At 38.1% G+C, this 72,089-nt stretch overlaps 2 protein-coding genes across 2 annotated transcripts; both read right to left on the reverse strand.

Annotated features, from left to right (window-relative positions):
* Positions 1-15,730: 15,730 nt before the first annotated feature.
* Positions 15,731-17,577, reverse strand: LOC131691997 (Krueppel-like factor 11). The gene has a single exon (XM_058978815.1). The coding sequence runs from the start codon at positions 17,412-17,414 to the stop codon at positions 16,245-16,247; it is 1,170 nt and encodes a 389-aa protein (XP_058834798.1). The 5' UTR covers positions 17,415-17,577; the 3' UTR covers positions 15,731-16,244.
* A 16,814-nt stretch (positions 17,578-34,391) lies between these two features.
* On the reverse strand, positions 34,392-36,457 carry LOC131688030 (RNA-binding protein 12B-like). The gene is made up of 4 exons (XM_058972159.1): positions 36,288-36,457; positions 35,892-36,218; positions 34,732-35,108; positions 34,392-34,660 (listed from the first exon to the last, which is right to left on the reverse strand). The coding sequence occupies exons 1-4, from the start codon at positions 36,455-36,457 to the stop codon at positions 34,392-34,394; spliced, it is 1,143 nt and encodes a 380-aa protein (XP_058828142.1).
* Positions 36,458-72,089: the final 35,632 nt, after the last annotated feature.

The raw sequence follows: 72,089 nt of genomic DNA on the forward strand, positions 1-72,089 counted from the left end.
TTAGTCGGTATTAATAGTAGCGTCACCATTCGAGTCCGACACGCCCCCAGTGCACCCCGTGTGGTAGATTGGACCCTACCAATAGCACGTGTACTGGGCTAGGACGTAAAGGTCTTCTCCATTGTAACAAAAAAAGCGATAGGTGCTCTTCGGAAATTGGTTACTCCCAGTGCTCTCGTCCAGGACGGGCCGCCGTACCTAAGAATAGATACGGCAACGCCTGCCAGTAGCCTACGTCTACTGGCGCACACTTTAGAGCTGTTGGACATCATCCTCGATAATGCCGCAACAGCCGTAGAAGCCCTCTTGCACGCATAGTCGACATAGCTGCCGAATGTCAGCTTGTCATCTAACCTCCAAGGGTACATCATCGGCGAAGTCGAAGTTCTTGACCCCAGGAGGGAACTTTAGTCTCAGAACCCCGTCATACATGAGGTTCCATAATACCGGGCCCAGAATCGAGCCGGTAATAGGAACGCTTCTCTGACCGGCATCGGTCTCGTATACTAATACACGGTTCTGGAAGTAGCTTTCCAAGATCCGGTACAGACCCACCGGCAGGCTACGCCGGCGTACCGAGAGCGCGGTGGCATCCCAGCTTGCCCTGTTGAATGCGTTCTTCACATCAAGTGTCACTAACGCACAGTATCGAATACCTCGCCTTTTCCGTTGGAATGCTATCTCGGCGGTCTTTACCACTGAGTTGATAGCGTCCACCGTGGACTTACCCTTTCGAAAACCAAACTGATTGCTTGACAGGCCGTCCGTACTTTCTGAGTACGGGGTTAGCCTGTTGAGGATGATCCTCTCAAGCAGTTTGCCCGTCGTGTCGATCAGGCAAATTGGTCTGTACGCCAATGGGTCGCCCGGCGACTTCCCGGCCTTCGGCAACAACTTCTGGCTTTTCCATCCATCTGCCTTGAGAGCGCTGTTTGGAACTTCATCAGGCCCTGGAGCTTTGTTCGTTGTTAGGGAATTAGCCACTGCGAGTAACTCTTCATTCGTCACCGGAGCCACCATTTCAGCCGCACCCACAATGCCTTGCGGCGAAGGAGGCCAAGGACTTGTGGCTCGAGACGGGAAGAGTACTTCGATAATCCTCGCCAACCGGTCTGGTGACCGTTCGGGAGTGAAGAGCCCCCTTTGGTCTTAGCCATCACGATCCTGTAGGCGTCACCCCACGGATTCGCGTTAGCACCCTCGCACAGGTTGTCGAAACACGCTCTCTCGCTGCTCTTAATGGCCTTATTAAGGGACAATTTTGCAGCTCGAAACATTCCCGACTGTCCGCTCTTACCTCCTCGGTGCGGGCTCGTTGCGTCCTACGTCTAGCTTTGAGGTAGGCTGATCGCAGGGCAGCAATCTCGGCACTCCACCAATACACTGGGCGTCTGCCATTTCTTGACAGGGTTTTCCTCGGCATGGTGGCGTTACTCGCGCATGATAGGACAGATACCAGCGCATCCCCGCTTAGACTATCGGTGTTGGCCTCCAGTTCCAGGGCCGCGAAGAAAACTTCGCTGTCGAAGTGACTGTTGGTATCAAGTGATCTTCCACCCGCGTACCTGGCAGGGATCACCCGCCCTCGGATGCTGCACGCCATAGTTGATCCTAAAGCGTATTGCTAGGTGATCACTATGGGTGCAGCCCTCGTCTACCCTCCAGTCCATGTCTGGAACCAGACCAGGGCTGACAAACGTTACGCCAATCCATGACTCGACCCCATTCCTACGGAATGAGCTAATAGAACCATCATTGATTAGCATTGCGTCGATTTTCGCAAGCGCCTCCAGAAGCGCTTGGCCCCTGCTATTTGTACAGCGGCTGCCCCACTGCGCTGCCCAAGCGTCACAATCTCCCGCTATGACGAACTACCCACTAGGTCGGAGGAGAGCCTGTCGATCATCAGGTTGAACTGTTCTATAGGCGACCTTAGTGGGGCATAGCAGCTACAATAGAACACACCATTGATCTTGGCAATCACGACACCCTCCGCAGAGAAGTGTACTACCTCTTGGCCCGGGAACCGTCCCGTTGTACAAATTTCCGCCATCCTAGACTCGTCCGCCATCCAATTGCCGTTATCGGCAGGGACGTTGTACGGGTCGGATAGGAGGGCGACAGCTGCCCTCGACTCCGAGACCGACTGCCACAGCAGCTGCTGGGCAGATGCACATTGGTTATGATTCACTAACTACTAAATTGATTGATTAGAGTGGGTGCTATGCACATAACACCCCCCCCCCCCTCTCCTCGCTGAAGTAATGCCGCAAGGCAGTTCCGAGGAGGAATCCGGTTCTAGGAAAGTTTTAGCGGGTCGGGTGGCAGCCCAAACCCGCTCCCTGAGATTTTGGGTTTTGTACATTTTTCCTGCTTACTCAGGGCTTTTTTGAAAGTTTTATCCTGTTCTTTAAAAAAATAAACACTCCGAGCTTGTCGAACTAAGCTGAATGGTATATGAGACTCGGTCCTTGCCGCTTCGGCTAAGACAACAATTTTTTACATATTTCCTAACAAAAATTTCCAAAAATATCGATTTGTATGCACGTAAAAACCGTAACTTTGGTACTAGATATTTGGGTGGTTTGCCTGTTGGCGCTAACGGGTGCACCGATACTCCCAACCCTATATTGTATGTTCTGAGAGACTATGGATCGGTCCTATAAATTTATTATGTTACCAAAATAGATACAAACACCCAGAATTATTACCTCAGAGTCCACTTAAATCATAATCAACTAATTAGTTAATTATTTCAGCAAAGCTATCTTGTCTACTCAAGTACCTCATAAAGTACTCGGAAAATCCCGAAAATACCTCCAAACCGACCATAAATCTCATTTCCCACTTGTTCCCCTCTCTAGGCACCCTTCAGCGAGCGCTCAACGTAGCACGGAGGAAAATATGGCTTTCGCAGAATATCCTCCCACCCGGAACCGAACAGAACGGAACCCCAACCAACAAGGCACTCATCATCGTCATCATAATCACCGCACCGTAGCCCCTTCCAGGTTAAATAGACTCAGCCCTTCCGCCGAGGGAGACTCGTACGGAAAGTGAAAACATAAATAGAATTAAAGAGGCGGTGAAATGATACAAGTTGCCACCGAAAACGGTAATCCCTCTTTTTCTCGCACAAACAACTTCGCCAATCTTTATGGCTTTGCTTGCAAGCAAGTAGGTACCCATAGAGAGGCTAAAAGTTTGGCCTCGAAATAAATCTTCCCCATGTCCTCTCGCATGGGAGTCGATACTGGATTCGAAAACGGGGCGATGGGACGTGATGGAACTGAAGCTGAAGAAACAATTGTTGCGCCAACTGACTCGAAGGGGAGGACTTACGGGCGAAATGATTTGAGCTGTGCAAACAAAGGAAACTTTTGTGGCAGACTGACTATAGAACGGGGGTTATTTAAAGGGTGAGTGAAGATATCCGTTTGACGGTGAAAATTTGTGGAAATGATATACTTAATGGCTGTGAGAATGCTGTTGAAGTTTTCAAGCGAGATAGATTTAACTGTATGAGTCACTGAAAATGTATTGATTTGTTGTTTGTATGTATTACAATAGACGCAAAATGCGAACAGGGACGAGGTTATCTAATGGTTTTAACATCTTTATTAAATCACAGAATAAAAATGAACAGAATGAAAAGAATGGATGTTCTTTTTAATTAATCATCATTTTATTCCGCGTAATTCAATTTGCTATATGATGGATTTCTTCTGTTTATTGTGGCGAAAGAGTACACACCAAACCAACTCTACAAAATGCGCAATCACGCGCAAACATGGACGATAAGAAATTATGATTTATGGACCGGATTCGTCGTTCTTTCGTCTATTCAACCTCACTTTATGGTTTATTTCGGATATGGCTGTTAAAATGAAGAACTTGAATAAAACGCGCATTGACATTTTCCACTAATTATACAACATTTATTAAACATTTTATTCATTGCTTGAAATAAGTTTTGTTCGGCATTTTCCTTTACAAAAATTAATACTACAGTACATTTAATATCACAAATGTTTTAAACTAAACTCAAATTCTTCATATACTATTACACTTGTATTTTTTGTGTGTTGATTTCGCTGTAATATTGGAGGCGCAATCAAGTTGCCATTCAAATCCTATATCCTGCACAATTCTTCAAAGGACTATCATAATTACCAACAACCGGCGTGTCCAATTGAAAGCAGAATTCCCTCGTCGCACATTTTGTGGACATATTTTTCTTCTATTCCTTTGTTGACAATGAACCTATTCTATCCTATGTTGGTGCCGCAGCCGGCAAAAAAACCTGTGCCATATTGTCAAAACCCAATTTTCAATCACTTTAGGTATGCGCACCGTAGGGGTCTCATCCCTGTCGCTGTTGGTATCAAGCTATCAAAAGATAGGTTTAAAGAGGGTTGTTACTGCACTGCTGCCTACTACAATTCCTAAGAGAAGCGGCACCATCGGGAAAGGATTCATTCACACTTGTTTTCACTCTCTATAATATATATTGTACAGCTATGTTAGGATGAAGGAAAATACGAACAGATGTTCGCCCTCTCTTTGCCGCATCATCTCTGCTGGCTGAAGGGATATCGACGGGTCAAAACGGGATCACTGCTGGCTGACTGGCAATATGTGCGGATTTTAATCACTTGTCGCGCGGGCGCGATTTCGTGCAACGTAGTTTTCGTAAGTATATGTGTATGTTTGGCTATGCTGCTCAAGTGGAAGGGATTTATCTAACTTGTCTCTTTAATCGGGAGATTGCTTCGGGGATTGTTTTTTTATTATTATTTTCATTCTCTGCGGTAATCTGATGCGGTTGGTTTGCGGATTATTGATGAATCGTGAATTGCTGGGGGTAGTAAGCAATTGGTTTTTGAATTCGATGGAATCATTTGTATATCTACAGAAAAGTAAGTTTTTGATATATTTTAAAACGTGAAGGAAATAGGGATGTTGATAATAGTCCGATAATAAAAATATCGTGATGGTCACATGATCTGAAACGATGTAATTTTAATTCTGGCTTGAATTCAACTGAGTTTTTTCAAATTGTTTGAAAGTTTTCGTTTTACAATATAATTTATATTCATTTTGATATAATTTTAATATAAATTCAAAGTATAAGCAATTTGATAAGAGAACTGACTGGTTTAGAACTTATTTTATTATATAGCTGTTTGACAACATGTTGTCTTTGGCGGTATATGCTTGAAACTGTTAACCAAACGGATTTATTCATGATCCACAGATATCGAATATTTTTATTTGGAATCTACAGAATTTAGTATTACTCTAGTATTGACCGATTTGGCATCGTAAAATTCATGTAAATTGTAGATAGGCATTCTTTGTTACAAAACTTAATATGTCATAATTAGCGCAAACAGTAAATAGCTACGAGTTTCTCAATTGAGTAAAGCCATGTCAAGTGATCCTCGAATTTTTCGCAAAATCACCGATCTTCATGAGGTATATTTTATTGGATAGGGATTATGGTGAATAGCTTTTGGTATAAATATTTCGTTATAACACCTTTTATTTTTTAAGATATTAACCCTTAAACTTTATTGCATGATAAAATTGTAAATTTTATATCTCAAAAACCACTGAAGACAATTCAATGATTTTTTGCACACTTATGGAATAATATTTGCTCTATCTCATAAAAATATTTTTTCTGTATGATTATGTGAATAACGGTACTTTGCATCTATTTAAAAATTTAAATTATATTTTTTCTTGTGTTCTTCACGCTAAAAATTTTCAAAAAGTATGTCAAATTATGCGGCAATCTTTCACCTTCAATAATCTGGGTTGATCATTTTTCATTTTTGCTCCTATCGAGAGTTATGGAGGATTTTGTAACAGTGCGCTCTTTCAACGCACGGCCCACTTTGATGCAGCCCGCGAGAACGTACATATTGCCAACGCCGCACGTCGCAACGTCAGAATGCGCATCGCGTTGGAAGTGCGCATCGCATGACTAAAAGAAACCACATCTCTCGATTAGTGCAAAAGGGTAAACTTTTCTATACGGATTATCGAAGATGACTTTTTTTTAGATATTTTGAGATGCTTTAAAAATTTTTGACCGAAGTAAACAACAAAAATTATAGTTGCTTAATATTTTTTCTATTAATATTATTTAACGTTTCTAACAATTAACATCATCAAAAACACTTCTGTTAGTCAAAGTACTATGTTATATCCAAATTCATTTTTAGTCTACAACATTAATATAGGAAAATCTTATGACAACAGCATTTTATTTCACGTTTTTATTTTCACCGAGTGCTATTACCTTTAAACAACGATGTATCTTTTGAAAAAAGTTTATTTTGAATCTGTTGTTCAATCGCATCGATGTTTTTTTTATCACTATTGCTTCTGTTAATTCTGTAAATTTGTGGTGCTCCAAGTTCTTGTAAGATATTATTTATTTTATCGAATTTCAGTTAATCATCAACGACATTTATTTATAAATCATCGTTACAGTTTTCCGCATGAACTTGTTGAGTCAACGAATATTTCAGATCCATTACCTTGGCAAACACTATAAGAAGAAAAAATTTCTTATATTATAAACGCGTAATTGAGAAACCCATTACTATAAACATGGGATGAAAAATTGAAAATTTAACGAACATTGTGTTTTGTTCATGTCCATATTTATTTTCGTTGTATTTTTTGCACCCATTACGACATATGCCGCACATGGGTTGACCAATATAATTTTTAAATTTATCACTTCACATGGATGCCACAATAACCAGATACGACGAACACATTTATGCATTTTTTTTAACGGAATGAATGATTCGTGTGATCGACCCATATTTATAACATGAAACAATCGAATGTTTTTTTTAGCAAAGTTTGAAATAATTTAGCATTTAAGCATTGTCGAGTTCTTGCTATATGGGAAACACTCGAGTGCGATCGAAACAAAAACAAACGTCAAAACGTTTTTTCACTCGCACTGATGCAAACTAAATGGGTGCGTAATTTAACGTAAGGCCCGATGGCGCATGGCTGAAAAGTTGTAATGTGTATTTAAGAAAAGATTCGCAATAAACCACGCTACCTCTCAGACAAATGAACTGACAATAAAATTTGGTGAAGTATGTCAATTTGCAAAAAAATATGTCAACGCAGTCAAAATGCCCACTGCTCAACTTTGCTCATCGGCTGCCAATATCCGAGCGCGTTTGTCCGAGGTTTGAGTGACAGAAAATTAAATAAGTCCTGAATAAACCATTCACCTTCAATAATCCATAAAGAAAAGCTTGGCTTTTTTCTTTAATCTCATAGATGCCAATTTTGCACATGAGATACGCTCCTTCGAAGCGATGCGCATTAGGACGTTGCGACGTGCGGCGTTGCCAATATGTACGTTTTCGCGGGCTGCATCAAAGTGGGCCGTGCGGTGAAAGAGCGCACTGTTACAAAATCCTTCTTAACTCTCGATAGGAGCAAAAATGAAAAATGATCAACCCAGATTATTGAAGGTGAAAGATTGCCGCATAATTTGACATACGTTTTGAAAATTTTTAGCGTGAAGAACACAAGAAAAAATATAATTTAAATTTTTAAATAGATGCAAAGTACCGTTATTCACATAATCATACAGCAAAAATATTTTTATGAGATAGAGCAAATATCATTCAATAAGTGTGCAAAAAATCATTGAATTGTCTTCAGTGGTTTTTGAGATATAAAACTTACAATTTTATCATGCAATAAAGTTTAAGGGTTAATATCTTGAAAAATAAAAGGTGTTTTAACGAAATATTTATACCAAAAGCTATTCACCATAATCCCTATCCAATAAAATATACCTCATGAAGATCGGTGATTTTGCGAAAAATTCGAGGATCACTTGACATGGCTTTACTCCAATGTGATTATGCTATAGAAATGAGTAAAACTGTAAACCATTTCGCATAATTGCATTTCATTTTACATCATTTAAAAGTTCGTCCCACTACATATTGGTCCAGAATGCAAATTTAGTAGGAATTTAAACTTTTTAGGAAATCTAAACAACTTAGCCTTATTATGTCTTTGGGAAAGTTTTCGTTGCTTATTAGGCCCTTTATTTTGGTTTGACCAACTGAGTGGTTCTGATTTTACCAAGGTAAAAAAATTACTTTTTAATTATAAGTTCACTAAAGGGAAGTTGTAGAACAACTAATTTTAGTGAAGTTTGCTGAAGGCATAAAAACTCCATTCATCATACTTTTCATTTTATAAGACATTTACCCTATGATTTACGGTTTTATTCATAACTTTTGCGGTATTGATTTAAAACTGAAGCAAACTTCAGACAACTTTAAGATTGTTTTAGGGCAGACAATTTGTTTCTTGGTACCGCATTGAACTATTATCATTGAGAAGCTATGAGGACTCTTTCTGCCAAAAATGGAATTCCAATATCACTGATTGTGGCAAACAAAAGATAAATATAATTCTTTATCAATTACATATCGTCGCTGTTGTGGTATCTTATGACAAACGTCATTTTGGGGTAAACTGAGTTAGATCTGTCTGATTTTATGCTCGTGGAGTTTTCGAACGAATGGTGTTGCGTACCATCTATGGTGGCGTGCAGATGGAAGACGGAACGTGGCGCAGGCGAATGAACCATGAGTTGCATCAGCTGCTGGAAGAACCATTTATCGCGCATACCGCAAAAATAGGACGTTTGCGGTGGGTTGGACACGTCGTAAGAATGTCGGACGACGACCCGGTGAAGATGGTTCTTGAGGGCGACCCTACAGGAACAAGAAGACAGGGCGCACAGCGAGCTCGGTGGATCGACCAGATAGAGGACGACCTGTGGACCCTTCGGTGACTACGAGGCTGGCGACAAGCAGCAATGGACCGAGTGGAGTGGAGACGGCTTCTGCATACAGCAAGAGACAACAAGGCTCTAGCCTGAACGGTAAGGTAAGTAAGATTAGATATGCCACATTACTTGTCTGAAAATCTCTACAAAGTGGCATTTTCAGAATTTTGACATTCTTGCTCAGTAACCACTGAGATATAGTGAGAAACGTGCTGAGAAATTATGAGTTTTTTGCCTCAAATGACTGTGTATGGGGATTGGCTCAAGTTATTTTGAGACATTCGATATTTTTCTGTGTAAAACTATCTGAAAAACACAATGGCATAATCGTTTTCAAATTAAAAACACACGAATTGTGAGAAAAATGCAGATTAAGTTTAAGATTGGAAACAGTGTATTTGGCAACACTGCAACTAAAAATTATGTTTAGATTCCCTGACCAATTTCCTTCAAAATGCATCTCACCGATTGTTTATAGACCAAATTAATGGGGGCGTCTAGTGTAAAGGGGAAAAGTAACTTCTTATTTATCTGCTTAATTGTTAGTATTGAACCTCTAGAAAGGTCTCCCGCAATCTCGGTGGCCACACTGAACTTCTTTTGTTTTATACAGCCATGCATTCCACGCACGTATTTGCTATAACACACGCAGATTTCAATCTATCGGCAACAATTTTCGAAAAGCTGACCGCGATGAAAATACAGTGTAAACAATACTCTTTGTGAGCGTTTTTCTCGAAATCGCGTTTTTCAAAATGGTGACCACGATAACTCAAAAACTAATCAACGGATTGATTTGATTTTTTTGTGAGGATGCCTAATATGTGTATCTTGTCGATGAACCACAGAAAACTGAAAAAAAGTTTCTCCTTAATATTTTGAAGAAAAATGAGCGAATTCTGCAGTAAAATATGAGATTTTTCGGTTTTCATGAAGCCATTTTCCGAAATTCGAACTTTTTTCTATTTTTTGGTTTGGTTTGGTTCATCGACTAACTACAAGTCCAAACTTTACAAAACTTATGGAATTTCCCGTAACAGGCAATTTTATCGAGAGTTATCGTGTTCGCCGCGGTGCTCCTCGACTTGGAAATGGTTGGACGTTTACTCTTGGAACGCTGGTATGTGTGGCTCTGTGTGACTGAAAATATTTTTTTTCGTGCACAATGAATGTATAAAGCGATTTTAACATTACACGAAAAATCTATTGTTGCCTTGCTGCTAAAATCGTAAAACAAAATAGCACTTTACACCAGACGCTCCCCTTAAACCAAAGATATGAATAAAAGCTAATAATTGATGCTTTATTTATATGGAAAATTTTCCATGCACGATCTTGTCATACCATACAAATTTTGTCATCAATCAATGAAAATATTGAATTTATCAAACTCGTCTTAATGCACCCAGTTGATCATAGGAAAGGCCGATAATAATAGGTACTGAAAAAGTGATTTGTAAAGCTTTTGTTCGGTTAAAACCTTGAAATCTACCAACAAAATCTAATATCCAGACGAGTATGAACATTGCTGTCGTATGTATTGTTTAGTTTTATGACATTCGGCGTACTAACGTGTCATCATGAAATGAAAAAAAAATGATTTCTAGGGAAAATTGTAGGGAGTCCGTTTAACCTTAATTCCCCTACAGCATTCAGTTTTTCGTCAAATCATAATCTAAGGTACTGGAATCGGCCTGGAGCCAGCATTTTTCCCAGCTCCCGAGTTGGCGCTGATGCATTTTTGAGCAAACTGCTGTAAAATAAATAGACAGTTTACATACATCAAAACACTTTGAAACCCTTTTTGATTCGACCACTGGGAGCGCTGTTATCGCCAAATTCAAGCTTCCTGTTTGTAAAAGATCTAGTTTTTAGAACTAAATATTTGCAGGTCATCTTCGATGGCACCATAGAACAATTTTACAAACATAACCGCATATATCCAACGCACCGAAGATCAATTGTTCTCGGTCACTTTCTTGACTAAAAACTATAGACATTTCATCTAAGATTGAGCCAACCCTATACCGTAAAATATTGGATTTCAATTTGTTTTTTCTGAAAATACCGCCTCCAACATGGAATCTGAGATGGCCTCGAGGGGTGAACTAGAATTTTCATAATCTGTTAATCTGCATTTCATGAGGAATTTGCCTAAATCAGTGAAAGGCAAACGATATCAATTGAAAGGTGGCCTTGTCCTAGTAGACCATCTGAAAATCATAAGGGGTCACACCACTGTAGAACACCATAAAATAGGTATATTTCAGGAATTTTTCTAGACACAAAAAATTGTGTCAATCGCGATCTTGTCAAATGGGATTTATAATACTAGTTGTGAAGTACAAAACATAATATTTTCAAGTGATTCACAAGATGGCGGCTATGCAGGCAACGTAGGGGTTAGGTATTTTTAACAAAGAATATGTATGCAAAGTTTGAAAAGAAACGGTCAGGTAGTTTTTGAATGACAGTTAACACCGCAAATCGTGTTTTCCAGAAACGTTCCACAAAAAGCTTCGTCACCGAGTCACTTCTGGATATTTTTTAATGAAAAAATTACAGGATGTTATTGAAATGATGTAGTTTAATGTACAAAGATTTTGATTAATTCGCTTCACCCAACTTTCTAAAAAAATTGCAAACATACTAATTTTTTTAACGCTGAAACCCTCCCCCCCTTAATTTGATGTTTTACCAAAGAAATTTCAACAATAAAAGCAGAATAAAATTTAAAATTAAGTTATTTGACAATTATAACCTAAAATCAGACTAATGTGATTTTAGGTTATAATTGTCAAACAATTTGAATATTATGCCGTTTTTCTGTAATTCTGATGTGTGATTTTGTAGCACTAACAGACCTGCTATAGCGGAATCCTTCAAGCCACCCATCGCATTCTGATCGGTTTCGTTAGATTGGTTTTGGCTAACTGGAATAACTTTCGAATTAGATTACATTGTTTCAAGATCAAAGGTATAGACCACCGATATAAGACGTTTAGACTTATGGAAGTCGGCTACGCAATGCAGGACTGATATTTCACTGGTTATACCCAACCGAAAGATATGTTTTGCAGAAACTTAAAACACTTGGTTGAAAGTGACAGCATTGCACGCAAGACTCTAGTGTATATGGAAAATGACAATATGGTGGTAAGGCTACATGATCTATCACCACGTACCCCTCGTGAACCAATTGAAAAATATATGCCGTAAGTCTCCTGGTGGGGATGCGGGTCGAAAGACCTATCTCCGCCTAATATACTATTGAACTGAAACCACACGGAACTACTATTAAACATACTACGTTATACACCCATGAAGAGCAGAATCGTAATCGTGAGGCGGTTAAGGGGTACAAAGTTGTGACGAAAACGTGAGCTAAGTTTGTATTTTTTTTTGTTTTATGCAAATTTTATTTGAAAAAGTGAAAGACAGTTCGTTGGTAGTACTATCGAAGATAGAAAAACCAAGTTGAATTAAAAAAAATATTCAAGGTTGTCGGAGTTATGGCCCATTGAAAAATGAATTGTGGTGTACTTGAACGGATCTGTTTCCCAATTTTTGATGAACAGGGAACCGTTCAAGTACACGAGCATGTAAATACAAACAATTCAAAAAAAAATATGAAGATCGGATGAATAATTCACTGCAACGATACTTTTCAAAAAAAAAAATCATTCCGTTTAATGTTTTGTGTTAACTTCATTCGTGGAAGAACCAGCTCGCTGCAAATGGGTGTAATTGGAAATCTAGTGCTCCGATCTGGATGAAATTTTGCACAGATACTTTCAAAAGCATGTACTTTCGGAATATTTTATAAAAAAATTTCCGATTTTTCGAGTTTCAACTTTGTATATAACCCCTTAAACAAACGTGTTCCTATCGCGAAAGAAGCATAATCGAAAGTTGACATCATATTTGTTTTTACTTATGTGTTTTTTCATTCACATTTTGTAAATTTTGTAAATATTTACGGTTCCGTTAAGTCATCGCTATGAGCCATGTTGAAAAATCGAATTATAAAAAGAAGTTGTTTCATTCATGGACTGTTCGATTAGTCTCATTATTCGCCACTCTCTACATATGAACCGTGTTAAGAATTGGGTTTCCAAATTCGACGCTTCTAGATTTACATACATTTTTAAATCGTGTATAAGATATATTTTACCGGAATGGTGTGCTCACTCTTTGTCAGATGGCTGGAGCTGCCTATGCTTGGGGGTTCAGTTAGGATTTATGTGTAAGTTATTGATTTTGGCTACGATAGAATGACTTCATGTCACCCTCTTGAGCTAAACTTATTAAGGGTTGCCACCCCTCCGGGTTTGACCCGGAGACTCCAGTTTTCGGGAACGATCTCCGGGTCTCCGGGTTTTACATCAATTTCTCCGGGTTTGGTGGGAAGAAGCATAGGTTCATTTTTTTTGGAATTAATTGATTCTTTACAAAATATTTACAAAGTCTAAATTAACTATTACTCTGGTTCAGATTTATTTTTCCCGACTAACCCTTCGTTTCAAGGTGGCGAAGAGTTCACCAAATATTGCTAATTTCTTTCACAAAGCAATGAAAATGAAAAACAAATAAAATTTACTACAAATTAGACCTTCCGGAAGTCGCGCTAGTACACTGAGTGTACGCTGCTCCGAAAATCTAGCGAAATCGTCTTAGGGGACCAGCGGCTGCTCGTTCGATAAGCCATATGCGCGACTTCTGGAGGGTTAAGGAAAGTAATATTTCGCTATGTGCTACAATTGAAATTATTTACTACAATTTTACCAAATCATTTCACTCTTAGTGGTGCTTATCACCAGCTGCACTAAGGTCTGGCAGATTTGTTTTAATCCAACTGACTAGGTCAACATCAAACGAGTTCTTGCGGTGTTGTTGCTACTCCAGCAGCGATCCTTAACTGGGCTAGGGAGGTGAGTTTTGCCCCTTTGGTGCGAAATTAAAATTTGTTTGTGACGAATAACCGACACCACATAGTGTGATGTCGCAGCTCCGCCTCCTTTGCTCCCTTTCTCCTATTAATTGTGGAGGAGAGCAATGCTCGTTCGAACTCCACAGTGAGAGTAGCTGGTGCTTTTGTATTCTTGGCACTTAGTCGGGGAAGTGAGATACTACACCACATTAAACCGATAAAACCGTTCTCAAGCGTGAAAAACTTACAGTTTTGCTTTAACGTGGTAATAAAAAGCGATTCAAGTGCTCTAAAATTCCTAGCAATCGCTTTGATTTCAATTTCTGTCTCGTTCCACTCAAAATCCACCACCCCCCAGATCAGTGAAAATCTCCGGGTCAAAGCCTCTCCAGAGGTGGCAACCCTAAACTTATTCCTGAATTACGCTTTGAATATAAAACTGTAACCGCAGCAAAATGTGAAATTTGTTCATTTCCTGCATGAATTCTTGAAGCTTCGTAATGTTTTGCTTCTGTATAAGGTCCACACATGGAGGTACATGCATTGATCTCATGTTTGCCAAAAACGTCAATGTAAAAAACCGAAAATATATTTCGTACCTTTCATATCACAGAGCAACATTCCCATGGTCGGCTGTTTGGAAGTCAAATCGCATTTGTTAAAAGAACATAAGATACTCTCGGTAGCTCAGAAACTAAACAAGATCTTGTCTTTTTTGAGTGATTGTGTACTCGAAGACTAACTGAATAACTACATAAAAACTATGCTTTAAAGGTCGCATCGCTTGCTTGGAGCAAATCTTAGACCTTATACCCTTCCAAACAACCAACTTCATGACACCTATGGAAAAGTCTGATGAATTGAAGTTCTTCAGTTAAGTAGGTGAAGCATCAAAACTTCTCGTCTACCTTATCCTATATTTTTCCCCGTGGGCGATGGAAATGGGGTCGGCCGGCAATAGTGGCTATCATGCTGTTGAGGTTTTAATATGGGCTGGATCGGCATGAATTCTTACTACCTATCATTTCAATAGCAACTCTTATTAGATAATCAGTAGTCAAACATGATGATGTCAGTGTGCAATGCAACACAAAGCAACACTTTGTTTGATTGATCTAGTGGTTTAATTGGTAATCTGAAATGTATTGTATCATGGTAAAATTATAACCGGTTGATGACCTACATCAATCATGCCAGAATTGCATTCATGAACAACAGATGAGCCTGAACGTAAAGGGCAAAAGTCAGCAGCATCCAACGATATTCGAATTCAGCAAATCAAAACCAAAGCCAACATCACGGGTTCTCTCCAGAGCCACCTTAATTATTATAAAGAACAATTTGAAAATTTCCCATACAAACGTGATTCCGTAGAATATCACTAGATTTGAGTTACCAGGCGGAAATGTAGCCACGACACTCCGGTTATGTCGCAAAGATTTACTCTCCCATATTTTTGTTATTCATTATAAATGTTAAAAATATATAAAATATATTTAGCAAAGATCGGAAGTCGAACAATCCGTTATTACGAGGGATTGCCACTATTATTCAAATGCTGTATGTATTGTCCAAAGAGAATAAAAATATAATATATTCTAAATATAAAATAAATATAAAATATAAAATAAATATAAAATATAATATATAAAATATAGATATATAAGAGGTCGAATATTTAGATGAAAGCATATATTAGATTTATTCGACTAATTGAGATTTTAATAATTTTGACAAATATTTATTGATGACAGCTTTAGATTCAAGAAAATAAACAAGGTTAATACAAAAGAAGTTACAAAAAGAATTGTGATCAGATAAATTTTCTAGTTCGAAAAAACTTTCACAATTTATTTTCGTTTACCTGTAACAAAATGTATCAATGAAATGTACGTACGATTTGAAAAAAAACGTATCATATCATCATTTTAAAAATTACCACGTGCAATTTTTAGGTTTGAACAGACAATCAATTGCTCAATGAGTACGCTTTTTTACTAACTGGACATAGTTGATTGATCGCCAAATAGTATACCTACATTTAACCCGAAGCAACTAGCTATGGCATGTTTAAACATGTATAATTGTTGGGTCTAGCAAAAATTGTGATTGTTTGGTTATGAAAGTCAACTGTATTATTTTTATCAATTAATAAATTTTCTGTAAATCCGCGTCATATCTGTACATCAACGAATAAAACCGCAAGCTGGACAACGCTGGTTATAGAGAGTTTTCGCAGCTAATAACAACTGGCATTGAATTCTTAACTACAACGGAAATATGCTATCAATTATTATTTTTTCTCTTTACCATGATTTCCATCAATTCACAAACCGAATTACTCCTCCTTAGTTCCAACCTAACTTACCGAACATACAAACACATCAGACTTCTTCCACCAACCACATCATATCACCGCTAGCGCCTAGCTTACTACCTACCGTCAAACCACCTATTTTACGACCGTCCCGCTTGATGCCCGCGCAAATCCGCCGCTCGTTTCTTCGGATCCAGCAAGTCTCCCGCCTTGTCCTGGTGTGCCGTCATGTGTCTCGTCAGGTGATGTCGCTCGCGGAAACTTTCATTGCACACCGGGCACTTGAGCTTCTCTTCGCGCTTCCGCCGGTGTGGATCCTGCTGGTGCTCGTTCTTGTGGTGGGATCGCATGTGGTACACCAAATCGCTGGTCATCCGGAAGCTGATGTTACACTTGGCACAGGTATTCTGCGCGGAAAGTGAAAAAGCACCCATGGCCGTCGGTAGCAGCGTCGATAGGATGGCTGCCGCAGCCGGATTCCGGATCATGCCGTCCACTTCCGGCAGAAGATTTGGTGGACCACCGGTGGCAGTGAATGGCAAGAACGGGGGTGATGGGAAGTAGCCATGAGGAAGATCAGTTTCCTGCATCGGTGGTCGGTACATCATTGGTTTCAGCTTGGACGGTGGGCTAAGATCGGCTGGATGTTGAGGACTCCCGCTGATGAATGGGTAGTCATAGCGGAAGTTGTTCGGAGCCCCCGGGCTAATGGAGACTGGAGGGCTGGTTGAAGGACAACTTTGTTGATCAGGACTCAGAGGTGGAACCGGAGAGTCAGAAATGGTGATGCTGGTCACCTTCGAGAAAGCACTTCGAGGAAGTTCTGAACTGAGGAAATTTCCAGCTGCCTTTTCTCGGATCGCCATCAAACTGGGATTTTCATAAAATCTTGCATTTGGAAGCATGTACGCTAACCGGTCGTTGCTTAGTTCCTGAATCAATTGTGGACTTCCTTCGTGCGGTCTGGGTCTGCTGAGTAACTCTAAGTTGAAATTTCTTTCCTCAGCTGGTCGGATTGGACTAAAACCATTCTTCACTGAGAGATCTTCTGATCTGGTCGACTGAGTCGAATCACTTTCCACATCAATCGTAGGGGAGGGAACTTTTTTCACCTGTTTCGTTTTCAACTTTTCGTCCGGCATCATTAGGAATGCCACATCGAAGGACCGTTTGGCGGAGTTTTTCCCAGTCCGGAAATTATCCAACTTTGTGTGAGCCATTTCTATGCCACTCACGTTACTGTCACAAGCACTGGCACAATGTCCGTTAATTTTCACATTCAATCGGGACTGACGAATGTCCATCGTCATTGTGCACTTGAGACGAACCGGTCCGATTCGGGAAATCACTTAAGCTAACACTTGTGCCGAAATCGAACCAAATTTATTCCAATCACGATTTTCACAAAGTCCGACAAGTTTACTCTGGTAGAATCCCTAAAACCGAGAGAACACTTTACCAGAAGCCACTTGTTTCCTCGAAATCTGCTGCTAAACTGTTTTTGATTGTCAGCCAACACTCTGTTCTATACTTGCCAGGCAGGCTCAATGCCACCCCATTCGCTTTCGGACACCCAAACGAGGGAGGGAAAAAGCGAGCATAAAAATCACGAACATATCGTTCCTCACAGGCATCGCAGGGACGCACACATACCACTGAGGACGGCTGCACAGAACGGACCGACAATTATAATGTACATAAACATAGGGACCGAAAGCATAAGGGTAGGAAAATATTGTTCCCTCATCAGTAGCAGAAACATTTTGCCGGTGCTAAAGAATGAGAAAGAGAGATGGATAGGACAAAGCAAGAGCGAGAAAGCATCACTGGAAGAGCGAACGCTCGTCATCACACATATGCACGGATACATGAAAAAGCAATAGAAAAGCTTTCAATATGATATATTTTATGCGATATATTTCACTCGGGTTTCGTTGCCGCCCAGCCCACACCACCAAGCAAGGCGACAGGTTGAACTGGCGCAGCCCCAACGATGGTGGAGGCGTACGGTGCCATTAAGTACTTCTGCTCACATCAGCTAGCATATTCTCGTTCGCTTTTTCTCTGTACGCGATTACTCTCCAACTCTCCAGCGAGCGACGACGCTGGAATAAATTGGTATCCTTATGTAAGAACATTTCGGTGCTCTTTGCAGGGGAAGCAGCTCTTGTGATTTTCGCAGATGCTTCGATGGGCCACCTTTTTGTGGAAGTGTTTCCAGAAATTGTTTCTGTTCGTTCATGTCAGTGCAGACAGATCTATTGTTTAATTTGCACAAGGCAGCCCCAAGTTTGCGCCGCTAAAACAACAAAAATGATCCATAAAAAATTGAAAAACGATCCATAAAAAAGTTGTCAATGTTCCATAAAACAAAACTGAAAATCCATAAAAAAGTGTGAATGATCCATAAAAAAGGGTGATTTGATCCATAGATTATGTAAAATTGAACCATAAAATAATCGCAAAAGAGCACTAAAATAGTAATAAAAGAGCAATTAAAATGAACCAATGCCCCATAAAAATATTGGAAATGTTCCATAAAATGATACTTTTTGCGCCATAAATTAACTGACATTGATCCATAGAATATTAACAATGTACATTAAAACACGTCGATATGTTCCATAATATCGACAAAAGTGTTCCACGGTATTACAAAATGGAGCAACAAAATGTCAGAAAAAGTTCCATAAATTTGATGAAAATGTTTGCTAAATAATTTTTCTTGGTCCATAGAAGATGTAAAAATGAACATTAGAAATGATTCATATATCGAACGAAATTATGGTTCATGGATATTTACAAAACGATCCATAAGAAAATAAAATGTTAAACGATCCATTAATATGTGCTTATGCACCAGAAAAATTAAATTTAATGAATTCATGCGAAATTTTTTCTATTCGAACTAATAATAAAGTTTATTACATTTGGTTGTAATGTCAAACTACAACAAACAATGCATACATTATAGTTAAACTTCAGCTTCCGCACCCAACTAGTCAGCTAACTGACCTTAGCTAACCTGAAATCATTATAGCAACTCTTTAAACGTCAGGGTATTTATGATATTAGCGCTGAGTGTTATTAGACCACCTATACAGGCTGGCATGAGTCGCAAATACTATCTGAATAACTATCTGAAGCGAAAACGGACACTTTATACACGAACACTAACTAATGTGGCTACGCCACATCGCTTTCTTGTGCACTGTCCGACTTCGCTGCCGCTCAGTCGGCTTTTAACTAGCTATAGCCCCTATGTTTAAGTAAACCGGGCAAACGAGAGGACCACAGGTTTGCCTGCAATTCCAGCTACGGGTTAATCAACGCCTCGTCCAACGGATCCGGAGCTTCGGATCCTTGGCCTCGGATATGCGGCCAAGCCGCATCACACTAGCTCCCAGTATAAGCTCACTTGTTAAAACACTGTCATTGTTATGAGAATTATTAAGCACAACTTATTTTTTAAGTTTACCATAAAATTTCGCATGAATTCATTAAATTTAATTTTTCTAATGCATAAGCACATATTAATGGATCGTTTTACATTTTATTTTCTTATGGATCGTTTTGTAAATATCCATGAACCATAATTTAACGTTCGATATATGAATCATTTCTAATGTTCATTTTTACATCTTCTATGGACCAAGAAAAATTATTTAGCAAACATTTTCATCAAATTTATGGAACTTTTTCTGACATTTTATTGCTCCATTTTGTAATACCGTGGAACATTTTTGTCGATATTATGGAACATATCGACGTGTTTTAACGTACATTGTTAATATTCTATGGATCAATGTCAGTTAATTTATGGCGCAGAATGTATCATTTTATGGAACATTTCCAATATTTTTATGAGGCATTGGTTCATTTTAATTGCTCTTTTATTACTATTTAAGTGCTCTTTTGAGACCAATTTATGGTTCAATTTTACATAATCTATGGATCAAATCACCCTGTTTTATGGATCATTCACACTTTTTTATGGATTTTCAGTTTTGTTTTATGGAACATGGACAACTTTTTTATGGATCGTTTTTCAATTCTTTATGGATTATTTTAAATATTTTATATGCAAAAGTACATTTTCCCATTTGCACAACCCCAAAAACTTAGCGGATTGAAGAGCCACCTAATCAAAGCATAGTTGCCTGTTATGCAAAGCGAAGCTTTGGTACTACCTCCAAAAGTTTGTTCTGTTTAGAATTTTGACGTGTCTTTTTATCAACTGTAGGTTCGGTAGTTTTCGCAACGAGGCACCAATGCAATGGCAGGGGTTTGCTTCGGAACAACTGTGAGTAGTGAAATTTTCATTGAAGATTAAACACGGCACACATGGTATACATTTGCACACTCACTTTAAAAACCCAAGGTGGACAGGACAAATTATTGCAAATGTCCTCAAATTTTCAATATTCATCCTCAAACGGTTCCTGGAACAATTAACACTGGATAGCGGAAAAGAGTAGGGGAGCCCGGGGCTAGTTGGCGGATGGGGTAAGTTGGCGGAATCCTCTTTTCTCCGTTTCTATTAGACATAAAGCGCTGTCTCTCGTTGTGTACCTCAAGTAATGTGAAACGCATTATCCAATGGGTTTTTGTTGTAAAACATTTTGTTTTGTAGATGCTGTGGGCGATACTGTGTTTTTGAGCATACTTTGTAAATTTTCTTCATTTTAAACATTTTGTGTTATTTAAGATGGTTTTCAATATATTCCCTGAATGATTATATTTTTCGATAGTGCGTGAAAAGAGCTTTCAGTATCCGTATAGATATTACACCTATCCATACACAAAAGTAATTTTTTAAATCCTTTTTTATAAAAAGTGCGGTTAGGGTAAGATGGCGGTGACGCACACGGGGCAAGTTGGCGGTACTATTTATAGTGCAAAAATAGTCATCAAATATTTTCAATTCCAAAGTAAGAGAAACTTTTGCTTGTGTCTCTCGTCAATGCAGGGAACAATTATTTTGGCCAATCGCCTGAAGAATTTCGAAAATTTGCTTTTGAATATGGAGTACGCGTCGAAGTCAAAATGACGGGGTATTGAAACTGAAATATAATGAAAAGTGTCGAATAATATACAGTTTTATTGTAAAGACAATTGGCACATTTCATAAGGACCACTGATGTAATCGAATTTCCATTTGTTTACTTATTTTTTGGCATTCCGCCATCTTACCCCACACATACCGCGAACTTACCACGGGGCTGGGGTAAGTTGGCGGCTTTTCCGCGTCACATATTTTTGTCTCTAGAAATAAAGACAACGTATGAAACATTTTCATAAAATTCAGAGATGTTGCCAAAAGTATGCTCTTTCATGCAAAGTCTTCTATTTTGCAAGATCTACCAAAATCAAAGCGGTAAACAATGAAAACTGAAAACACCACCAACTATCCCCGGTCTCCCCTAATTTTATCAAGATTAATCTAATTATGTGAAAAATCCTGAGAATCAAATCGAACTTTTACGTTTCACCTGTGGGAAAGACTAAGTAATTTCCCCAGTTCCATGCCGTTATTCTTGAAAAAATAAAGGAAAAAACGCTTTTTTCCACCTAACAGTGTGATGATACATTTCTTATAACTCTTATCGCTTTCTTCGGGTATTATATCGATTGAGAACATTTAGAACTTGATACGTCGCGATGTGGCAAGACTCACAGAATCGCTCAAATCAGCATAGGACAACATCAGTGGTAGAAATCTCAATGGCTAAACCAAATCAATGGAAAAGTGGAAAAATGGCCCATAAAATAGACATTCAAACGAATTATTGCTAATGCTCTTTTAATAATATATTTATATTCTTCAATCACATTGAATTTTCCTAAAGGGGTTATATATGTTGCACTGAGCCAAAAAAATTGAAAAAAAAAATTCTTTTAAACCAATTTGAAGTTCATACTCTAAATAGCGCTTACTCAAATTTCCAACGCGACTAAGAACTGGAATTGCAGCTCTTGATATCACGCTACCTCTGAAGTGTATTCGTGCATAGTTCAAACTTTACTTCGATATCGACTTTTTCTAAAAGTGACCTTCTAGTAGTATCTTGATTTGAATTATTATCGCTAATGCCAAAAAAACAAATAAAAAACTCTCGAAACCCGTTAGGGAAAATCAGCATCATTACTGGAATTTTCTTTCAGAGCCATTTGCGCAATTTTTGGCGGGTTAAATCTGTAAAGAATTCTAAAAACTAACTTCTATTCTATAATTTTCAGTTCAGCAATTCAAGAGATCGTGCTCGCCGCAAGCCACAAAAAAAACTACGTTGTGGAGCGACGGACACTACTTTGTTCATTAAAAAATAAAGCTATTAAAAATTCTCAAATACTTTATAATTTTCTCAACCTTATTAGGAAAAGTTGTTTAATAAGCTTTTGTATAATTGTGCAGGAAAAAAATTGCTGTATTTTCTCAATCCGCAACATATAAACTTTTAAGTATACCAATTTTTTAGGATACTCTTTTAACATAAACTATCGCACGAATGGGAGAAAGTTCGCCGAATTTTGGAAGAAGTCTATAAAAAACCTCACAAAAGCTACTAAAAATTTGGTATACTTCGACACAATTGAAAAAAAAATATCCTCAGAAAATCGGATGTACCAATTAATGTGGGACACAGTGAATAAAAAATACAATAAGTACCCGTTTTTATCAGCCTATGGTGTATTTCTGGAGGATGAAATGGGGAGATTGAATAAATCGGAACATATTTCATTATTTCTTTAGAATAAACCGAAGCTATTAAAATATTCTTCTTGGATCCCTGTAGTCTCATAATAATTTCTATTTATTTAATATAAATTTTCCTTAACGGGGTCTTCCAGCGTAAAATTTAAAGTAGATTGATTTTTTTATTTTTGCAGATTTGCGTCTTTAAGATAAGGAAAATATGCTCAAGAAAGGATTTACCCGAATTTTGACTTGTTCGTCTGCTAGAGCCCATAAATATAATATCATATGAGACTGACAAAATCGGAGGCTGATCAATTCGGGTCTTCACTGTATTATAATAAAGAGACTTACTTGGAGTCAGCTACGTAGCCAGAAATTCGGTTTGGTGGGGGGTGTTATGTGCATCCCTAGCTAAGCATCAACCGACCGACCGACCCACCTTAAATATCCAAAATATGCCAAGAAAGCAATTGCAACCATAAGTTGACAATTGCCACACAACACGATTTTACTCTATTCCTATGACCCACTCGCGACGAGTGGTAAAGGTTTCATATTGCACAACCTACAACTTAACTGACCTACTGGCTAGAACATGTGCGCTCCAGCGGTCTCGCTGACCCAAAGCGTAGGGCTAGAATAAGAATGTAAACACAGAATGTAAATAGGAAAACAGTATAAAAACCCTTGCGCTGCGACAAATAAATGATCAGTTGATTAGTTAACTTTAGGCAATCGGAACCTTGAATATTCGGTCCATACTGGTGATTACTTTCGTAACCCACCATAGTATGGATACCGAATTATACCAACGGTATCACAGCCTTCTCCACCCACAAAGCTAACCTGCTACAGGGGTTTGGTGAAAACTTACTGTCCAATAGGCAAAACTCCAAAACCGCCATCTTTGAAGATTTAAAACTGTGGAGAATAAATAAAAAAATAGTACCAGACTTTGTGTTTTTAACGAATTTGTTGAGACTGTCATTTAAAACAACTTTTTTGAAGGCGACGTGTAGGGAGTATATCGAACTATAAAATGATATTTACGAAATGGTATTAAATATATTTTTACATTTCGTACAAAAGAAATGTATAGGATTTACTCAAACTTTTAAAACTTTTTCTGATGCCTGGAGGGCCTAGTCTCATATACCAATCGACTCAGCTCCACAAATTGGGACAATGTCTGTATGTATGCGTGTGTTTGTGGGTATGTATGTATGTGCACTAATGTCATGTGATTATCTCAGCAACCGCTGAACCGATCTTAACGAAATTAGTTTAAAATGAAAGGCCTAACGTTGCCATTTGACACCAGAGATGCCACATTGAAATCTGTGTTTCGGCCAAAAAAATCTTTTTGCCATATGTGATGACTAAAACAGGGAAAGAAATCTGTGAAATTTCCGAAAAATCTGTGAAAAATCACAATATTTCCAAAAATCTGTGAAAATTTGTGAAATTTTTATCAAAATGCCAAAAATCTGTCATCTGTGAAAAAGAACCTGTGATCAAAAATTGTAAAAAATCTGTGACATTACAGAAATATCTGTGAATATGGTAACCCTGTTTGACACTATTATTTTTGTTTTTCGATATGTTGTTTACTTTCTGAGATATGGGTGATTTTGTCAAAACACAAAGGTTTTAAAGCAAAAAATTACTTTCGAACAAAGCAATGCTGCAGTATTATGTGCACATAATTAGAAAGCTTGCAAAAATACCTTTCAAAAAAAAACCGTTCACGAATGGCGGAGTTATTAAACATTTTGTAATTTTATTCCTTGCTTACCAATTTACACTAACCAAAAATGAGATCGTTGCATACAGAGTATTGCTTTACGGGTGTTTTAGGGGCAAAACTAAACCGATTTCGAATATCGGGGTATAAAAACCCACCCGCTGCGCCACACTTGCCTCAGAATGAGCAGACCATTCACCAACCAATCACAAGTTAGCCATGCTTGTTGTCTGCTGCTCGGCGCGCCAGATTCTCTGCAACCTGCAGGCAATCTGAGTGGTTGCAGTCGAAACTGCGTTCCATTTCTCCACCGCTTGACACATCCTCTGGATAAGGGTATCAGGGGTTGTGTCCTGGCCGCAGACGTCTAGCGTTACTCTTCTTTCAGCGTCGAAACGAGGACATACGAACAGTATGTGCTCCGCAGTTTCGTCAACACCTGGGCAGTTGGGGTAGACGGGGTCTCCGCGTGCCCAAACCTGTGGAGGTACTGTCGGAAGCAGCCATGGCCTGACAGAAATTGTGTCAGATGCTTTCCAGTTTCCGAAGGTAACTGGTTACTCCAAGTGATCCCGCCCAGGACGGGCCACCGTACCTAAGGATAGACACGGTAACGCCTGCCAGTAGCCTACGTCTACTGGCGCACACCTTATAGCTGTTGCCAGAGCCTAAAATTCTCATACCTATTCAATGCACGACGAAATTCAGAGAATTCATCTTCGTCCTTTCCCTGCCTCTTTCGTTGCTAACTTCATGAAAAAATAAAACAATAAAGGCGATGTCCTATCCTCTTTCGATTCTACGAAATCGAGTAGCAGCAGCATCGACTTTCGTTTTTCTATGACAATCCGAAGTTACAATTTCGTTTTGATGCATGCTCAGTAATTTGCGATTCTCATTCATTAAATGGAATTAATGCAATGTGCATCTAATAATGCAACTAGAACATAGTTAAAATGAGAAATATGCACACCGATCAGGCTTCCGTCTTACAATACCATCATTAGCTCGAAAATGTACAGAATCGAGCATCGACAAATAAATATCATTGCTAGTGTATTTTCGTTTCCCCAGCACTAAGTTCAATATCGAATGTACCAATATCATTCTGAATCTCAAAGCGAAAACGAGCGTGCGGGGAGAATAATAAAAACGCTCTGCTGCATGCTTGCTTTGTCCTACCCGTTGTCTCATTTTCGATTTCGCAAAGTGCTAGTGGTATGAAAAGAAGCTTCGTTCTTTCGTCAGTTTCGCCTGATTTTGGCAAATGAAAAAAACATTTTCCGACTCTGGCTGTTGCACATCATCCTCGATAATGCCACAACAGCCGTCGAGGTCCTCTTACACGCATAGTCGACATGGCTGCCGAAGGTCAGCTTGTCATCTATGCTTACCCCAAGAATCTTCAGACTCCGCTTTGAAGTGATCACGACCTCTCCCACTTGAATAACTGCATGTTGTACCGACTTGCGGTTGTTGACGATAACCACCTCCGTCTTATGTTGCGCGAGCTCTAGGCCTCTCGCGCTCATCCATTCCGCCACAGTGCTGATAGCATGTGCTGCACCTCGGGGATTGACTCCTCGTAGACCTCCAAGGTTACACCATCCGCGAAGCCGAAAATCTTGGCACCAGGAGAGAACTTTAGTCTCAGAACCCCGCCATACATAAGGTTCCATAATACCGGGCCCAGAATCGAGCCTTACGGGACTCCTGTGGTAATAGGAATGCTTCTCTGACCGGCATCGGTCTCGTATAGTAGTGCACGGTTCTGGAAGTAGCTTTCCAAGATCCAGTACATACCCACCGGCAGTCTAAGCCGGCGTAACGAGTGCGCGGTGGCATCCCAGCTTGCCCTGTTGAATGCGTTCTTCACATCAAGTGTCACTAACGCACAGTATCGAATACCTTGCCTTTTCCGTTGGATCGCTATCTCGGCGGTCTTTACCACTAAGTTGATGGCGTCCACCGTGGACTTACCCTTTTGAAAACCAAACTGATTGCTTGACAGGCCGTCCGTACCTTCTGAGTACGGGGTTAGCCTGTTGAGGATGATCCTCTCAAGCAGTTTGCCCGTCGTGTCGATCAGGCAAATTGGTCTGTACGCCGATGGGTCGCCTGGCGGCTTCCCGGGTTTGGGCAACAACACCAATTTCTACCTTTTCCATCTATCGGGAAAACGACACTCGTCAAGGCATCTCTGTATAGCTGAACATGTTCGGGTTCGTTATGATTGCTGCCTTGAGAGCGCTGTTTGGAACTACACCAGGCCCTGAAGCTTTGTTCGTTGCTAGGGAATTAGCCACTGCGAGTAACTCTTCATTCGTCACCGGAGCCACCATTTCGGCCGCACCTACAATGCCTTGCGGCGCAGGAGGCCAGGGACTTGTGGCTCGAGACGGGAAGAGTACATCGATAATCCTCGCCAACCAGTCCGGTGACCGTTCGGGTAACCCCTTTGGTCTTAGCCATCACGATGCTGTAGGCGTCACCCCAAGGATTCGCGTTGGCACCCTCGGACAAGTTGTGGAAACACGCTCTTAATGGTCTTATTAAGGGCTAATTTCGCAGCTCGAAACACTCCACGGCGCACAGTGGCGGGTCTTCATACAAAAGTCGGAAAAAAACCTCAAATGTAACCTAATGTGGCTTAAAATAACAATATAAGCTAATTTTGAGGTGCTGAGCTCATTTTCGATGTCAAAAGTCGTAAAATATTGAATTCATTTTTCCATACAGTGTCATTGAACCTTTCTTATAACTCTGATCCCGTTTTCATGATAGATTTTCCGTTACTGTTACCGTTCAATGTCAGCAATATCATAAAAAATTAAGATCACTACTTTAAATCCATTGTATAACGTGTTGGTTCACTGTAGATTGTCTAACTATTTTACACAAAAATCCATGCGCCTCCATATCAGCAATAAAGCTTCAAAATCTCCTTAAACCTTTTTGCGCACCTAGTCGCAGAACGAGACCGTGATATTCGAAAAGCAGAGGTTATTTCCGATATAATGTATACTATGTGACCGTTCCGGAATGATTCCGAAATTTGTACAGAATTTATTAGTGAAAAAAGTGTCGGACCAAAATCAAAAGAGCAACATGCATTTGAAGTGAACAGAGCGATGATGGTTTCGGAAATGAAAATCATTAAAAAGTCCGGACTTTGCTATGTTTAAACTCAAGTTAAAAATCGTGTTCTTATCCAATGATCATAAAATTTTGAATATACATCATTCAATACATGAAATATATAAAAATATAAAATATCAATATTTCAAAAATAAATTTTTGAGGTTTTGGCCACCCTCCAGCCACTGTGCGGCGGTCCACACTTACCTCCTTGGTGCGGGCTCGTTGCGTCCTACGTCTAGCTTTGAGGCAGGCTGATCGTAGGGCTGCAATTTCGGCACTCCACCAATATACCGGGCGTTTGCCATTTCTTAGCAGGGTTGTCCTCGACATGGTGGCGTCGCATGCGCGTGATAGGACAGCTTCCAGCGCATTTCCGCTTAGACTGTCGGTGTTGGCCTCCAGTCCCAGGGCCGCGGTGATAACTTCGCTGTCGAAGTGATTGGTCTTTCACCCGCGTATCTGGCAGGGATCACCCGGCCGCTGATGCTGCACACCATAGTTGATCCTAAAGCGTATTGCTAGGTGATCACTATGGGTGTAGCCGTCGTCTACCCTCCAGTTTATGTCTGGAACCAGACCCGGGCCGCTTTAATGTTTGTGTCACATGTCATATGTTCCACAAACATTTATATTGACAAGAAAAATTGCAGGTGAATGTCTGCAATTTTCTAGGATCTCTACATGTATTGGCTGTGTATGTGTAGACTAGACTAGACTAGACTATAAATCAAATTCATTAAATAAAGAAAACAAATTAGTTCAACTCGAATAAAAGAAGACAATATTTTAGAAAGTTATGAAATCAATAGAATAAATTAAATTGTTTCAAACTTACAAATTGGATGAAATGAATAAAAAGAATGATTGAAAAGAAATAATAAAATAATAATATGGAATAAATTATATGAGCTAGAAAAAAATAAGAAAATAATAAAATAAATGAAATGACTAAAATGAATAAATTCAAATAATAAAATTAAAAATGAATATTATAGATGAAATTAACTCTTTCATGCCCAATCTTTTTCTAATGGATAGGGGTTCAATAACGATTTTTCTTGAAAGTGTTGGAGTAAAGAAACACGATAAACCTGTTTTGATCGAGATGGGTGCTTCTTTGGCAGTGCAAGAAGATGTTCAATTTTTACTTCGGATCCTCTGTACATTTCTCTTGCATAGATTCAATAGTTCAGTTGGGCGAAAAAGATAGTCAAACAGTAGACTGTGACTGTGATATGATTTATCAGTTTTTTAAAATATTTTAAGACAACGAAGATATTTTAAAACATTATTTTTCACCGATTCCTGAAAAATTAAAATATTATTTTTCACCGAGGCCAGAAATATCACCATTCAAATACTAAGGATATTTCCTTTAAAAAGAGGTATAAATTATAATTTTCTGTTTGCTACTTCAAAAGTTAAAACATTTAATATATTTTTTCTCCATATTTTCCCATAGTACCAATTTCAAAAATTTCAAGCGAAGTGGGCGGGAGTCTAGAATTGTCCAAATGATGTGAAATTTGGCATCTGATCTTACTTTGACATTTTTCACAATATGAGAGAGGAGGCTTTTGAGAATTCAAAAAAAAAAAAAAAATTGCAGTGCCCTAATTCTAACCATTGGCGTAGCTTGCAAACTTGCGTTCAAACAAAGACTTTTCTGCCGGATGTGAGTTCTGAAAATGTCAAAGAATTTGCTGCATTTTTTCAAGCACAATTGCAGTATTCTAGTCAGGGCACTGACTGTACATTGCAAACTCGATTAAGACATGGCTACTATTCAGCGTGCTGAGTATTATTCGTGTGATCCTTGTGCACCTGATTACGGATAGATATGTAACTACCCTGAAGTAATGCAGTTGTGTATGCGGATTTTTGATTCCCAAGGACATGTAATTGTTTCTTTCCTTGTGTGGTAAAGTGACTTTATCCGCATTGTTCATTTTTCTTTTGTGAGAGAAGAATCCAGGTTGTGTACTGTTTCGTGTTGTGATTGTATTGTGTTGTCATTTTCCATTTCCCTACCTATTCATTTTCACCTCCCTTTCCCTTACTATCAGGAGAGTGATGCCACGACATGGCAAGGCATAAATTTCCGAATAACATGGAGAGCATACCAAACAGGAGCATGATGAAAACCAAAAATCGCGATAATTGGCAGCGAGTCGGTAATGGGTTAACGATCTAAATATCAATGAGCCCTCTTTGGGGCCTATACCTTTTGGCGACAGGTTATTATTTCATCGTTACTGACTGACTATATTTTGTTTGTGGAAAATACGGCAGTCTTCGAGTGCTTTATTTGAAAAATCTCACCAGATCTTGATAAATAATATTAAACTATAATCGTAGTCCTTAACCCATTCCTGCCCATGTTGTTTGTGGACAACAACCTTTTTTTTTATTTTATTTATTTATTTATTTACTGGTCTTCGATTTACTCGTACAGACAGTTCCATAATTAATATTAATTCTATGTTTAAAGGTAGTCTTAGTACTGCTAAAATCATATTTGTCAGCTACATTATTAAAATTACGACAGCATACATTGAACGGATTGTTTTGAGAAAAAAGAGTACGATACATTGGTAACCGAAAGAAATCAGTTCGTCTGGTGGGTCTAGGCTGCTTTTTTTTAAACCCAAAGCAAGTAAGGCTCATTAATGTGATTATTGCCTTTAATTTGATTATTAAGTTACAAGGATCAGCTCTAGAACTGAAGTTATTGCAATTAATCTGATTGGATTCCGAAGGAGCAGTGCTGCCAGGGACAGTTTGCGTTGATGACGGAAAATGATTTCTTCATACATCTTCGTTATGGTGCAATATTATTGAAAACTGATAAAACTTACCAATTTAAACTGTAGTTGGCTACGTTTTGCACGTAATTGGACTATAGTAATTATTCTAGGAGAATTGTATTGAGCATTAGAAGGTAAAAATTGACCAGCTTCTAGCACTGCCATGGAAACACCTATATTTATGAAAATAAGCTTTTCGTGTTTCTTGGCTCCACTGTTTTCAAGGAAAAATAGTTTTGAAACCCTACATGCACTAGAAAAAAGTTGGGCATGAAAGGGTTAAACATGTCTCTAATCGACCCCCAATTTTAAAGCGCCCGATTTCAAAAAATCTTGATAAATTTTAAGTGTAAAACAAAGAAAGTGAACCGTATTAAATTAACAATCTAAATAAAAAATAATAATATTCAAATCGTTTCGAAAGAAGTGAAATGACTAGGTGCACATGAATTGAAGATGATGTTTGATTTTTCTACAAATTTTACTGAAGCATACGCTCGATTGATACAGTGAAGACCCGATGTTATCAGCACCCGATTTTATCAGCTTCATATGAAAATTTTTAGTTGGTAGTTTGATGGGCTCTAGCAGATGAACCAAGTTTAATTCGAGTAAATCCTTTCTTGAGCATATTTTTCTTATTTTAGAGATACGAAATATGCAAAAAAATCCTTTTTTTTAAATTTTGCTCTGTCAGACCCCATAAGGGAAATTTAAGCTAAATAATCTGGAAAGGTTATGAGGCTATATCTAGGGATCAAAGAAATTTTTTTTTAGATCTTCGGTTTCTTTAAAAGAAATAAAAATATATATCCCGATTTTATCAATGTCCCCGTTTTATCAGCCTAAAATTCACCAAGGAGCTGTTAAAAACGGGTCTTCGCAGTAATAGAATAACATACGCTAGAACTCATTCCGAAAAATATACGTTTTTGCCCAAAAATAAATCCCGAAGCTTTCATCCTGGCGACGATCTGAATTCGCCCAACACTCAATCTGCCATCACTGCCCTGCGGACAAAGGCTTGTTGAATCGCAAGCAATCTTCCTACACCCACGCGTTTTTACTTGTCAAAATGAAAAAAAGGAAACAAACAAACAAGCCAGTCGACATTTTCTTTCGAGGGTGGAGTTTTTAGAACCGGTAAAGTACCTTTTCCCGCACCAAAATTTATCAATTTTGGGGCGTGCTTTCGCTCTCGATTCGCCCACGTGCTTCCCTGTATGTACCATGTTTTGGGATACATAGCGGCTCCATCTCCCCGCTTGCAGATGGGTTCACGTACATACCTAAATAAGGGTAAGGTAAACAACTTTTTGACGTGGAACAGCAACAGAGTGTTCTCGGCCTGCTGTGCTGTGCTGGTACCTATGTTGCAACATGAAGAAAAGCGTACGATTTTTATGTTCAACTTCTGTTCCGTTCTGTCGAGCTGATGACGGTGACAGGCGGTGGTGAAAATGTGGAAAAACGGAGAAAAACAGGTTGTTTCTATTCATCACTGCTGCGCGGTGAACGGGTCCGCTTCTCGCCGATGTTGGTGGGGTGTCGTTTGTATGTACATTTCTGAGGTGCTGGAACGGGTTGATTGGAGACAGTTTTGTGGGGTGAAACAGACATGCACAGATTTTTCGTACCATAATGTAATAACAATTAGAGAAGGATTTTTCCGGGCTGCCCGGTTGCTGTGAACCGTAGATGATGGTGGAAGGCGCAAGAACACATTAAGAGCATAAATATACTGGTAATGTAGTTTCGTGAAGGAGCAGAAAATTTTCCAGCATCTTTCGTATGCTTGGGACGGGATTATTGCGGCCGGAAGAAATTCAATTAGCATTAAAGTTTTGCGCAGAGTTGCAGCAAAATCTGCTTTCTTGAATTGTTGAAATGTTAGGTATTTATATATATTTTAGACTGTGGTGAGTGTTGGACAGTTCCGTCATTTTGCATTTGTCTACATGCTATAAATTGCACACAATAAGGAAATATTGGAATGGTTGGAGCCCTTAGATATCATGGTTAGCTAAGAAACCTTTCCCGTAATGCAACGAAGCAAGTTTGAGGATGCTTTCAGCTAGAGTTAAAAAAATATTGCATAAAGCTTTTAATTCAGATGACTTGATATAGACGAATTTCGCACTAAATTATATTCAGAGTTGGCAGCACCTTCTCAGATTGTTATGAAGCTTTCTGTACATGAAGACTTTGTCACAAAAAGCCACTTTGCATACTTTGTTTTTCAAAAATAATCTAGACTTTTTTAAAAAGGTGAAACCTTTTTTACTAATTTTTTTTCAAATGGTTATAGCCTAAAATGACAAATCATACAAACAACTGTTGTAGGAGTGATTTTCACAAAATCAGTCAAATTTTTGAAAAAAAATATTGAAGTTGAAATTTCCATCGACTCTTACACTAAAAAAAATGATTTTAAAAATTTAAAGTCGATTTACAAAAAAACCCATCCAAGATAGGTAATTATGTCCCCTACCTACCGTTAAAAAATCAAGCTGGGCACTTTCAAGAAAAAAAAGTTATTTAAAAAAACTTTTCCTTGTTCAAACTGATTTTTTTCAGTGTGTTTTTATCGAAAACTAAACCAATGAAAATCATAATCATCTAAGAATCCAATAAAACTCAGCTTGTTAGAAGATATTGTCTAATTTAGCAACTAAGTATGTTATTATTAATCAAGATTCCTATTGAAAAAAGTTTGTTACAAAGCAAATATTCCATTATTACTTCTTTATTTTCTTGTTTAATTCTGAGGAAGGATCAGGGAAAGAAATAACCACTACAACATTATGTATTGAATTTTACATAATTATTTAATTATTTAATTATTTTTAAATATTACATTTGTCTTAAAACTACTAAAGTTCTTCTGACATTTTGTTATATTACACAGTGGAAATGTAGCAGAAATTCAATTTTGAAATAGTTTTATCAGTTTGTTCAACAGCCCAGTTATATAACTCTCGGGGAGTTGTTATGGTATTTCCATAGTCGAGTGCAAGACTGGCTCTTCTTGCCATTCGCTTAAGAGTGCCACCAATAGCGTCTCAGGGTCCTTTTCCATGGGATGTTGCAAAAAAGTGCCATTCTGCGCTTAATTCATACTTTGACTGGAATTTTCACAAGTTTGCAAAGTTTTTCTTATTTTTGTATTGTGCTGCTGCTTCAACAGGCATAAAATAATCCAGTTTTCCAGTCTTTCAGTCTTCCAGTCTTCCACGCTTCCAGTCTTCCACGCTTCCAGTCTTCCACGCTTCCAGTCTTCCACGCTTCCAGTCTTCCACGCTTCCAGTCTCCCACGTTTCCAATCTTCCACGCTTCCAGTCTTCCACGCTTCCAGTCGTCCACGCTTCCAGACTTCCACGCTTCCAGTCTTCCACGCTTCCAGTCTTCCACGCTTCCACGCTTCCAGTCTACCACGCTTCCAGTCTTCCACGCTTCCAGTCTTCCACGCTTCCAGTCTTCCACGCTTCCAGTCTTCCACGCTTCCAGTCTCCCACGTTTCCAATCTTCCACGCTTCCAGTCTTCCACGCTTCCAGTCTTCCAGTCCTTCAGTCTTCCAGTATTCCAGTCTTCCAGACTTCCAGTCTTCCAGTCTTCCAGTCTTCCAGTCTTTCAGTCTTCCAGTCTTCCACGCTTCCAGTCTTCCACGCTTCCAGTCTTCCACGCTTCCACGCTTCCAGTCTACCACGCTTCCAGTCTTCCACGCTTCCAGTCTTCCACGCTTCCAGTCTTTCACGCTTCCAGTCTTCCACGCTTCCAGTCTTCCACGCTTCCAGCCTTCCACGCTTCCAGTCTTCCACGCTTCCAGTCTCCCACGTTTCCAATCTTCCACGCTTCCAGTCTTCCAGTATTCCAGTCTTCCAGTCTTCCAGTCTTTCAGTCTTCCAGTCTTCCACGCTTCCAGTCTTCCACGCTTCCAGTCTTCCACGCTTCCAGTCTTCCACGCTTCCACGCTTCCAGTCTTCCACGCTTCCAGTCTTCCACGCTTCCAGTCTTCCACGCTTCCAGTCTTCCACGTTTCCAGTCTTCCACGCTTCCAGCCTTCCACGCTTCCAGTCTTCCACGCTTCCAGTCTCCCACGTTTCCAATCTTCCACGCTTCCAGTCTTCCACGTTTCCAATCTTCCACGCTTCCAGTCTTCCACGCTTCCAGTTTTCCAGTCCTTCAGTCTTCCAGTATTCCAGTCTTCCAGACTTCCAGTCTTCCAGTCTTCCACGCTTCCAGTCTTCCACGCTTCCAGTCTTCCACGCTTCCAGTCTTCCACGCTTCCAGTCTTCCACGCTTCCAGTCTTCCACGCTTCCAGTCTTCCACGCTTCCAGTCTTCCACGCTTCCAGTCTTCCACGCTTCCAGTCTTCCACGCTTCCAGTCTTCCACGCTTCCAGTCTTCCACGCTTCCAGTCTTCCACGCTTCCAGTCTTCCACGCTTCCAGTCTTCCACGCTTCCAGTCTTCCACGCTTCCAGTCTTCCACGCTTCCAGTCTTCCACGCTTTCAGTCTTCCACGCTTCCAGTCTTCCACGCTTCCAGTCTTCCACGCTTCCAGTCTTCCACGCTTCCAGTCTCCCACGTTTCCAATCTTCCAGGCTTCCAGTCTTCCAGTCTTCCAGTCCTTCAGTCTTCCAGTATTCCAGTCTTCCAGACTTCCAGTCTTCCACGCTTCCAGTCTTCCAGTCTTCCACGCTTCCAGTCTTCCACGCTTCCAGTCTTCCACGCTTCCAGTTTTCCAGTCCTTCAGTCTTCCAGACTTCCAGTCTTCCAGTCTTTCAGTCTTCCAGTCTTCCAGTCTTCCAGTCTTCCACGCTTCCAGTCTTCCACGCTTCCAGTCTTCCACGCTTCCAGTCTTCCACGCTTCCAGTCTCCCACGCTTTAGGCACAAATCTCCGATCAACATGGGGAACGTGCCATTTGAGCCAGACGCTACTGATTCCTGATTCCAGTCTCCCACGCTTCCAATCTTCCATGCTTCCAGTCTTCCACGCTTCCAGTCTTCCACGCTTCCAGTCTTCCACGCTTCCAGTCTTCCACGCTTCCAGTCTTCCACGCTTCCAGTCTTCCACGCTTCCAGTCTTCCACGCTTCCAGTCTTCCACGCTTCCAGTCTTCCACGCTTCCAGTCTTCCACGCTTCCAGTCTTCCACGCTTCCAGTCTTCCACGCTTCCAGTTTTCCAGTCCTTCAGTCTTCCAGACTTCCAGTCTTCCAGTCTTCCAGTCTTCCAGTCTTTCAGTCTTCCAGTCTTCCAGTCTTCCAGTCTTCCACGCTTCCAGTCTTCCACGCTTCCAGTCTTCCACGCTTCCAGTCTTCCACGCTTCCAGTCTTCCACGCTTCCAGTCTTCCACGCTTCCAGTCTTCCACGCTTCCAGTCTTCCACGCTTACAGTCTCCCACGCTTCCAATCTTCCATGCTTCCAGTCTTCCACGCTTCCAGTCTTCCACGCTTCCAGTCTTCCATGCTTCCAGTCTTCCATGCTTCCAGTCGTCCACGCTTCCAGTCTTCCACGCTTCCAGTCTCCCACGTTTCCAATCTTCCACGTTTCCAGTCTTCCACGCTTCCAGTCTTCCACGCTTCCAGTCTTCCATGCTTCCAGTCTACCACGCTTCTAGTCTTCCACGCTTCCAGTCTTCCACGCTTCCAGTCTTCCACGCTTCCAGTCTTCCACGCTTCCAGTCTTCCACGCTTCCAGTCTTGGAGAATTCCATATGCGCTAGAAAAAAAGTTGAGTCTGAAAAGGTTCATTTAAATTTGAACACATTATCATAAAATATACACTAACCTATTCGTCGATTGAAGCATCACTTCAGAGAAAAAGCATCCATCATCCTCACCGCCGCACAGCGGCTGACAGAAGACAGTACCCAGTATCGTAACATCTGTTTTTCTACTCACCAGCACCAGCAGCATCCCCGGAAAAACCATATGCTCGTCTCCGCGGAAATGCATCATATTTGATGGTAAACCGCAAGGACTAAAGATAATGTTTGCAATCGTCCTAAACAGAGCGGGACGTGCGAGCGAACGAACGGTGCGGAAGGGTCTTTCACAACCTGTTCCAATGCTGGGACGGCATTGTTTGCCGGTTCAATAGACATTTGAGATGAGATAATAACGGCATGGCGACGCAGCCCTGCACATGTTACGTGGTGTTAACACATATGTAATCTGTAACCATGAATTAGTGCCGAATCAACTAGAAACGCATTAATGCTATTTATTTAGAACCCCTTCCCGGTCCCGTTTAGCCCTAGAGCAAATATCCGTCTGCGATTCGGATCGGATGATTAACCAACCAACCATGCAGGCTGATAGGTGAGGGGTGAGTTTTGACGGGTCCTTTATCGATTACTGCTGCGCTCGGCACCCTCAAATTCTTTTCAAGGCTGCTGCGGTAAATCTTGCCATATGCGCTAGTGGTTCACCTATACATGAAATAGTTGCTCGACACTCGGCAAGCCCTCATCGGGTGAAGTTGGCACTCGGTTACATTTGTTTCTTGTTTGAATGTAAATTATGGTTTCGACATTCACAAGTACCATATGTGGTGGGTTTTTCCTCGTCTGTGGTGCTTCAATGAAGTTCGATTTTGACTGGTTGGATTGATTCCGAAACGACTTTTTTAACTAGGGTAAACGTGCCCTTATTCATCTCATTAGTCAGTATATCACGCTGTTTAGTGGATAACTCGACTTAGAGTGACTGGATTGCGCTTAAATATGTATCATCATCTTTGCTACGTCCCTAAGAAGCAGTACAGTTAAAAATTTTGCCTGGAAAATGTGAAATGCTCCCGTTTCAGCGAAGCGAAAAGTCGAGTACAACGTACCCTTATTCATCCTACCATTTGAGCTAATGCGTTGAATAGAGATAGCAGATACTGCTCTAACTAACGAGTTCAAATGGGTGAGATGAATAGAGGAGCTAAGATGAATTAGGGAACAGTAACCCTATAATTAAATATTCGATTTTTGGTAGACAATTGGTTGTACGTGGACCGTGATATTGACTCAGTATCGAAAATGCTTAAATTTGCCTGGGTATTGCATGAATGTAAATAAACAAGGAAACGTTGAGTGAAAACTTGTTGAAGTGTTTTCGTCAGGATAATTCGTTAAAAAGACGCATTTTTAAAAAAAAAAATTAACGATACATGGAGCGTTGGTACACCCAGAACTCGGCCGTAATGCCTTTACGGTAATAGATAAAATGCTCTAATAGCAAGACGTTTAGGGGAAGATGTGGTAAAACGCACTCCCTAAGGAATTATTATCATATCTCGATTGCAGAACTTTATCCCCTACATTGCAATGAAAGAAATCCTTAATCCAACGTCTCCCCCTATAATAGTAGTCATAATGTTAATATTCCACATATTCAAAATCACATGAAAAAATCAACTTTTCAAAATCACGAAAAATTTTACATTGAAATATTTGCGGGGCAAAACGCACTAGTGCAGTGGTAAAATGTACCACAACAACGGGGCAGAATGCACTACAACAAGGGGGCAAAATGCACCACAATAAAGGGGCAAAATGGCCCGCACACAAAGAGTAAGTAAACTGCATTTAATTTGAACAAAGCATGCAGTTCGGATGTAACATGTTGATTACCGCGGCCATGTATGGATTTCGTATGTATCAACTCTTAAGTTATAGTGAATAAAATATTATTTAGTTATACTTATCATTTTCGGATTCCAGGTTAAAGTTATATTGTGTTCTCAGGAATGATTCCCCGTAAAATGCAATTGGGCGGCTAGAAATATCAGTGCACACAACAAAATTATATTAAACCACATTTGTCCTTTACGACGACTGCCAGGCGGGGGTGACTAAAATTCAGCATGGTTCAATGTATGTAAAAGGCATCATTACACTGTTGGAGGGATTAAGACATGTGTTTGATTTTATTTTCATTATAATCGAGATTAATAGCATATTTTCAGACATTAATTAGCAGTATCCACAAACAATGCTTTTAGAATCAAATTCATGGCATTGGGAACACTTTTGCCAGCCATGTCCCCTGTTAGAATTAGAGAATTGTTCATCGCAGTAAGCACATAAATGGTCGTTAATAACACTAGTTTACAAATTTTGGGGTGATTGCATGAAGCTAAGAAAAAAGAAGTTTTCTTAGTCAATTTTGGGTCGCTGAGCACGAAAATCATATTTATTTTCTTTTTCAAAGAACCGTTTGTGTGATTTTTTGAAAAACGTGTTTTTGAGCACTTTTTGCAGTTATTGGTCAATATCTCAGGAACAAATCTTCCGATTAACACAAACGACCTACCATTTGAAAGGCCTACCATTTGAAAGGTATTTAAAGGGCGAACACGAAATTATTGCGACACCGAAAATTTCATGCCAGTTTTCTTATAATGTTCAAAATCAAACCAAAATTTTAGGGTAGTTTTATATATATATATATATATATATATATATATATATATATATATACATATATATATATATATATATATATATATATATATATATATATATATATATATATATATATATATATATATATATATATATATATATATATATATATATATATATATATATATATATATATATATATATATATATATATATATATATATATATATATATATATATATATATATATATATATATATATATATATATATTTACTTCAAAAATCAAAAGAAAAGTTAATCGACGGAGCCTTGGGTATAAAATTGAACGCATTTTCGCTTGATGCCCTCCATCAAAGTCTTAACAGTGTCATCCGGTACCAGTTTCTCAGTTTTTTTTCCATTTTCTTAACATGTCCTTCTCGTCTTTGACTGTCTTCTTGCTCTTCCGAAGTTCCCGTTTCATCATTGCCCAGTACTGCTCCACCGGGCGCAGCTCCGGACAGTTTGGCGGATTCATGTCCTTTGGAACAAAATGGACAGAATTGGCCTCATACCACTCCAGGACACTTTTAGAATAGTGGCATGATTCCAAATCTGGCCAAAATAGCGGAGCTTCGTCATGCTGGTTGTTTTTGGTTGATTTTTACCCAATAATAAAAAAGTTATACCCTGTTGAATGTGTCGCAATAATTTCGTGTTCGCCCTTTATGTGCCCATTCCAAAAATGCTTGGTAAAATTACTCATTTTTAGTTGATTTTTCGTAAAAGAACAATTCAAAAAAATAAAATCTTTCAAAATTTTAGGTGACAGACAAAATCCGAAAATCCGATAAAAACTGGTGATGTTATTAAGCACCGAGTGAAAATTGCTCTGTTTTTCACATATCTCTTTTGGTCTTAAGGAATTATATACAAAGTTGGCACTCAAAAAATCGAAAGAAAAATTTATTGAATATTCTGAAAGTACATACTTTTGAAAATACACTGCTGGCCAATAAAATAGGTGTGTGATAGATTATTTTGTTTTTCTCTCAATTACGCATACCAAGTTGCAGCAGTCTCAATCACACCTACCGCACACAGAAGCCTTGGGATCTGTCAAGTTACTAGTGGGTTGCTGGCGCAGATTATATTTGCAATCTTTGTCAAGATGCAAAACAAGACTACCGCAGGCTTTTTCGTGTGGTCAATATAATAGGTGTGTGAAATATATTAACGTGTTATTATTTTACATGATTCCATTATACGTTTTATTTGGTGAAGTTTGAATTCTGCGTGTTAATAAATGTATTCAAATGTTGAATAAGTCAAAGATTTGTTATAGAATGGGTCGAGCATCTCACTGTTCTCAAGTGGAACGAAGTACAGTGCTAAGAAATTTTGTTCAAGATGATAAGACATATAAATAAATTGCGAATACACTGCGGCGTTCCGAAAACTTCGTTACAAATGCCTTAAAACCTTTGAAAAAAGGAAACACGGAAATAACCCAAGAAAACATCTACAGCAGCTGACCATCGTATTGCAATTTTAGCGAAATCTGATCCATTCGCGTCATCCAAAACCAATTCAGCACAAATTGGAAAAGTGGCAGGTCCGAGAACAGTTCGCTGTAGGCCGTAAAATTCCAATCTACCAGAAAGAATTGCTAAGAAGGTTCCACTATTTCGAAGCCAAAGCCTTTGAAGAAAAATGCAATTTGCTTTTCAACAGCGTTAATAGGCCTGGTTCAAAAGGAATCAAAAAATGGCGACATATCCTTCGGAGGGACGAATCAAAGGTAAACCTGTTTTCCTCCGAAGCACAACGAAACGTTAAACGTCCAAAGTGCAAACAGTTTGATCTGCGACACACGCAAAATATGGTAAAGCACGGAGGCGAGAACAATGAGGTTTGGAGCTTGCTTCTCGTGGAATTGCGCAGGTCCTATTCTTCGCAACGCCACTATAATGGCAAGATTCGAATGCAAGGCTAAAGGATGGACATCCTAAAGGATGTCATGCGGTCCTATGCCAAAGATAACGTGCCTTTACATGACAGTTTCTGCAAGATATTGAACAAAAATACACATCGAAGTATGTAAAGGAATGATTTCGGGATAATAAAGTGACTATAATTTCGGACCATGCCAATCTCCTGTCATCAATCCCGTAGAAAATTTACGGAATGTACTTAAAAAGAGGTTATTCGATCGAAATTTCACAAATTAGGATCGTTTATGGGAAGCAGCTTAAAAGGAATGCTACCCTATACTAACGGAAATTTATTAGCGTTTGAATGACTCTATGCCAAAACAAATGGATAAAATTTGGTTGAATAAGGGAGCTTACACAGGTTACTAGTTGCTAAAAATGTTGAAGTCTTAAAATCATTGGATTTGAAAAATTTTAATGCAATGGATTACAATACACCTATTTCATTGACCAGGTACTTTTTTGGATTTCATAGAGAAGAAAGAGTTACGATAAAGCATAACATTAAATTTACAAATAAAAGTGTTCTTTTTCATATTTACGACTGTGCCTAACTATAAAATATTTGAATATAGAAATATTTTTAGAGAAAACTCAAAATTTCATGTATTTTTATCTCACACCTATTTTATTGACCAGCAGTGTATCTGTGCGAAATTTCATCCCAATCGGAGCACTTGATTTCGCAGCGCTCTGATTCTTCCGCGTGTGAAGTTAACACAAAACTTTAAACGCAATTATCTCGGAATTAAGTTGTTTGAAAAGTACCGTTGCGGTGAACGTGATATCGCAAAAACTATTCATCCGATTTTCATAATTTTTTTTGAATTGCTTGTATTTACATTCTCGTGTACTTGAATGGTTCATTTTTGGTCCAAAAAATTTTGATTTTTTGCCATGAATATTTGTTTAAAATTTTGAACACAACAAAACTCAATTTTTTGGTTAACATATTTTTTTGCTGAATTTTTTTTTATTGGAGAACTGATCCATTCAAGTACACCACAATACATTTTGCTTCAATAATCTGTTTACTTTTTTGATTTCAGTTGAGCGGTTCGGCTTGGAGAGCGTTCACCGCAAACCTCTGCCAAAAAAGCTCGCTACGGGGGATGGACCATAACTCCGCCAACCTTCAATATTTTTTTTTAATTCAGCTTGTTTTTTCGAACTTCGATAGCACTACCAACGAGATGTCTTTTGTTTTTTCAAAAAAAATTGCATAAATCGCTTTAAAAAAATCAGGAACTTAGCTCACATTTCCGCCTCAACTTTGTATATAACCCCTTAAATAAGATTACACTAGTTTACAAGAAAAATGAAGTTACGAGAAAAAGTGTTTTCTAGATTAATTTTGGGTCGCTGAACACGAAAATAATACTCTATTTCTCTTTCAAAGAAGTTCAAGTTTAAAAAAAACAAAACGTTTTTCTTTTGCTTCCTCTGTTTTATTTTTGTTCTATTTTTTATTACAGAAAAAATAATTTTTCATATTTGCAATGTGAGAGATTTTAACAATTTTGATGTAATCGCGATAAGCTAAGAAGAAAGATGTTTTCTAAGTTAATTTTGGATCGCTGAATACGAAAACCAAGTCCATTTTTTTCATTTTTGGGGCAGCTTTTGCAAGATTTCTTTTAAAATGGTGTTTTTGGGCACTATTTTAGTTATTTGTCAATATCTCGTTCAAATAGGATCCGATCGAAACAGTTCGAAAGGTATTGATGTACCCTTTCAGAAAATGTATAATATGCGTAGATCAAATGTACATTTATTATGATTACAATCGCCCAAATTAAAAAATCTAATGTTCGACTTTTGTTTAAATAAAATGCATATTTCTAGTATTTTTTTATAATAAATCAAGGGCAGAAGAAAATTGGGTACTGTCTTCTCGAGTTTGCATCCATCCGTCCTGCGGCATTGGAATGGTTTTGGATATTTCATTGTATAACGAAGTGCCCTTTTTAAAATGTGGAAGTATTCGTTGGAAAAGTTTTGTTTTGTCTGTGGTGAGTCACAGAAAAAAATATTTTGTAATTTTAAGTTTATTTTCATGCACATATTTGGAGCATGAATATAAATGTAAAATTAAGTTCCACCACAAATACACACGACTTGTCGTGCTTTCTTCAACGAATTTTATTAGAATTTTACACGTGGATTGAAAATTACAGTTTCTTTAAACGGAAATCCAATGCATTTCAATGTATTTTTACTCGAAAACTGCTGTGAAATGAATGACACGTAATATTACACGAATGAAAGTGTAAAATTGTATGCTGTTTGATGCTCCAATTGATTTTAACGCAATTTTCAATCAAATTTTTTTATTCAATCGTTGTATGTTTACATTCGTATTGATTTACATGTCGTTTAAATTTCATTATTTTTGGTGTGTACATATTTAACGAATTAAAGGAATTTTCGCTTTCTGCTTCAACAGGCTTCGCAGCAGATTCTCAGTTGACAGAACATAACGTGGCTAGTACTACGATCCCACTGAGACTCCTTCCCAATAGGGACTCGAATATTTATGCGACCAGTGCTACACCCTCTAAACCGCCGCACCAGGGCAGGGTCTGCTAAAATCATAAAATTTCCATTTCGCTCAATGTGCCATAGCATCAACATTTTTCATCCGATGTTAGTGATATTAGACATAAAACTAACGTAAACATATTATCTGTCATCTTAGATTCTGAAAAAAAATGTTATTCAATAAAAAAACAATTAAAAATGAGTAACTTTAAAAAATGGTCAAAAATGCACTTTTTTAAACTTTGGTCGCTTGCAGCACTAAAAATTTCACATATGATCGACACATATTATATGTTTTTGGAAAGGGCATCTCGGCACCTTTCAACCTGCATATTGACGAAATTAATTGGATGATTTTGACACGAAATATTGACTAAAAACTATAAAAAGTGCTCAAAAACGATTTTTTTGAGAAAATCACAAAATCGCTTCTTTGAACAAAAAAATGAATATTGTTTTCGTGTTCAGCGACCCAAAATTAGTTTAAAAAATACTTTTTCTTGAAGCTTCATTTTTCTTGTAAACTAGTGTAATAGTGTCGATCTTCACTTTCTTTTGTCGACTAGTTCGTTTACTCTGATTTTTCTGAATATTTGTTATGTCCTTCAAGGCGGATGACTCGAAGCTTTCTACAATAAGCTACTGAAGTTAGTTCCGTAGCTACCTCTTTTTTGTTGTAAGTTCCCTTTCGAACCTTCTTCTTCTGGTCTTCTGGAAGTTGTACAGTCACATCGCAAGAAGGGATAATGCATTTTTCAGTAGTCTTTGTGGCTGACTTGTCAATATCCAAATCCCAAGGTACTTTTGTTTTCGTATCGACATCAGTGATTTTATTGGTATTACCACGACGTTTCTTTTCCGTAATCTTTTTCATTTTTCTTGGCTTCAGATTGTTTGTATTACATTCATAGTCGTCGATTCTGGCAAAGACTGCCAGTTTGGGTTGCTGAGTAGCTTAACTATCGTTCTGCTCTATGATCGGTTTAGCATCAACCGAATGCAAAGAAATGATAGCGATATCCCAGGAAGATTTCATCATGCCGTTGAAATGCTCATCTTGGGACAGAGACATCAGCGATATTTTACCGTCGTCTTTAATTACGTAGTATGTATCAACATGTATAACAATCAGGCTTTCATCATTTCGACTAGTCTCGTCACAAAGTTGAGCTCCAAAAACTGGGGTGGATCTGTGGAAACACTGGTGTTTTTATTAGCATTATCGATCACTTGGTTAAAGGTCAACTGAACAACATCAGTGGGCTCTTGTAGAATTGTTTGTATTCACTCGGCTAGTTTCAAAGCACAGTGAGTCCGAGTCTGGGCCTGCTTCAGGTCCGCATCTGGTAAGGGGAAAAGGGGATGGGCTAGATCCAAGAACTGGTTCGGATCCGGGTACTGGTCCAGCTCCTGGAACTGGTCTGGATCTGGGAACTGGTCCGGGTACTGGTCCGAATCCGAGTATTGTGCCGGATCCGGGAACTAGGCCGGATGCGGAAACTAGCCAAAAAATTTTATTTCACTATTCAACCCAATCAGTAAAAATATTTCGTAGTTCCGGCTGCTTTCTGCCAATATTGGGGCAGATTCTAACCTGAATTCGGGCAACAATTGGCTAGAATTCCGGTTGGCTTGACTCGATACTCATATTATCATAAACATTGTCCGAATTATCTTACATACGAACAGAGCCGAAGTTGACACATACTGAAAAAGTGTTTGGTTGTGTGATGCACATACATGAACAGCTACCGAAATTCGTCATTCCACCGTTTACTACCTTTGCGGTGGTAAGAGTTTAACACCGCAATGCGTGATTTCGTGGTCTGTTACCGAAAAGACAATAGAATCGTACCCAAAAGTAGTAGAAACATACCTGTCGGATTTTGAGTGAGTGAGTGTGAGTGAATTTGAAATAAAAATTATTTTTCACGGAAAACTCCGCAATTTTATGAGCAAAATACCCTCTTACATGAACAATTTTCTCGAAAACTCAACTTATGGGTTTGGAATTTTTTACATAGAATGCGTATGCAATGTTTGAAATGAACCGGTTAAATAGTTTTTGAATGGCAATTAACACAGCAAATCGTGTTTTTTTTTCAGAGATATTCTACAAAAAGCTTCGTCACCGAACACCGTTTCGCTTGGGACGGGCTCACCTGGGTTCGATTCAAAACCCCGCACATAGGGTTAGAGATTTTTCCAAAAGAGATTTCTCTAACCCGAAAAGAGGCGAAAACCCCTAGGGTTGAAGCCTCCATAATCAAAATAAAACAAACCGTTTCTCTTGTCAATATTTTTGCATTAATAAATTACAGAATGTTATTGAAATGATACATTATAATGTACAAAAGTTTTGATCAAATCACTTCACCCAAATAGCTAAAAAATATCGCGAAAAAAGTGTTTTTTACGCTGAAACCCATACCCCCCTTAATATCTGTGAAATGCGTTATTGGACGCTTTGTCTCGGAATTGCTTTGTGCTCGTTCTCAAGGCCACTTTAATCAGTCTTTTGTTCGCGTAGTGAAAGTTGAACAATAATTAGGGTGAGCAAGCCCAACCTAGTAAATGGTTTTGACCGTAAAATGCTCATTAGACATCTGATCAAGTCATTATATATACCGTAAACCGGGATGACTTTGATCATCGGGGTGACTTTGATCACTCGGAACTTTTTTCGTAGATCGCTTATTAAACCAGAATAGTCTACCGAAACATTTTAATTTGAAATGACTTTTACTCTAAACTTATAAAATACTGATTTGTTATACTTTTTGAGTATATTGTTCGGTTTTTCGGTACAAAAACTACAAAAAACTGAAATTTGACTTTACCTTATTTTTACGAAGCTTCGTAAAGTGTCTATTTTTTATAAAACAAATCAGATTTGAGCAAGAGTAATAAATTACATAATTTTTATTTTCCTTTAGAGTGGGATGTGCCAAATATATTTTTAAGAGTTTGCTTATTTTAAATACATTTTTTTGTGAAATTAGGTGGCAATTATTTCAAATTATTTCACCCTAATTTTCGCTATATTTTTAATTCTTCAATAGTCCAACGTGTAAAAATGGATGAAACTTTTTGTACATTGATAAAGCACTGAAATAAAGCAATTTAAAGGTTTTCAGAATCTTTTATTCTAGTTGGACACAAATTCTACGAATTTTGGTTTCTCGAATTTTACAGTATATTGAAATACTTTATATAAACATCTATTTAACAATGAGTATCTTTCACGTGACGAATGAAAATTTTTTAAAGTCACGTAAATAAAAAAACGAAACGAAACGAGTATCTTTCCAGAATTAGTTTAAACAAACATTTGAATGAAAAACATTGAAATCAATAACTTAATGTGGCTGAGCATGCAGGTTATCAAAGTCATCCCGGAATATGGATGGAACTTCAATTTGAAATCATTTTTGGAAAAATAGCTGGAAGCGGAGAATTTTAGGTAAAACCATCCAATCTTATTCTCCATACATCAGTACATGGTTTAAAAATATTAAACTTGAAAAAAATGTGTTGCGTCTAAAAATATGTAGGGTAAGGTGGGGCAAATCCGACCTAGTAAATGGTTTTGGCTGTAAAATGCTCATTTTACATTGGATCAAGTCGTTTTATATACCAAATTAAGGGTTAGACTCCTGAGCAACTTTCTGTATTTATTTAGATTTTGGGAATATCTTGAGTTACAAGCGTTTTACAAAAATGTTCATTTTTGCTGTTTTCAAAAATGGTGAGGTAAACCCGACCCCCTATGTTTTTGGTTGATTTAGTGCAGATATTACTCAAATTTTATGGTTGATCAATGATAAATCAATGAATGTTGTGTTATTGAATTGTAACATGAAGAAATGGAGTTCAATGTCAATCTTGGAATGCTAAAATCACGAGCAGTAGCACGTAATGATATTCCCATGTGCATCGCAGCAATTGTTCGACGAATACTATAATCATCACGTTTTTGCCTTTCTCAATAGAAAGGTATTGCAATTGCTCTGAAAACCGACTTTTTAACGGAGGCCCGGAGGGCCGAGTGACTTATACCATTCGATTCAGTTCGTCGAGTTCGGCAAATGTCTGTGTGTGTGTGTATGTATGTGTGTATGTATGTATGTGTGTGTGTATGTGTGTGTGTATGTGACCAAAAATGTCACTCATTTTTCTCAGAGATGGCTGAACCGATTTTGACAAACTTAGTCTCAAATGAAAGGTGCAACGTTCCCATAGGCTGCTATTGAATTTCTAATGGATCCGACTTCCGGTTCCGGAATTACAGGGTGATGAGTACGAACACGCAGAAAATGTCGATTTTAATAAATTCTGCAATGAATGTATAAAGGTGAAAATTTTTCCAAAATATGACCACAACTGCTTCGATTTGTAGTATTAGGTCACTAGCATCCATTCAAAGTCTATTTGGCCACATTGGCCACCATTCTCGGTTCCGGAAGCCCCGGCGGAAGTATCTAAATTCAGAATAACAGTCACATCGGTTTCTCGGAGATGGCTAGACCGATTCGACCAAACTTAGTCTCAAATGAAAGGTATTGCGTCCCCGTAAATGGCTATTTAATTTCATCCCGATCCGACTTCCGGTTCCGGAGTTACAGGTTGTGGCGTGCGATCACATAGCAAATTGTGATTCAAACCGATACTCCGATGAAAGCAAAAAAGGTAAAAATTTCGCTAAAATGTCTCTCAAACAACTTAAATTTGCTATTGCGGCCAACCAAACTTTCGTTGACTACATTGACCACCATAGACGGTTCCGGAAGTGCCCGGGAAAAGCGGCCATCTTTCAAAATTTACGAACTCGCATCAGTTTCCCGGAAATGGTTAGGCCGATTTTCACAAACTTAGTCCCAAATGATAGCTATAATAACCCCACAGATGTCTATAAAATTTCGTACGGATCGCTTATATGGGTCCGGAAATATAGACTAAATCGTCCGGTCACATATGAAATTCCCATATAAGCCGGAACTCAATTTTTTTTTCAAAGGGGGGGACCCCATGAAATTTCAGAAATCGAATTCGTATTTTTGATGCCAAACATCTTTAAAATGCATGAAACGTCGAGATTTTATGTTATCTCGAAAAATTTTTTTTTATAAAAATCGACTTTTTGGTACTTCGCCGATTTTGCACCTTTTTTCAGTTCAATATTACCGTGACTGTTTTTTCTTTTTCAAAATTTTAGAACTCGAATAATGATTTATTTTCCTGTATATAGTTGTCATGTGATGTATAATAATAAAATGTAATATATGCATTTAAAAGCTTTTAATGAATATAAACAACGCACACATTCTCGTGATTCATGATTGAGAAAGGCACAATTGCACCGCTAGGTGGATTAAAATAGGTTTTGTGTCTTTCGTTTGTAATTATGAACCATTTTGCATAAAAGTAGTAATTTGATAAATAAAAATTTTCTTAGCAAAATAGCAGTCGGATTTACCCCAATATTTAGAGGTCGGATTTGCCCCACCGCGTCATTTTTCATTATGATGCAATTAAAAAAAAATATGAAAAAGGTTTAACTAAATTCATCTATGCACTTTGTAGGACTTAAATCAAAGAATTTAAATCCACTTACATTTATTATGCGATCACTTTAACAATCAGAAATATTCTGTAGTCAATGATGCACAAAAGTCAAATCAAAAGTTGTAAAAACACACTTTTAGTCGTATGAGCATCCCAATGTAGACTAATAAAATGCTCTCATACCACCATTATGATTATTTTCGATGCTCTACACGACAACATTGATATTAGTTCGCGTAGTGCTTCTGATTTTCGGTAACAGAGGGGGGTCGGGTTTACCCAACGGTCGGATTTGCCCCACCTTACCTTAATGATTTCTTCGAAAAGTGATCAATGTCACTCCGGTTTAGGGTACCAAATTAATGGTTAGGCTTCTGCGCAACTTTATATTATTTTTTCATGCTTTGGAAAAATTTGAGATACAAGCGTTTCACGAAAAAGTTCATTTTTGCGATTTTCTCAACGACCTCGGCTGGAACTGAATCCAGACCAACTGTAATGAGTGGCGGTCACACTTACCGCTAAACCACCGGCGCCGTCAGTAAATCCGACCGCCGATGCTTTTGGTTGATTTAGTAAAGACTAGCTAATACCCGTCGCGCGTTGCTGCGACTTTTAATGAAATAGGAGTAAAACACAATTTGTTTCGAAACATCATCTGGCGGACAGTTAAGGTTGCACAGAGAATGGGAAAAAATCGAAAACGAAAAAAAGCAGTTTTTCTTCACACTGTGTGTTAGGTCTTCATAAAAATCAATCAGTTTATGTAGAATGTTGTTACAGTACTGCTGATTCATTTTTATGAAGATCTAACACACGGTGTGGAAAAAAAAATGCTTTTTTCGTTTTCGATTTTCGCCTCTTCTCTGTTCAACCTTAATCCCAACCAATAGCTCACAAATATGCTCCATGACACATGTCTACTATGTTCTCGGTTCAGTTAGTTGCACAAACCTTTTTGTAGTAATGACTCTACGAATTAGCTCCCAAAGTTTCCCAAAGACTCCACGCTCGGGGGGATCCAAGTACAATGTTTCTTCTGACTTATCGTTGTCCACTTTTGCTCTATACTGGGTACAGTTATATTGATATTTCGATGGCGGTCAAAATTGGTAGAGAAACGTTGGATGTACTGTGTACGGTAACGTTTGATCTGACTACATTTTTGCCATACACATTGCAGTGTAACAGCAGATGAACCCGAAGGTGCGATTTTCTTGACCAACGTAACTAAAAAACATGTTTATTCGCAGAAAATTAAAACTTGTAATGTCAAGCATGCCTATCCATAGAGAGCAGCATTATGTCAAGTGACACTTTCATTGGCCGCTTGCGTTTCCAATGAATTAAATACTTATCCTGAAAATTAGAACCATTTCTTTTTCGTAGTATTGGTTTGTATTGGTATCATTTATCCATATTTCATGAACGAAAATTCCGAACGAAACAATATACAAGCTATAAGGATCACTGAAAAGAGACATTATAATCAACTGAATTGCTTTTGTGCTATCCGACATAACATAGATTCACACTATTAACGTCAATGCAAATGAAAACTTTGAAATATCTACCTTTCCCATTCACAAATCACATTCTCCGTCTGTCGCTCTCTGTTTAAAGGGCTTGAAAAACCATCTGACCTTTTCTTGCTTTACTATCCAATATTGAATTCCAAAACAAATTGAACGTTCCAGGTTCCTGAAAGCTAATTAAGGTCCACCAATAAAGTCGAAACACCAGATAATCTTAAACGATGGCGCTAAGAAAAGAACAATGAAAATGTAAAGGTGAAAACTAAAAAGAAAGAAAACTTTAGAAAGTTCATTGCATACTAATTAGTCATTTTTCACATGATGGGATTTTTAAAAACAATTCATAATTTTCTGATTTAACAGTTCTCAAATTCGTATAATCCGGTTTATTAATTTACTTTATTCAAAAACGATTTTTAATTTCATTCTAAATAGTTTTTCAGTTTCTTCATTTCATGAATTTTATTCGTCTTGTTTATTTTATTCATTTTGAATATTTTACTAATTTTAGGTATATGATCTTTGCATTTTAATTATTTATATCATTCAGCATTCTTTTTATTCATTTCGTTCATTTGGGTTCATTTTATCTATTTTATTCGTTTCATTCTTTGGATTCACTCTGATGAATTTATTTCTCTCGTACATTTCATTCATATCATGCATTTAATTTATTTTATTCATTGATTTCCTTCTTTGCATTCTATTCGTTTTTCCAGTTTATACATGTTTTCAGTTTCTTCATTTTAATAATTTGACTAATTTTTCAGATTTATTCATTTCATCCAAATTATTTGTTTGACACAATTTATTTTTTTCTATTAATTTATAACTAATTTATAACATCGCTTAATTTTTCATTTTAATCAATTCATTTTCTTCATTCAGTTTATCTTCTGACCTCGCACAAAGCAGAAGCGCTATAGGCACCAGTGAAGCGTATTGTTCTATATCAGTGCATATTCAATTTGTATCGTTGCCCCGGCTGCGGAGTGAAATGAGTTTGCCAAATGAAACAAAAGTGCCCGTGCTACACAATTTCGATGGACTTTAATAAAACTCGTGATAGATCCACAGCTCAAGAAGTGGAACAGTTAGTTAAGGTTAAATGGAGCTTAATCTCGCTGAAGTTACGTACATTCAGCTACACCACGTAAAAAACTGTGTTTCGATCACGTTTAGAAGCTTAGTACAGGCCGAAAACTTCATTACAAAGAACAACATGCAATACGAGGTCGAATTTAATAAGGGACGATCCAAATATGACGTAGCATTTTTGAGTGATTTGTAACACCCCCTTCCCCCATCTTAGCATTTCGTCACAAACCTCTGAATACCCCCTGGTAATTACGTCACACAAAATACAAAACTCCCTCCTCCCCCATATAATGCTACGTCATTTATGGATGATCGCTAACACCAGAATCGAGATCCTTGTGCATATGGAAAACGACATGGTGGACGTGCGTATCCATGATTTGGCCCCGCGCACTAAGAAAGACTACATCAAACAAATCATGTCGCAATATGGAGAAGTAGAATCTATTACGAATGACACATGGAGAATTTTTTTCAACGGCATTCCCAACGGCGTTCGTATTGTGAGAATGCGAGTGACTACACCAATACCTTCTTACATGACTATCGAATGCAAATCACCGAAGGAAGGCGTGACTCATAAGCAAACAACGGTAATCACATATCCCGGGCAGACCCCAACATGCACTACGGAAAAACATGCGCCGAAGCAACTAGTCAAAACTCATCTACTACAGCCAACTCTAACAAGCAGCCAACGACACCTTTAGATAAACCTAAAACAACGATCCAATCAACCAATAATGCAGGTACAACGATCACGACAACCGCTCCCAACCCAACAACCAGCATTGCCAACAAAGAAGCAAATTCCGATGAAGACGGATTTACAACAGCGACCTGTAAGAACAAGAAACAAATAAGAACATCTGATCATGAACAGCAAGAAAGCAGTACCGATGATGACATGGACGGAAACGCGATAACGCGAGAGAAGGCAGACTGAATGACCCCCAAGCGGCTTCACCGCCAAGAAAAGGACCTCAACACGCAGCAGCAAACTGCGTCAACAAGATATGGCAGATAGACATTCTTAATTCTCTTTTAATTTTGCTTATATTCTAAAAACATAAAAGATCCACGGCTCAGTTATGCTAACGCATGGAGCCGTGTCAAATAAAGCCAATTCTTCTTCTTTTTTATTCATTTTCAATTTCTTCTTCTTTTTTATTCATTTTATCAATTATATTCGTTTTGTTTATTTGATTCGTTTGTTCTATTTATTTATTTTATTCAATTAATTTTAAATTAGTTTTATTCTTTTCATTCATTTTATTCATTTTATCCATTTAATTCATTGTATTCACTGGATTTATTAAATTCATTCTACCCAGTTCATTCATTTGATTCATTTGATTTTTTTCAATTGGTTCATTTGAATCATTTGATTCATTTGGCTCATTTTATTCATTTGATTCATTTCTTCAATTTACAATTAGTTTACAAAATAAAAATAAAAATCTGAACTTCAATATTCGATCGATTTCTTATGTAAAATTGCGTGTTGAATCCGAAAATGAGGTCCAAAAAAATTACAGTAGAACAGTTTTCGAGTTACAGTGAAAAAATGAATTTTACCTTTAATATTAAAAGTACGTTCAGTAAAATCCAAATATCTTCGGTTGTAGTGCATCGATATGAAATATTATTATGTTGAATTAAAGGTATTTGAATGCACTTTTGATCGTTGTAACATATTGTTTTAAAGCGACTACTGGTTCTGACGTCATATACGAATCTATTGAACTTTTTCATAATTTTTCGTCATTTTTTGATGAATATTTTCGGCAAGATAAAGCAATCCTAAAAATTATATTTTTATGGGAAATTAAAGCCTATTAGTATGAAAATAATCATTTGTTAGTTTGAATCCGATGAAAATTTCGAAAGTTATTAAATTATTTGTAAAATGGCAATTTTTGTGTTTCTTTGGGTCAACTTATTAAACCGTCTCGATTCCAATTTTTTCTAGGGCTTGTTTCTTAATATATGAGTGACTCTATCTGAATTTTCTTAAACAAGTAAATGGAAGAGTTTGGAAATAATTTAATGTGGGGAAATATTCGAACTGGTTTATCCAAATGATTAAGGACTTCTGATAACAATAATTTCAGGCTCAATGAAATTGTTAGTTATCGACTGATTGATATGCAATACTGCGTGTAATATTTACAAGTGTATTACATAAAATAACACGCTTATGATACAAAATTCGTTGTAAACGAAACCCGCACACGTTTTAAATTTCATATTTTGAAACGCTAGCTGCTCAACTGGGTTTTGTACAATGTTATTACAAACTATTCGAATCCGTCGAAATATGTGATACTACATACGCTAAGTATTATAAAATTAATAATTTGTAAAACTTTCAATTTGTGTTCCTTCCTGGAACATCTAGCAGTTAGTGTTTTGAAATTATGTAGGACGTCGAACAAGACTTATTTTGGGTTTAAAATGTCAAAATCTGAACTTAAGAATGATTTGAAGAACGTAGAATATTTTGTAATTAAGCTTAGATGTTTTACGCGAAAGCAGTATGTTGAAGTTGTGTGTACCAGTACAGTAAAATCGGTACATCGTAGAAGCCAATGTGAATTAGGGTTCGCAGTACCGACCCTTTTTGGCGAGAACCGGTACTACGGTACTGAAGCCCTCAGTTCCGGTAGTACCGGTAAAGTACCGGTATTCGAATATTTTTTTTAAAAAAATTGAAAAAAGCTTCAAAGTGAAATTGATTGCTCAAACTGATGGCCTTATTCTCAGATGATTGATCTGTGCTGATGAAAAAAACATGTTTATTGTTTTTAATTGCTTCGGAATGGCATAACTTATTTCAGCAGAAGATATTTTTCGTATGCGACACCTTCTTTTATTTCGAAATCTGGGACATTTTGAAATTGATTACTGCTAAGCAATGCGACTTTCGTCGACTTCAACAGATGGTAAATGTAAGAAACCCTATTAACAACAGTAAATCAAAGCGAGAATGGCGGTAAATCCAAGCAGGTTGCTCGAATTTCTTCTCTTGCTTTTCTGTAAATTGCCTTCGACGTTAATGTCGTTTGTCTACTATTCTCTACCGCATACCAAGGCTCTTTGCTTTCCTGTAAACGATGGAGTTTTGCTGAATTTTCCGATCACCAATAATTACGAATCGCCCCATTAGAAGCAGTTCACCAAGTCTAAAATTGTTAGCTACTAAATCGCTGTTTGTTTCTTTCATAGATAAAGGTTTAAGAGCAAACCAAATACAGACATGACTTAGACCATAGTCTTATTACGCGTCACCCAGTGAATAATGGAAACCAATCAGAATGTCGCTAATAAAAAAATCATGGCAAATTTTTACGTCTATTACGGTAGATGTGAATATTTTGAAATTTAGTACAAGATCGTTAAAATTTAATTGGGACAAAATAGTGCAAGAATTTAAATATACCGTTCAGTAGAACAGGAGCTAGTAATGTTTAACATCTCGAATTTTCATGATGATGGCCCCACCTCATCCCCCCACAAAAATGTTAGCTCCACGATATATCTAAAAGGTAATTAATATACCGTCAAACGGAGTAACTTGCAACAGCGGGGTAACTTGCAACACTTTAACATGTTTAAAATAACGTAAATTTGGCAACGCTAATAATAATGATGACAATCTGGCAACCTGGCTGTTCAATGTTGGTATATCGTCGCTGTTGTGCTATCTTATGACAAACGCCATTTTGGGGTAAACTGAGTTAAATATGCCATATTGTTGGTCTAAAAAATCTCTACAAAATGGCGTTTTCGGAATTTTTACATACTGCTTGGTTACTGAGATATAGCGAGAAACGTGCTGAGAAATTCTGTGATATTTGCTTAAAATGACTGTGTCTGGGCATTGGCACAAGTTATCTTGAAGTATAAGATGTTTTTATATGTAAAACTATCTAAGAAACACAATGGCATAATCATTTTCAAAACAAAAATGCACGAATTGTTAGAAAAATGCAACTTCAATTTTAAACTGAAAATATAGCATATTTGGCAGCACTGTACCCAAAAATTATTATTTTTTCTAGTTTCCCAGACTCATTTCCTTTAAAATGCATCTCACCGATTGTTTATAGACCAAATAAAGCCAAAGATATAAATAAAAGTTAATAATTGATGATTTGTTTCTATGGAAAATTTTCCATGCACGATTATGACACGCCATACAAATTTTGTCATCAATACACACCTATGACACGTATGAGTGTGACTTTTGTTTACATGTTTAGCAAAAACTCGTAATATAGTCAACCGATCTTCATAATATTTGAGAGATTAATACAAAATAGACAGAAGCATCAATTGTATTCTCTGAATTGTTTCTACTATTTACCAATTGCAAGATATTCAATCTCAAACTTTAAAAATCGTTTTTCTCGAAATGTGCAAAATGGCGCTTGTCATAAGATAGCACAACAGCGACGATATGTCAAAATATAATTATGCACTAGCAGGCATTATTTGTTATATCGTTAGAGCGACAGTGTAATTATTTGAGTTTCGAGTTTTCCCAATAGAAAAGCAGCCTAAACTTCGTGCTTTACTCCACTTCAACAGTAAGAACATTTCACTTGTCTTTCTTTTGTACAGGTTGAGTAAACAATACCAAACTTTATTGCCTGAAAACAATTTGTTTACCATCTTTAATCAGCATGAAATGACGCATTGACGATATTGACTTCCCATGTGGGGTTACTTGCAACACTATTTTGTTTTATTACTATTAATCCTATCGCCAGCTGGCAGAATAAATCATTAAAAATAATAGTCTTGGTAATGTTTTGAATCGCTTTTCATAGGTTTAATTTGCAACTACGGTATAAACATGCCCCGTAAACACAAAAAAATGCCAGGAAGTCGACGCTATGCAAACTTTTCTATTGATACGTTGGAAAAGGCTTTAAATGAAGTTAAAAATAAATCCGTCAGTATTAGAGAAGCAGCAAAAAAGTACAGTTTATGTCCCTCTACAATAAGCCGGCACTTAAAAAGTGAAAAAGCATGTACGGAACGATCGTACGGGAGGCCCACTGTACTAACGACGCAAGAAGAGAAGAAGCTCGTACAAGGTCTCCTAATAGCTGCTGAATGGGGGATGCCTTTCGATCAAACGGACTTGCGATCTGTTGTCAAGCTCTTTCTTGATCAGACGGGCAGAAGAGAAAACCGTTTCAAGAACAACTTCCCTGGAGTCGACTGGTGTAACTCGTTTTTGAATCGAAACAAAGAGCTGAAGATCCGCTGTTGTGAAAACATTAAGCGATCAAGAGCTGCTGTGTCCAAAGAACTTATTGAGAAGTATTTTGATAACTTGGACGTTTCTATGAAAGGTATTTCTCCAAGTCACATCATTAATTATGACGAAACCAATTTAACGGATGATCCCGGTCGCTCTAAAGTAACCGTGCGACGCGGGGCTAAGCATGCTGAGCGGATTATGGACTCCACTAAAACAAGTACTTCGGTGATGTTTGCGGGAACAGCTTCCGGGAAAATGCTTCCTCCTTTTGTGGTGTATAAAAGTAAGTTCCTCTATGACACATGGACTAGCTATGGGCCTGTAGGAGCGGTTTATGATCGTTCGTGTAGTGGATGGTTTGACAGCTATTTATTCGAGCAGTGGTTTTTTAAGATTGCTCTACCCCACCTTAAAGCTGCTGATTCTACTACTGGAAAAAAGCCCCTAAATTGCTTATGGGGGATAATTTGGCAAGCCACTTGTCAATTCAAGTGATTGCAGCATGTCAACATCACAACATCCGCTTCGTGTTTGTGCCTCCTAATAGCACACATATTTGTCAGCCTCTAGATGTCGCATTCTTTAAGCCTCTTAAAATTAAATGGAGGGATGTACTCTTGGAATACAAGGCCAAATACAGAGGTACTATTCCAAAAACTGCATTTCCTGGACTTTTAAAAAAAGCTATTGATAATATGGAGAGGGCTGGTGATAGTTTGCGTTCCGGCTTTAGAGCAACTGGTATTTATCCTTTGAATCGTACTCAGGTTTTAAAGCAACTACCAAACGATGAGAAAGGGACGGGAAATCAAGCTGACGATGCATGGTCAAGTGCATTTGTAGATGTTCTCAAAGAAGCTCGCTTTGGAAATCAATCCGTTCCTCAAAAGCGTAAAAAGAGGATCCAAGTTGAACCAGGGCAGGTAGTCAAAGTCGACGATTTAACGGAATTATTACCGGTAAAAGAGGTGACCCGAATTACACGCAAGAAGGCATTGAATGTAAGTAACACAGATAAACAACAATCAGAAATGAAAAATAAAGAAGTACAAATCAAAAGAAATCGAAAGCAGAGAGTAAAGAGGAACACGAAGACGTTGACTTCAAAAAGACCGACGAAGGAAAAGAAAACTTGAATACCTCATCAATACCACAAACATCAAAATGAATTAAATAAAATGTTTTTTTTTCATCACTTTTGACACTTGTTTTTGTTTATGTGACCAAGCTATAAAACCCCTTACCAATGTACTAGAGGTAAACCATAATATACTTCGGCAAACTACAACGCAGATCATTTGTTGCAAGTAACCCCATATACGGGGTAACTTGCAACATGCATGATTTTTGTTAATCCTGAAAGAGGGAAACGATATTTTGGTTTAATAAGTACCACGTAGTATTCAAAATTCCCCCCTTGTGCATATCGATTATTAATTAAAAGTTTCAGTATTTTTAGTTATATGGCTTTGAAGACAAAAAGTGTTGCAAGTAACCCCTTTTGACGGTAATTAAAAATCATCTTGCACCCCGATATTTTGAAACAGGTCCCTCTAGAGAGTCCATATATTTTTCATAAAAAAATTCTAGTTTTGTTCAGTACCTGTATTACGGTACCAAAAATGGGTCGGTATTCCCGGGATTTTCGGTACCGGTATTATCGGTACCACAACCCTAATGTGAATCCAATATAATTTCAAATTATAAACTTCTAGACATTTTAATAGCGTGAAATAAATTGTGAGTAGAACAAAACATGACGAAAGAGGTGGATAAGTCATCATTCGTGAATCTAGTGCCCGAATTTAGCAGTTTTCACCGTCATAAGCTTCCGAAGTGTGTATCAAGGCATTGTGGTGCGTGCAGTTTACAACGTATTTTGTATATTAACGATTCCGTATGACACATGTAAATATTATGCGTATTTTTAATGCCAAATTTGTGATGACATTACTCCACTGAGCCTGAAATTATTGTTATCAGAAGTCTTTAATCATTTGGATAAACGAGTTCGAATATTTCCCCACATTAAATTCTTTCTAAATTCTTCCATTTACTTTTTGAACAGAATTCTGACAGAGAGTCCCTCATATATTATTAAACAAGCCCTGGAAAAAATTGGAATCGAGACGGTTCAATAAGTTGACCTAGAGAACCACAAAAATTGCCATTTTACAAAAAATTGAATAACTTTCGCAATTTTCATCGGGTTTAATTTCTCATAAAAATATAATTTTTAGGGTTGCTTTATCTTGGCAAAAATATTGACCACACGCTCAGTTTTCTTCAAAAAATGAGGAAAAATTAAGAAAAAGTTCAATAGATTCGTAAATAACGTCAGAACCAGTAGTCTCCCTAAAACGAAATGTTCCAACGATCGAATGTGCATTCAATTACCTTCAATTCAACATAATAATATTTCATATCGATGCACTACAACCGAAGATATTTGGATTTTACTAAACGTACTTTTGATTTTAAAGGTAAAATTCATTTTTTCACTGTAACTCGAAAACTGTTCTACTGAAAATTTTTTGGACCTCATTTTCGGATACGATTTTACATTGAAAATGACCACTAGCTTATTTAGTTCAGAAATACTGTAAACTAGTGTAATCAGTCATTCCACTTATTTATTTCATTCAATTTGTTAGTTTGAGTCAATTTAATTTGATCAAATAATTTCATAACTATTTTTAAATATTGGCTAATTTTTCATTTAATGAGCTAATCTAATTTGATTTATATATTTTGTTAATTTGATTTATATTATTCATTGTACTCGTTTGATGAATTTGAAAACATTTTGTTTTTCATTTTTTGCTTTAATTTTTTTTATTTTGTTCATTTTATTGATTTTTTATATTTTATTCAGTTTATTCGAGGTTTTATTTACGCACGACTAGAAACTGCAAAGTAATGAACGAGTTTTGCGAACTAATGAATTTTTGAACGTAAAATGTAGAAATTCGAACTGAAATGTTGTCGAGTTGGAATGTTCAGATGAATTATTTCAAAACAATTACACAATGTCCTACGCATAATAGTAACGATGTAATAAAACATACTGTATCCCTTTGCCTTGACTTTTATCAATAGAAGTTACGTTGCAGACTGAATCAACTGATGTCGATTTGATATGTCAGAGGATTATATTTCGGTTTAATACGCATTATGATTTGATAGCATGCTCATTTCTATGCTGTTCGATTACGAGGCGTGAAGCTAATTTCTGGATTTCAACATGAAATCCACCAGATCCCTACAACAATTTTTGCTTCTGGTGATCTAACAGCATCGAAATGAGCATCCCATCAATCATAGTGCCTATTAAACTGAAACATAATCAATGCAGTCCTCTGACATATCACCTCGACATCAATTGATTCAGTCTGTAACGTAACTTCTATTGATGAAAGTCAAGGGAAAGGGATACAGTATGTTTTATTTCATCGTTACTATTATGCGTAGGACGTTGTGTAATTGTTTTGAAATAATTCATCTGAACATTCCAACTCTACAACATTTCAGTTCGAATTTCTACATATTAAAGTCCCCCCCCCCCTCACTACGCCCTCTTGCTCAACTACCTACGCTCATGAAATTGAGCTAAGGCTTTTGAATAATTCATCCAAACATATCAATGTGGTAAAACTAAAATATGTAATGTTATTTTGGAATGCTATATGAAATACCATTGGTACACCGGCAGTGATGGCAATAAAAATGATTTTTGGCATTTAATTCGATGTATCGGACTTTGAACAGCTATAACTTGGCTTAGAGACATTCTAACACCATACATCCTTCGGCAAAGTTGTTCAGCATATCCTGGACTATACTTCTAACTATTTGTTGGCACACTATAGGAAGAATTGTAGTCTGTAGAATTAAAAATGCAAAAATGTACGTTTTCCCATACTAATCTCCATACAAAATTCAAACGCAATGCGCTACGCCGGGTCAACACCAATCGACCCCAAATTTTGCACAGTTGTTTGGGACCCCAAAAGGAACCAAAAAAGTGCTGTGCTCGTTTGATGTGGCTATGATTACATTTTTCCATATAACAATGCCCCACCCTACTGGCCACTCTTTTGGTCGTTTTTGCGGCTTTCTATTTTCGACTTTCGATTTCCTCTCGATGCAGTCTTTCTGGCTGTTGACAAACGTTTTACGAATACTTTTATTACATTGGTGACAGATGATTTGGCCAATTCTGCCAATTTTGCGTGCAAGGAGTCGGGATTTTTGCGATGCGCGAGCAACATTTTGCTCCGTCACTCCTCTTGCTTCGATTCCATTTTCAGAACTGAAGAGCAAATATCAAAATGAAACGTCGGGGTGGTCTTCGTATTCCATTTCAGATTTTAAAAATCCTCTTCTCTTAAATGATTAATAATTAATTATTCTAATTCATCAGTTTTGAGCCACGACTAATTTATATATTTGATAACATCTCCAACCACTTGTGCCACAACGATCGAACGACGGTGTTCAAAAGCTGCATTCAAACCGTTGTGCTTTCCACGCTCGCAACTTAACCCGTTGTCAACATTTAGGCGACCACTTGCAGCTCTAAGACGATTTCGCCTAAATTTCAGAAGGTTGTGCATCAGTGCTAGGCGCGACTTGCGGAGGGTTTAGAATTGTCCCAAGAAAACAGAGTAATCCAGTACAAACCGTACACGGAACTTCAGTTTGTGACATAAACTTTTAATATCTCTTTATCGAAACACACCAATGCTGTCGAAGATTATACCCAACCATTATGATTTTAAATGATCTCGTTATAATTTCATTCGTTAGGGTCGTATCGCCTTCCGCATCTTCCGTGGGATTTGCGGCCAAGCTGATAGGATCAGATTGTGTCCCTCGAAACTCACTCACTCAACTCAGGCCCAAACAGATGGAACTGCCAGTGTCCGTTCGGTACATGTTCTCGCAAAGCATACGCGGTCCCCGTGCCCAGGTCTAAGTACAGCGTGTTAACTGGCTGTCGAACGGATTTGGACCATCATCCGAGGGAAATAAATATGCGAGCTGTTGTCGTAGTTGGTCACGCGTAATAATCTAAATTATGTTTTTTGACTGCCATCCCTACCGTGGGTTCACGGTGGAAGCCTTTTGCAAAGCAAGGGATCACAACGGGATAACGATGATGAATGTAAAATGCGACCCCAGCAACAAGGATGAGACACTTTGTTATGCTTTTTAAGCGAGAGAAGAGCAAAACTCGAACCAAATTCAATTAGACTCGCCGAGAGATGTGCGAACAGTGGCAGATTAGAAATCGAATTAGAACATCCGTATTCTTTGTTCGGAAATCCCGACCATATTGAGGATGAGTGGATGGTTCTCAGGATTGTCATTGATGCGATGCAGATTTTATTTTCTTCGACACATGCAGTTTCGATTGGACTCGCTTTCCAGTTGAATATTCATTAATTCGAGTTGACGTCTTTGTTTGTCACTGCTCGGAGTTATACTTGATGTTGACACACTATTTCGAGGGGAAATGTTTATAGCACTACTTGAATGTTCAAAAGCAAAAGTTGAACATTTTACTTTTCCGTTGCAAATCGAATTCCTACGGCAATCGTAAACAGTTTCCAGTGACACTTGAACTCATTTGCTCGATGAAATGCTAATGATTTAGTCACTCTTAATGACGTTTCCACTTCCGGCTATTAAAGACACATTTTATTTCTGCTCATAAACAACTACGATTGCCTTTGCAAACCCCACATCAGCAAACACTCATCTCGCAAAGGATCGAAACGCAAGTGCCTACCCCAGCCACAAATGTTACCCTTCCGGGAAAACGTTTTAGGGTTGGTTAAATAGAACACTTCATCAGGTGCTCGTTTAAATCGACTTATTGTGCGAAATGTTTTTTTTTCTGAGAAAGGGGAAGGGTATAAATCTGTAATTTTTTGGGTTAGTGAAATTTATGATTCCACGGATGCCGAGCAGGCAGGATGCTTCAACACGACTCGCATGAATTAAGGATTTGTATCTACTCAAAGTCTGAAACACTTCAGAATGTGTGTTTGGGTTTCTTTATTCAGCCAAATGGAATGATAAAAGCTATATTGAACTGTGGCAGCGCTGTGCTTAAACAAATTAGTAGCTATTTGTAGGGCAAACTATATCTCACTTTTCGGGTAAATCTATCTATATATCAATCTACAGTGACACAATCTCATTTTCGTACACCGCTATGCGGAATGCTTATATGCATTTTACAAGTAAAAAATAAGTTTACGAGACATTTTATTTATGTAGAAATAGTTCACTAGACAGCATAGGGAAGACACAATAATTATCTTTGTACTACAAAAGCTTTTTCAAAAATACTCGTAATTCTAAAGATAGTCAAATATACACGCAATCTCATATTCGTGCAGTACACATATTTTTTCAAAAATCAATTGAAATTTCTATAATAAATATTCAAGGTTGTAGCTTTTGTTTGTAATTACAGTTTTCAATTGTATTTAGGGTGACCATACGTCCTGGTTTCCCAGGACATGTCCTGGTTTTGCATTGACTGTCCTGGTGTCCTGGGAAGTCGAGGAAATTGCTTTATTTGTGCTGGTTTTTCTCCTGTAAGCCTAATATATTTCTATTTATTGAATCTTCGCTTTTCACTATGCTCCAGATCGCAGCTACGACCGACCGGAACCATAACTGCAACGTATACTCATCCTCAATCGGAATGCGACAAACAAAACTTAATACAATCGAATCTGCCACTTGTACCTTCCGATGGTTTCTTTTAATCTCTCAAGAGTGCCTCGTCAACATCGATGAAACAATGGTTACCAGCGCTTCTTTTCGGCTTAAAACGTCTTTCAATCTGGGACCCGAAGAATTCCCTTTGGTACCTCTGAAAAGACACATCGATGTTTTGGTGTTTCTGCTTCTACTTGAGTTCTATTGCTAGTAGCTTTTTTCGTCTTACTGGAAATCCATTCCAGTAATTCTCCAATATAAATAAAGTTTGATGAAGACACAATAGCTAAAAAATGTTTTTTCGTGGCTCAAAGAGTTTCTTTCACCTTTTTGACACTTTGGAAACACTGTGCACTGGTGGATCCTCCTGTGAATTGAAAATGTCCAAAACTATCGATTTTCAACTGCCAACAACCTGACCTTCAATAGAAAAAGTTCGCGAAAGGTTGAAAAAAAATCTGTTTTGTCGCACCTACGGTACATTGAAAATGCCCAAAACTATTGATTTTCACTTACCAATAACTTCTTCAATATAATAAACTATCCCCAAAAGTTGAAAAAATCCATTTTGACACATTGTCGAACCCCCTGTGTATTGGAAATGTCCAAAACTATCGATTGTCAACTGCTAATAACTTTCCCTTCAACATAAAACACTCCCGAAAAGTTGACAAAAATTCCATTTTGACACATCGTCGGAACCCACAACTCCCCCCCCCCCTGTGCATAGAAAATGTCCAAAATTATTGATTTTCAATTGCCAACAACTTTCCCTTCAATAGATATTTATTTCTAAACAATTGAAAGTTAACCGCATCAACTTCAACTACAATAAACGGGAAAGTAACGCAAAATGTATCGCGATAACCGATGAACCGACGATGAATACGACGATACAGTTATCGACGATGACGATGAAGGCTGCGATACATTGTCGTTAACGGAGTTTCCGCTGACGATACATTATCGTTAACGAATAACTCCGATAAATTATCGTGAAAAATGTATCGTATTAGCAACCCTGATCCACAAGCAACAAGAGGCAATGAAGTAAATGGATCTTCAACATGAAATAAGATTACGCAGAGTAACAAATCGCGTACACAAGATCCGATTGATATACAATAAAATTCGATTTATTTATTTTTATTTACACATTGATAATATTAAAAGATCAAAAGATGAAATAGTTAATGGACGATTAACATGCCTTCACGCCTGGACGCTGAACAGCGACTAACCGCCAAGTATAGCATCCTACATAACAGGGAGTATGGAATGTCGCGCTCAAACCAGTGCTGCGAAATTTCAAAATCAGTTACTTATTTCTGCTTGTTTTTACCGAAACCAAATTCAGATTCACCGCCTCCCTCATTCATTAACTTTCCAACTGACTGAAACTTCATGTAGAATCGAATGCTTGAGTGCAGAGGAAATATGAATTCCTTCACCAACCAAAGCATTTATTTGATATTATGTGGACAGTTTGAAGGCAGAAGCTGGCATCTTCTACATTGTCGAACATAAGTGAAACCGAACATGTTCGAACCTGAATGCGCTGCGTCGGGAGAACGAATGATGAGGGAAACGAACCAAACATTTCATTCATCGCGACGGGCATGAATTGAATTTTGTTTTCTTTTAAGTTCACGCAGGGATGCCAATTTTTTCAAGTTCGGGCTCAAACTGATATTCTTTACACCGAGCTATCCGCCAGTTTTCATATAACAATCGATTAAACGGAGAAATTTTTGGTAACAACGGTAGGTTTTGCAGCTTTCAAATCGAGAGATAATGGTTGTCATTGGAGATTGCCAGGCATAGCGCAGGGAAGCTACTTGGGATCGCTGATGTTTCTGATGTACGTCAATGTCGTGTTTTTAGTACCGAAAAATCCTAGCCGGACCTGCACAGACCATCTCAGCATGAAACGTTTGTTGATGGTGGTGTAGCAAGAACTGCCTTTGTGTAAATCCGAAAAAGTTCTTGGTGATCGAATTCCGATGAAAGACTTTCTGGCAGAGCTCTTCCTCCCAGACTCCCAGAACTTTTTTATTGTTGAAGCTCTGTCTGTCAGACCCCAGAACTTTTTAACTGCCGAAAATAGGCGGAAAAGGCAATGTCGATTGAGAGGTAACGGGGGGGAAGCAGTACCCTTTCGACAGTCCTGGTTTTTTACTCGTCTGATATTGTCACCCTAATTGTATTGAAATGCTGACCACTAGTTTTTGTGTGTATTCAACTTAAATTACACGGGGTCCACAGTGGAGAATCCATAACATTTAAACAATTATAAACGTTTCTTGAACGCCTTATGCTTTGGGTTCTTCTCCTGATCCAATTTCCAATATCAACCATTTTTTAGTAAAAGTATCATTTTTACGGAGGCTTTGCATTAAAATTTCCATCAATGAAGACAAAATTTCTAGCACTTCTAGTGGACATATAATACCCCATACAAAAAAGTTCACTGTCTCTGCGCTTGGTTGCTGTTATAAGATGTTGAATTTGAACTCGTAGATAAAGTTTACAATCTTTCCAATATTCCGATGAAATGTTTCCATGTTGTTTAGTAAATAAAAAATCAATCTTTGTTCTTCTCATTGATGAACAGCTTCTTTCTCAGAACACAGGCATTGTGATTTTCCGTTCTCCGTACATTACGAACCGTACCAGAGCAGACTTATACTTAAATGCCATGATTCAATTTATTTATCATCTTAAATTTTTCTAATTAAAAATCGTTCATTCCTCTTCGAAAATTTTTTACAGTTCAAGTTTTTCGCAATATCTGCTCTGCGTTTCCCCACATCAAAGTTTTTAACGACATGGCAAATAATCTATTTGTCGAAGTAAAACAAACAAATAAAGAAATAACAGGTCTTAAATTACAAATTAATTGACTTTTCAAAAGTGTACGAATATGAGATTGTGTCACTATATATATATATATATATATATATATATATATATATATATATATATATATATATATATATATATATATATATATATATATATATATATATATATATATATATATATATATATATATATATATATATATATATATATATAAAAGTCAATGTTTGTATGTATATGATTTATAGACTCCCAAACGACTTAACCGATTTCCGTAAAAATTTGCACACAGTAGGTATTTGGTATGGGGCGTGTTTGTGTGCTATTAGTTGGAGATTATCTGCCCGCCAGATGGCGCTTTGGAACAAATTGTGTTTTTCTCCTATTTCGCAGAGTGTCGCAGCAACGCGCGATGGGTATTAGTTAGTCTATATATATAAAAATCAATGTTTGTATGTATATGATTTATGGACTCTTAAACGGCCGAACAGATTGCCGTAAAAATTTATACATAGTAGACATTTGTTATAGAGCGTGTTTGTGTGCTGTTGATTGGGGATTATCTGCCCGCCAGATGGAGCTTCGGAACAAATTGTGTTTTCCTTATATTTCGTTGAAAGTCGCAGCAACTATGAATGTTTTCTTAACTGTTGAGCTTCTATTATGAGGAGTTTTTCGGCTAATCAGTCATAAATTGCGGAAACAACAATATTGCTTTTACTTCCAACGTTTCAATGGATTTAGTCCACCTATATCAAGGATTCAAAAAAGGTATAGTTTTTGGTAGTTACTGGAGTACACAGTTTAATTATAAAATCGTTTTTTGGACTTACAAAAACTTGTCGTTTTCTTGTAACACTTACACTACCAATACTACCATGTGTACGGTTATAGCAAACACTCAACAACCGTCAAGTTCAGTACAGTTACCAGATCGAATATAGCGCTTTTCCCTCGTTCTCTACCCGCGAAACAGAATCGTTTCAAACGCAGAAAAGTTTCAAAAAATACAGTGAGGTGCATAAATATGCGAACAATAGCAGTGAGTAGATCTATCTTAGCAAGTTAAGGCTCAAGAAACCTTTTTAAGCATGTGTAAGAATTGAACGCTTGGTAGTATGTGTAAGAAAAATTATGTTCAGCTTTGCCACCAGTTTATGCATATAAAACCTTTTCAAAACTCTAAAAGAAGAACATCAGTCAATTCATTAGAATTTGACGATTCAAATTATGCAAAATAGTTGGTGTAAAAACAATAGGGATATTTAGGGGTGTGCGGGTTAAGGCATTTTCTGATGCAGATTGGTGCCGTGAGTTAATATCTCATTCCTTTTTCTATTTTTAAACCCGAAACCATTGAAAAAAAAAATTTAGTTTGTTTTCTTTTAGGACACGGTGTGTATAATAGAACAATATTAAGACAAAAAATAAGCATCGCTGAATTGTTCATTATTAGATGAAAGAAACTTTTACCTTTAATTTAAAACTAATTCGGAAATAATCCACCGAGGGATCCAGAACATTTTTTTTAGTTCAAATCTAAATATCATGATTTCTGAAACATACTATATTAGGCTGTACAAAAAAATCAATGTGCGAAAAGTAATGGTGCTATATCGACCCTATAATGAAAGATAAGCATAATTTAAGCACTTTTGTAGAACAAATCAAGTTTCTAAAAAAATCATCTAGAGGTTCCACAAATCCGATTTATGAAAAACCATTCCATTTAAAAGTTTTTCACAAAAAGTGTTTATATCAATGATAGAACAAAACGATCAATGATTAAACAAAGCGAAAACAATATTTTTAGTCAATTATGAAGAAAATTCTCACAAATTAATATTTTTTTCATTAAACCAAAGGCATGTTTTGGAAAGTACTATTCATTACAAAAGTTTTCATGAGTAAATGTGAAAATTCGGTTGGGAGGCTGAGATAAGCATTTTTAGTAAATGCTTTCAAACCATGAAACTTTGCCACATTTTTTTAATTTTATTTTTTATTCATTTCGTTTATTTGATAGGCACAAATGCGTTAGCTTGGCGGTGCCAAATGCTTATGTTTTTACATTTTGGATATCTTAAAACTAGGAGGTTACAATGTTGAAATATTTTTTTTACAAAGGAAAAAAAAGTTTACAGCTATCTTAAGACTAGAAATAAGATTCAATATACAAGAGAGGGCCAAAAGATTTTTTTATGAAAAAATTTAAAACAAGGGATTCACTTTGATATACAAGAGGGGGAGTAATAGTATTTTACGAAATATTTCACGGTTATCTTAACACTAACAATATAGTTTAGTACACAAAAGGGGGAACAAATATTTATGAGAAGTTTCACAAAAATTTTAAAACTAGGGATTCAATTCTATTTACAAAATGGAGGACAAGAGTTTCAATAAAGAGTAAAAATTATAGCTATCTTAAAACTAGGAATACAGAATACTAATTTGATTTTTTTAACTAAAACTTATGCTTGGTCAAGATATTCAGAGGGTGGCTTATTTCCGCATCAGTGTAGCAGCAGTTGTATCAAGGACAGGGGAGAGACAGGGAAAGAAGAGCAAAACTTGCAACTTTCGCTCGAAGGGGGGGGGGGGGGGGGGGGAGGGGGATCAGCGAAATAAATTTGCGCCTCAGTCTAGTAAGTCGTCGAGTACCGGATTGGCGGATGGTATTCTTCGGACCCGCGGGGAATCCTTCAAAACTCATCGGACCTCGAGTCGCTCTCGCTTCAGTTTCCTTCTATGCAGGCGTAGTGGTAAGGGCGACGGCGGTTACATAGTGGCACTCTGGAGCTGATCGGTTCCACAAGGCAGGAGGAAACTCTAAAAACGAGAAATAAAAGAGAGGGGCTAAATTGGGATATTTATCGTTTTTATGAAGGTATAAATAAGGGACATATAGGGGAAATCACGAGTTGCCAGCATATCTCGGACTGGTACATTGGGTGGTCTACCTCGGGCCCGAAGGGATTCCTTTAACTGAGACCTGGCGTCACAATACCCGGCGCATACCCAAACAACGTGTTCGATGTCGTGATAGCCCTCGTCACAAGCGCACAGACTACTCTCCGCAAGCCCAATACGCCGCAAATGCGCATCCATGGTGTAGTGATTGGACATAAGTCGGGACATTACGCGAATAAAATCCCGACCCACATCCATCCCCCCGAACCAAGGCTTCGTTGATACCTTTGGGATAATCGAATGTAGCCATCGTCCAAGTTCCCCATTGCTCCACGAGGTTTGCCAACTGTTGAGCGTCCTCTGACGACAAATACTAAAAAATTCGTTGAAGCAGATTGGTCTTTCGTATATGTCACCATTTAATGCGCCCGCCTTTGCTAATGAGTCGGCCTTTTCATTGCCCGGGATAGAACAATGAGAGGGGACCCAAAGAAAGGTAATCTGATAAGATTTTTCAAATAACGTACACAAGGACTCCTGTATCATCCCCAGAAAATACGGGAGTTGCTTTTTAGTCTTCACCGCACGAAGAGCCTCGATAGAGCTGAGGCTGTCCGAAACGATGAAGTAGTGATCTGTGGGCAGAGTGTCGATGATCCCAAGGGTGTACTGAATTGCAGCTAACTCTGCGACGTAAACTGAAGCGGGATCATTGAGCTTGAATGAAGCGGTGATAGTATTGTTGAAGATACCGAAGCCAGTGGACCCATCGAGATTTGATCCGTCAGTGTAAAACATTTTGTCGCAGTCGACTTCTCGGAATTTATTATAAAAAATATTGGGGATCACCTGCGGGCGTATATGGTCCGGGATTCCACGAATCTCTTCCTTCATGGATGTGTCGAAGAATACAGTAGAATCAGAAGTATCTAGGAAACGGACACGGTTGGGATTGTACGAAGAAGGATTGATGCTCTGTGCCATGTAGTCGAAGTACAAGGACATAAAACGGGTTTGAGAATTAAGCTCGACGAGCCTCTCGAAATTTTGAATTACCAACGGGTTCAGAATGTCGCATCGGATGAGCAATCGATATGAGAGTTCCCAAAATCGATTTTTTAGCGGAAGAACGCCCGCCAGCACTTCGAGACTCATCGTATGGGTCGAGTGCATGCAACCCAAGGCAATGCGCAAGCAACGATACTGGATTCTCTCCAGTTTGATGAAGTGTATGTTCGCAGCGGAGCGGAAACAGAAACACCCGTACTCCATCACCGACAATATCGTTGTTTGGTACAACCTGATCAGGTCTCCTGGGTGAGCACCCCACCATGTTCCAGTTATTGTTCGGAGAAAATTGATCCTTTGTTGGCATTTCTGTTTCAGATACCTAATGTGACATCCCCAGGTACCTTTAGAGTCGAACCAGACCCCGAGATATTTAAATGTGAAAACCTGGTTGATCGTTGCACCCATTAATAAAAGCTGGAGTTGCGCCGGCTCACGCTTCCTAGAAAAAACAACCAACTCAGTTTTCTCCGTGGAGAACTCAATACCCAGCTGAAGAGCCCAAGCAGACAAATTGTCCAAGGTATTTTGTAATGGTCCTTGCAAGTCGGCAGCTTTGGGCCCTGTAACAGAGACCACCCCGTCGTCTGCAAGTTGCCTTAGCGTGCATGAATTGGCAAGACAATCGTCAATGTCATTCACGTAGAAATTGTAGAGCAGGGGACTTAGACATGAGCCCTGGGGAAGACCCATGTAGCTAAATCGCGATGTTGTTAAATCGCCATGCGAAAAGTGCATGTGCTTTTCAGACAACAGGTTTAGCAAAAAGTTGTTCAAAATTGGTGAAAGACCATGCTGGTGCAGCTTCTCTGAAAGAATGTTGATAGAAACAGAGTCAAAAGCCCCCTTAATACCCAAGAAGACTGATGCCATCTGCTCTTTGTTAGCATAGGCCATTTGGATTTCTGTAGAAAGCAACGCAAGGCAATTGTTCGTCCCTTTGCCTTTGCGGAAGCCAAATTGTGTATCTGACAGTAAGCCATTTGCTTCAACCCAATTGTCGAGGCGAAACAAGATCATTTTCTCGAACAACTTCCGAATACAGGACAGCATTGCAATCGGCCGATACGAGTTGTGGTCGGAGGCTGGTTTTCCTGGTTTTTGGATGGCGATGACCTTCGCTTGCCTCCATTCATAAGGGACAATGTTACCCTCAAGAAACTTGTTAAATAAATTCAACAAGCGCCTTTTTGCAGTGTCAGGCAGATTCTTCAGCAAGTTGAATTTGATTCTGTCTAACCCTGGGGCGTTATTGTTGCACGATAAGAGAGCAAGTGAGAACTCCACCATCGAAAACGGTGTTTCGTTCGCGGTATCGTGAGGAGACGCGGCGCGGCACGTTTTCTGTACCGGGACAGAGTCCGGACAGATCTTCTTGGCGAAAGCGAATATCCAACGGTTTGAATATTCCACGTTCTCGTTGGTACTATTACGGTTACGCATACGTCGAGCCGTACCCCAAAGAGTGCTCATCGCTGTTTCTCTCGTTAACCCGTCGACGAACCGGCGCCAATAACTGCGTTTTTTGGCTTTCATTAGACTCTTCATTCGCCTATCTAACGACGCGTACTGTTGATAGCTAGCGGGTAACCCGTCTTACCGGAAGGCCTTATATGCAGTGGAC

This window comes from Topomyia yanbarensis, chromosome 3 (genome assembly GCF_030247195.1).
Source record: "Topomyia yanbarensis strain Yona2022 chromosome 3, ASM3024719v1, whole genome shotgun sequence".
Classification (NCBI taxonomy): Eukaryota; Metazoa; Arthropoda; class Insecta; order Diptera; family Culicidae; genus Topomyia; species Topomyia yanbarensis.

What these genes read in the sequence shown, in the direction of transcription:
- LOC131688030 (XM_058972159.1), bottom strand. Translation starts at nt 36,457, where the DNA reads ATGATGCATTTCCGCGGAGACGAGCATATGGTTTTTCCGGGGATGCTG. An exon ending in ATGCTTCAATCGACGAATAG is followed by an intron (nt 36,219 to 36,287) that starts GTTAGTGTATAT and finishes CTTTTTTTCTAG; the next exon opens with CGCATATGGAATTCTCCAAG. An exon ending in GATTGGAAGCGTGGGAGACT is followed by an intron (nt 35,109 to 35,891) that starts GTAAGCGTGGAA and finishes GAAGACTGGAAG; the next exon opens with ACTGGAAGCCTGGAAGATTG.
- LOC131691997 (XM_058978815.1), bottom strand. Translation starts at nt 17,414, where the DNA reads ATGACGATGGACATTCGTCAGTCCCGATTGAATGTGAAAATTAACGGA.